Source organism: Musca domestica, unplaced genomic scaffold, assembly GCF_030504385.1.
Source record: "Musca domestica strain aabys unplaced genomic scaffold, Musca_domestica.polishedcontigs.V.1.1 75, whole genome shotgun sequence".
Taxonomy (NCBI): Eukaryota; Metazoa; Arthropoda; class Insecta; order Diptera; family Muscidae; genus Musca; species Musca domestica.
The window spans coordinates 3,454,301-3,526,389 of NW_026712393.1; the positions used below are offsets into that span (position 1 = coordinate 3,454,301).

The 72,089-nt window shown below is 35.5% G+C and overlaps 8 non-coding genes across 8 annotated transcripts; 4 read left to right on the forward strand and 4 right to left on the reverse strand.

Moving 5' to 3' along the window:
* The first annotated feature begins 11,672 nt into the window (after positions 1-11,672).
* Positions 11,673-11,745, forward strand: TRNAV-UAC (transfer RNA valine (anticodon UAC)). Its single transcript has one exon. It is a non-coding gene; the product is annotated as a tRNA-Val (tRNA).
* Positions 11,746-19,132: 7,387 nt separating this feature from the next.
* TRNAV-UAC (transfer RNA valine (anticodon UAC)) lies at positions 19,133-19,205 on the reverse strand. The gene has a single exon. It is a non-coding gene; the product is annotated as a tRNA-Val (tRNA).
* Positions 19,206-27,164: 7,959 nt separating this feature from the next.
* Positions 27,165-27,237, reverse strand: TRNAV-UAC (transfer RNA valine (anticodon UAC)). Its single transcript has one exon. It is a non-coding gene; the product is annotated as a tRNA-Val (tRNA).
* Positions 27,238-27,419: 182 nt separating this feature from the next.
* On the reverse strand, positions 27,420-27,492 carry TRNAV-UAC (transfer RNA valine (anticodon UAC)). The gene has a single exon. It is a non-coding gene; the product is annotated as a tRNA-Val (tRNA).
* A 775-nt stretch (positions 27,493-28,267) lies between these two features.
* TRNAV-UAC (transfer RNA valine (anticodon UAC)) lies at positions 28,268-28,340 on the reverse strand. Its single transcript has one exon. It is a non-coding gene; the product is annotated as a tRNA-Val (tRNA).
* A 162-nt stretch (positions 28,341-28,502) lies between these two features.
* Positions 28,503-28,584, forward strand: TRNAL-AAG (transfer RNA leucine (anticodon AAG)). Its single transcript has one exon. It is a non-coding gene; the product is annotated as a tRNA-Leu (tRNA).
* Positions 28,585-35,991: 7,407 nt separating this feature from the next.
* Positions 35,992-36,073, forward strand: TRNAL-AAG (transfer RNA leucine (anticodon AAG)). The gene has a single exon. It is a non-coding gene; the product is annotated as a tRNA-Leu (tRNA).
* Positions 36,074-55,245: 19,172 nt separating this feature from the next.
* On the forward strand, positions 55,246-55,318 carry TRNAV-UAC (transfer RNA valine (anticodon UAC)). Its single transcript has one exon. It is a non-coding gene; the product is annotated as a tRNA-Val (tRNA).
* The last annotated feature ends 16,771 nt before the right edge of the window (positions 55,319-72,089 follow it).

Here is a 72,089-nt window from a genome sequence, read left to right on the forward strand (position 1 = left end):
TCAAAATACCAAATATAGGGGGTACCGTTATATGGGGTTCACACGATATAATGGACCGATATAGCCCATCTTCGAACTTCGGCTGACTGCAGACAAAAGATAGATCCTATATTTATTCGTTTTGACTCTAACTGATTGCAACAGACGGACGGACGGACACGGCTAAATCGTCTTAGAATTTTAAGCTGATCAAAAATATGTATATTTTTTTGGGTCTAAAATTATTACTTCGATGAGTTACAAACGGAATGACGAAGTTAATATACTCTCCGTAATATGTATGGTGGAAGATTTTCAAAATATATTTCGGATTCGAGTTCCTCCAAATGGAAACCTACATCCCGAAATTCACTCCATTTGGGCTCATATTAGACATTATTTGCACAATAGACCTGAAATCGGATTAAGTATATATATATGGGAGATATATATTCAAATCAGAGCCGATCTCTATAAAAAAAAAAAAAAATCTGGTTCCAAATATTATTGCTATGGAGTGCATATTACGCATGTGAGGGACTTTAACACAAAATTGGATGAAACATATATATGGGAGTTATAGCCATATCTGAACCGATTTACACCAAATTTGAGGTACTTGTTTCTAGTATGAATTCAGTCGGAATTTCCAAAATTCGGTCCATTAGGGCTGATATGAGCCATTTGGTGCACAATAATCCTGATATCTGATAAATATAGAGAAGCTATATCCAAATCTGAACCGATCTCGATAAAATTTGATAGAGGTGATTTCGAGCAGTATCTGATGTCCGGTTCCAAATATCATTCTTCTGGAATGCATATTACGCATGATGTGTAAAACCTAAAATCGTATGAAACATATATATGTGAGCTATAGCTTTATCTGCACCGATTTCCTCCACAATTGACGGACTTGCTTCTAAATTCGGTCGGATGTGACAAAATTCAGATCATTTTGACTGGTAATGGCCATTTGGTTCACAGTTAACCCGAAATCGGTTGAAGATATATATGGGATCTATATCTAAATTTAAACCGATTCGATGAATCTAAATCCGAAAATGTCTAAAAGCGTGGAAGAGGCGGGAACTTGAACCCCCTATTTGGGTTGCTTTGGAATTCAACCCGTCAAAACGTCAATATACTTGCCTTATTTTTTTGGCTCTACTTTGTGTTGCACAGCCGATGAATTCGATTCATTTTCGGTTTTATACTAAGTTTGAAGAAATATGAAGTTCGTCATATATATGTGATTGAAGATTTTCAAAAATTATGTCCGTTTGTGGGAAAAGGGATTATTAAACCTATGTCGACACAATTTTTAAAATTTTGTCCGTCCACGAAATATGCTCTCGACTTACCACACCACCCTCGTTCAACCATTACTACTAGAACTACTGCCATTGGTAACGATTTACACGAAACACTTACACTTATGTACAACCTCTTACGTTTACCATTCGTTTGTCGGTACTAGCACTTCAAGTGGATGTGCACCTCATCATCAAATACCAAACCATATGAGAGTGAGAAGCGGCAGCAGTCGAAAGAAGTACTTTTAACCTCTGACAAAGGTAGTCAGTCAGATAGTCGGACGGGCCATCATTGTCGTTATAAAGACAAAGCACACGCATACAAAGTGTACATTTAGCACTGACATAAAAAACTATTACCATTTGAGGTACACTCACACACACATTCGCACATACCAGCTGAATACTGTAGAGAGAGAGAGAGAGGACTTCTTATTGCAAATAGAGCTTAAAATAATATTGGAAGCCGAAATAAGAATAGCCTTAACGGCACGTACACCAAATGATGGCAGCATAGAAAAAAAGCATCACCCGGGCGGCATTACTACATTTGGTCGACAGTTTGGTGTGCAACCACTTAATGCCAAAAATCATGCTCTTAGCTTTTCACATTGAAATGTTAAAGTTGATTACGACGACGACGACGATGGTAATGATGATGCCTCTATGTTCCTCAATTCGTATCCCCTAGCTTAGCCAAGGAGTATAGCATCCAACAAGTTTTAATAAATTACATCTAAAATAATAGCAACAATAAAGCTACAGAAAAAATTACTTAACATTTGAGACACTCACTTTACTTTTGGGGAACAATGACCACAGAAAAACGAAAAAACACAACAAAATACTTTGGGCTAAAATGAAAACGAAATTTATTTGAATTTTATTGCAATTTATAAAGCTATTATCTGCGTAATTTTGGGAATGAAAATATGTCATGGGGAATTTAGTAACAAAAAATGAAAGACTAGGCTACAACTAGAGTTGTGTGGGTGCGGCAGGAACTAGTTGAAAGAAATTGGTCCATGAAAGAAATGGTTGGAACTATATTTATATGCTCCCTTTACTTTCCTAAACTAGAGTAGCAAATGCTCGCCACTTCGTCAGAAAAAAATCCACCTTAAAATTTTAAATTCGTTCTAACAGTTTGGGCAAAGCCTTTTTATACCCTCCACCATACCATGGAGGGTATATTAATTTTGTCATTCCGTTTGTAACTCCTCGAAATACTCATGTCAGACCCAACAAAGTACATGTATTATTGATCAGCGTAAAATTTTAAGACGATTTAGCCATGTCCGTCTGTCTGTCTGTCCGTCTGTCTGTCCGTATGTCTGTTGTAATCACGCTATCTTTCGAACAAATTGAGATAGAAGGCTAAAATTTTGCACACATTATTTTGCCAGTAGGTCCAAGTTATCATATAGCCCCCATATAACGGTACCTCCCGATATTCAGTATTTTGATGATTTTAGCGACGTTATTCACTGGAATTGTTTCAAATTTGGCATTTGAAGTTCGTAATGGATACTGCAGCCTAAGACAGAAAATTATCTGTGCAGGTCCACGTCCTATATTCGGTATTTTGATGATTTTAGCTACATTATAAACAGATTTTTCTTCAAGTTTCGCAATTAAATATTGTAATAACTTATGACAAAAATTGTCTATGCAGGTCCACGTCGTCGTAGAGGCATTCGGTATTTTTAAGATTTTAACAGAATTTTTAACGGATTTCATTTTTTTGGAAATTGCCAAATTTTTACCAAATGGTGGAGGGTATTAAAAGTTCGGCCCGGCCGAACTTACAGCTTTTTTACTTGTTTGTATTCAAAATGCACTATTTGTTCAGTTTGACAATTATTTGTAATTAAAACTTCATATATCGTACTAAATTTTCAAACTTTCAATGTTTCATATTTTTTTCAAGTATTTCCTGATTCGGGAAAAAAATAGGAAAATATGAATCTTTTATACCAAAAAGTCCTCAAAATCTTTCATTTTGATGTAAGACCATTGCACAATTGCCGCACATCAAATTTTCCTGGGCAATACTAATTCAACGTCCCCATATGTAAACCTAGAAACCAATATTTTCAGAATTTACCTCTATTCTATCACTATATACCAAATTTAGTAAAGTTTAATACCGAATATCCAAACAAAAAAAAAAAAAAAAAAAAAAAAAAAACACCACGTCTTCATTCCAGACACCAAGAGTGATCCAAAATTAGCACCATTTAGTTCTTACCGAAAAATTATAGCACGCACCTTCAGATCTTATCGAATGATACCAACAGTGACATCCATATTAAATTTCAGGACTTCAGATCTATTCCTTCACCCAATACCAATATTCCCTGAATACCAAATTTAGTAACAACAAATAAAAAGGCAGTAAGTTCGGACGGGACGAACTTTGAATACCCGCCACCATTCAGAACGAATTTGAAAATTTTCGAAAAAGATAACATTCACCAAAAATTCTGGTCAACATCTTAAAAAGACCGAATATAGCCGTTATATTAGGGTCTGTATGACGTGCACCTACATAGGCATTGTTTGTCACTAGCCATAACCATATTCAAATTCGAAACTAGAAATACATGATGAATAATGTAGCTAAAATCATAAAAATACATAAAAGTGCATAGGGAGGGAATGATAAAATTAATATTCCCTCCATAGTATGGTGGAGGATATAAAAAGGACGCATCTCCAAAACCGCGCAAAAACCTCAAGCACAGAAACCATTGGTATTCTAAATATCAAATTTCAGAATTTTTATCCCTAGCCTTTCACCCAATACCAAATATAGTACCTTTCAGAACATTTCTTGTTTTCTACAGGGTGAGATGAAAATACTGCAAACAACTTCAGACTGCTGTCATTTCTAAGCCACTCGTCCGACATCTGTTTAAATTATTCCAGTGACAGCTCATTATATTGTTTACAAGCGTACAAAAGCATTTTGCTGAGAATTTTCCAGAAAAAAAGTTATTCGCGATGGCATTCAAGCGTGATAAAGTGATTTCTTTAGATTTGGCTGGAAAACCACAAGTGGCTATCGTTAGAGCACTCCAGCATTTAAATGTGAATAAATCTTGTGTGTCTCGTACCATCGCTCGTTACCGTGATACTGATAGCGTAGCCCCACCTCAAGGAAATGGACGGAAGAAAACCGCAAAATCAGCAGAAATGGTTCGAAAAGTAAAGAAGCGACTTGATCGAAACCCGTGTCGCAGTGGCCGAAAAATGGCTCATGAGCTGAACATATCGCAACATTCCATTCGGCAAATATTGAAAAACAAGTTAAAAAGTATCAGTCGGTATTGCCGACAGATATATACCCTCAGCCTGTGTTCGATTATTTAAACATAATTTGACTAGTGTTACAATTATTCAAACGTTTGACCCTCTATGGAGCAGGTTCCGAAAGAATGGGCCAATATTGTCTATTTAGTATCGGACCCAAAAATATGATATAAATATTCCGACGTTCCTGGTATGGATTATATCGACTAACTCCTTCACTTTATATGAGATATGTAATAATTTTTAGAAAATGTTAAAATGTGTGTGATGTACAAGATAGAATCTACCGAAATATTCCACTTTAATACTTTATCTGATACAAAAAAAAATTAACGCAATATTGGGCAGCATTACAAGAAAGGATACTAATGTCCAATTTTATTCGAAATCGTAAATTCCGATAAATTTAATATTCATATTCACAGCAAGTAGTAAAGAATTGCTAAATTGTTTCGAAAGTTATGACACCTTTTGTGGGGGAGGTACCAGAAGGAGTGGACCGATACGTTACATTTTCACACCAGACCTTGGGCTAATGAAATTATTGGGATGTGTGAAATTAGAAGACTATCGAAATCTTACATAGCACTTTATTAGAATTTTAATTATTCAAAATGTTGACCCTTTGTGGGGGATGTACTTAATGGAGTGAACCGATATTGTCCATTTTCGCACATGACCTAGCACTGATGAAAATATTAGGATTCGAAAAGTTCGAGCAAAATCGGATTATTCTTTCTCTTGCTATGCAATAAATTATTTTCTTTGAAAATTTTGACATTTTGTGTGGGAGGTACCAGAAGGAGTGGACCGATATTGCCCATCTCCGAACTCGATCTAAGTTTGACAAAAATATCACGATGTACCAAGTTTGGATCAAATCGGATACTCCCTTCGAGATTTATCGTGAGCAACAGCCAGACAAACGGACGGACGGGCGGACATCGGTATATCGACTCCAAATGTTCTGAAACGGATTTGGTCCAAAGAGACCTAGGGTCTAAAACCGTTATTTCGACTAGGCACGTTTTGACCGTATCAAATGATATATACCCTCTGTAGCCATATGGCTGAGGGTATAATGAGCTCGGGGTAAAGCCATTGAGATTCCAAAAAGTACATGTTCAGATAGAAAATAGGCTCAAAAAAGTTAAAGAGTTGCTTCGCTTGGCCGAAAGTGGTGAACCGCCGTATTTGGTTTTCATTGTCCAGCAGTTTGTAAACAAACAAAATGATCGTGTTTACTTGCCAAAGAGGTCAGCTGAAAATGTGCACATTTGGTTGGCCACCAGAACTCAAGCGCCGTCCATGGTGATGGTGTGGGCTGCCATAACAGCCGATGGTCGCTCTACGCTCGTATTAATCGACCGTGATATCAGAATAAATGTCGAATATTATCGCGAAAATATTCTTGAGGGTATATTAAAGCCTTGGACACGCAAACATTTTGGCCGAAGACCTTGGACATTCCAACAGGACTCAGCACCATCGCACTCAGCAAGCGCCACCCAAGAATGGTTACAAAATGAAGTTCCTCGCTTAATTTCCAGCGCACAACAGCCACCAAAATCTCCGGATACCAATCTGTTGGACTATTATGTTTGGAGTATTTTGGAAAGCAAGGTTGGCACCAAAAAATACCAAAGTGTAAAGCGCTTCGCCGGAAATGGGCCAAAATACCGCAGAGCAACATTTGGGCAGCGTGTGACGATTTCATTGGCCGTTTGAAGGCCATAATTCGTGCCAAATGTGACCAATTCGAACAAATCTAAACTTATTCTAAAATTTGATGGTATTTCCGATATTTTTTCTTTCCTTCAATAAAATTTTAAAAAAAGATATAAAGATATATAAGATATCAAGAGACTTCCATTTTGGATACCGAATTTTGGTGGCCTAATCAAAATACGTGACGGAAGGTTTTAACGAAACTGCAAATATATAGAGCTTTTATAAAAATAGAGAAGATTGTTCATATGGACGATATCTAATCAGTACACAACATCGAAGAGTTGCAATGACACTCGCCAGCTCTCCATACATGTATGCCGCTAATGCAACCCCTATGCGTAGATCACCCAAAGTATTCCTCACAACATATAACTTTTTTTTTTTTGTTGGGGATGCAATGGAAATTTCATGGCACGTGAATAGGTGGATGTCTGCGTGCATGTCTTGGAGCGTGCGAAAATTTCCATAAATTTGTAAATTTTTTCCTTTGAAGGAACGCATCTTTTATTTTTTTCCAACACATTATGTTGTATGGAAACTCAAGCTATGGAATATGCTGCATGTTTGCTACTTGCTTTAATATAATTTCAGGAGAAGTTTTTCGCGCAGCGAGCTTGTTTTGTCCTTTGGCCCATCTTGACAAACAAATGGAAGACGAAGTTGAAGAAAAAAAAACGCCATGCGTTTTCTGTTTGCACTCCCTGTGATAAACTTTTGGGCGGAAAAAAAACTTCACATTTGGCATGCATGGCTGGCTGTTTGGTTCGTTGGTTGTTGTTTGATAGGTAAGAACTTTGTTAGCCGGCGGTGGGGTTGGGGTGCCGTGGGCCCTGAGAATATGTGTGAAGTGTACGTACGTAATGCTGTGCGTGTGTGTTTCTTCTGATAACAAGGAAAATATGAAAATGTTTGAAAATAAATAAAACTTGTTGTCCTCGTTCCTTGTCAGATGATGTTTTTTTTGGGGGGGCACACTCCAAACTCTATGACGAACAAAGAAAAAAAACAAGCCGAACTGAAAATTCTAGACACGTTTTTTAAAATTGCATAACGCTATAATTTAATATAGATGTTGTCAGCAAAGAATTTTTCTTCCTCAACTCGGCGCTGATGAGAACGAAGGCATGTTGCCTTTGTTTTGCTTAAAAATTTGTAGAAAACGTGGCCGAGAAAATACAATTTTGTACAAAATTCTTTTATTTGAAGAAAAAAACTTGTGTGTTTCTGTTTTTCGGGGGTGAGGTTGTAGCAAAGGGAACTAATTCACACGTGACAAACTATGTGACTAGGATGTTCGGAACATCGATCATATATCGAGTTAATCTAAAATAACTTTTTATCCTAAATATTCATGCTGCATAAAATGTTCGAAGACTCATTACGCTGTATTTCTAGCCACGCAGCAAATTAAAACAAGCAACAGCATTAGAAGTGAAATGTTATATAAGGAGATTTTTTTAGATATTATTTTCTTGGCAATACAGCCTTTTTGCGTTTTGTTTTAATTCCAAAAATTTCATTCCGGTCTATAACCATGAATCGTCTTAGAAACGAACAACGCATGCAAATCATTTTATTTTATTATAAAAATACCTCAATGCCTTCTATGAGAGAACCAAATTTTCATAAATCAAACCTAACCTCCTGCCTTGCTCTATTCGAGGATTTCTGCTCTATAAAGAAATTTTGTACAATAAACGTACACATTTCCAAATCCACCTCCATAACATAACCACTTAACCAAAAATCATACAATCACGCGTAAAAATGCACTTACTGAGAGGCAAGTTTGGCGTACATTTTATTTCAGGTTTGGGACCGGGTAATTGGCTAGGCTAGCCGTAGTCCATTTTTTGGGTAACTTTATAAATCACATGTCTATAGAGACGAACCTTTTTTATACCCTCCACCATACATAGTATGGAGGGTATATTAGGTTCGTCATTCCGTTTGTAACTCATCGAAATAATCATTTTAGACCCAACAAAGTATATATATTCTTGATCAGCGTAAAATTCTAAGATGATTTAGACCTGCCCGTCCGTCTGTCCGCTGTTGTAATCACGCTACAGTCTAAACGAATTAAGATAGGAAGCTAAAATTTTGCACAGATCCCTCTTTTGTCTGCAGGCAGGTCAAGTTCGAAGATGAGCTATATCGGTCCACGATATCGTATAGCCCCCATATAACGGTACCCCCCGATATTCTGTATTTTGATGATTTTAGCCACATTTTTCGACGGAATTGTCTGATAATCCACACAAGAAGTTCCTTGTCGGTACTTTATTCCTTGAAAGAGAATTGTCTATATAGGTCCACGATATCGTATAGCCCCCATATAACGGTACCCCCCGATTTTCGGTATTTTGATGATTTTTTTTAACGGAATTGTCTGAAAATCCACACAAGGAATACCTTGTGGGTACTTTATCCCTTGGAAGAGAATTATCTACATAGGTCCACGATATCGTATAGCCCCCATATAACGGTACCCCCGATATTCGGTATTTTCATGATTTTAGTTACATATTTCAACGGAATTGTCTGAAATTGTACACAAGAGGTTTTTTGTGAGCAGTTTACCCCCTGACAGAGAATATAGGTTAACGATATCGCATATCCCCCATATTACGGTACACCCGATAATTGGTATTTTGATGATTTTAGCCATATTTTCCAATGGTATTATCTGAAAATCCACACGAGGAGTTCTTTGTGAGCACTTTAACCCCTAAAGGTAATTGTATATATGGGTTCCCATATATCGGCAGCTTCCGATATTCGATATTTTAAAGATTTTAACAGAATTTTTAATGGATTTTTTTTTTTGAAAATTTTCTAATTCGATCCAAATGGTGGAGGGTATTCAAAGTTCGGCCCGGCCGAACTTACTGCTTTTTTACTTGTTTTATAAATCAAATGTCTATAGATACGAATCTTTTTAAATTGACACATATTCTTGGTTATGATCTTAGCCACATTTTCCCACCGAAATATTTGAAGACTGAAGAATTTGGTACCACCTACTTTATGATGAATTTAACTGCATTTTCCAAAGTATTTCGCCGGCATTTCGAATATTGAATCACAATATTTATGCCCTACACCACATGGTGTAGCATGGAGAAAGAAGTGAGAACATGGAGTTATCTTCATAGAATCACTATCTGAGTCGATTTATGCATGTCAGTCCGTCCGTCTGTCCATGTATTTTTGTGAACAAAATGCAGGTCGCATTTATTATCCAGTTAAACAGCAATTTCCCCAAAAATATTTTTTTTTCAAGGACGAATCCATTAAAATTGGTGAAACGGATCAAATTTAGATATAGCTCCCATATACAAGGTGAAATAAAAACTGCAACAGAGTCAAACGCCATAATTTTTAGTCTTTTCTATATTTTAATGAATGAAAGCACAAAATGTCGGAAATAGCATCAAATTTTAGAATAAGTTTAGATTTGTTCGAATTGGTCAACTTTGGCACGAATTATGGCCTTCAAAGGCCAATGAAACCGCCACACGCTGCCCGAATGTTGCTCTGCGGTATTTTGGCCCATTCCCGGCGAAGCGCTTGCTTGAGGCGATCGACACTTTGGTATTTTTTAGTGCCATCCTTGCTTTCCACAATACTCTAGACATAATAGTCCAATGGATTGGTATACGGAGATTTTGCTGTTCATTGTGCGCTGGAAATGAAGCGAGGAACCTTATTTTGTAACCATTCTTGGGTGGCGCGTGCTGAGTACGATAGTGCTGAGTCCTGTTAGAATGTCCAAGGTCTGCGCCCAAATTGTTTGCGTGCCCAAGGCTTTAATACACCCTCCAGAATATTTTCGCGATAATATTGGGCACATATTCTGATGCCACGGTCGAGAGAGCGACGGTCGGATGTTATGGCGGCCCACACAATGGCCGGCGCTTAAGTTCTGGCGCCCAACCGAAGATGCACATTTACAGCTGACCTCTTTGGCAAGTAAACACGATCATTTTGTTTGTTTATAAACTGCTGGACAACGAATATTTTCTCATCGGAGAAAACCATTTTCGGCAGTTCGATCAAGTCGCTTCTTTACTTTTCGAACAATTTCTCCCGATGTTGCTGTTTTCTTCCGTCCACTTCCTTGACGTCGGGCTACGCTGCCAGTATTAAGGTAACGAGCGATGGTACGAGACACAAAAGATTTATTCACTTTTAAATGCTGGAGTGCTCTAGTGATAGCCACTTGTGGTTTTCCAGCCAAATATAAAAAAATCACACTATCACGCTTGAATTCCATCACGAATAACTTTTTTTCTGAAAAATTCTCACCAAAATGCTTTTGTATGCTTGTAAACAATATAATGAGCTGTCACTGGAATAATTTTAACAGCTGTCGGAGAAGTGGTTTAAAAATGACAGCAGTCTGAAGTTAGTTGCAATTATTTCATCTCACCCTGTAGTTCCCAAATTGTTACTACTTTAAAGCCATGATTCAAGGTTCAAAGTTGGTATGATCTTCTTCACATAAATTCCCAATATAAACTTTTTTACGGGAGCTCGCAAAATACGCATAGTGATGTAGGATATCATATAGTCGGCCCCGCCCAACTTTTGACTTTTCCTTAATGGTTATTTGTAAGGGGTTTCTATACCTCAGAGTGGATGGTATTAAGAACAACAGCAAATTTTATTTTGCTGTGTACTATAGGAAAGGGAGTTGGGAAAGAGGGTGGGAAGAGGAGATTTCGTACCAACTTTGCTCCCACCCAAAAAGTAAGTTTGTTTCATTGTTTTCTGCTCCCAAGAGCGCTCCCGCCGGAATTCGAGTGAGTTTCATTCTTTGTACAAATTCGTGCGAGTTTTTCGGAGGTCTGATTAAAAGTTACGGCCCGGTTGAACTTAGCGTTTTTACAGCAATAAAATATCCAATTCACCAACCCACCGGCAGTCTAAATCTAGTTGAAGACTGACTATGGTAATTTAACTCCCGAAAAAAATCGAATACGTACCACTTTTCTGTGCTCTCTGTGTAACAATGAGCACTCGAATGAGATCTCTATACTCGGAAGCCCATACAATTCCATTGTTGTTTATGGCCAATTGTTATGCGTCGGTGCACTTGGTCGGCCGGCATACAATTACGTGTACTCCCACTATCGTCTACCACTTCGCTCGGGTGGCGCTATTTTTAAATCTTTTTTTTTTTTTGGGAAAAGAGATTTATTTGCCTCTCTTGTTCTCTAAAAAGTATTAGACAATAGATCGTGGGTGGTGGCGTGATAGTATATTGTTTGCGTGGAGAATCGCTAAATCATGTGTGAAAAATAGTTCGTGGCTGGAATGTGTTGGGGTTCCATAGTGTAGCGGTTATCACGTCTGCTTTACACGCAGAAGGTCTCCAGTTCGATCCTGGATGGAACCATTTTGAAACCAATGTTCGAATAAATTTTGCTGCCCGGCAAAGGGTGTGGTGTTGGCCAATTCTGCAGACATTAAAAAAGAGGTAAAGGTACAAAGTAAAGAATATACACAGAAGCAATCGTGGGAATAACGTGGAACTTAACAGTTTGAGAAAAATTCTGAAAAATAAAAAATATTGTATTAAATAATTTAATATTAATGAAATGTTTAAGGTAAAAAAAAAAAACTAAAAAGTTTCAGTCGGTTTTGTCGACAGATGTATACCCTCAGCCAATGTTCGTTTATTTAAATACATTTTGACTTCTATTATGATTATTCAAATTGTTGACCCTCGAGAAAATCGAGCATTTATATCCAATTTTATGCGAAATCATAAATTCCATATTCATCTCAGGTTTCTGGTTGAGAGAAATATATGTATAGATATAGCAAGTTGTAAAGAATTGCCGACTTGTTTCGCAAGTTATGACAGATAAAAGAATTAAAAATTGCGACCCTTTGTGGGTGAGGTACTAGAAGGCGTTCGCAGATATATATATATTATCTTCACAGTTGATCTTGTGTCAGCAAAAATATTTGTATGAGTGAATTTTGAAGAGAGTTGGATGCTTATTTCGCTTTCTTTGAGGGTTTTGATTTTTAAAATCTTTAACATTATGTGTGGCGAAGTACCGGAAGAAATGGTCCGATCTCTACCATCTTTATAACAGATCATATGTTGATGAAAATATTGAGATGTATCAAGTCTGAATGGAATCGGATATTTATTTCACGTTTATGACCTTCATGGATGTTCGAAATTTTGAACCTTTGTGGGGGAGGTACCAGCAGGAGTGCCCCGATATATCCCATCTTCATAGTAGATCTTGTGTTGTTAGCCATAATGGGATGTGTAAAATATGAAGGTAAACGAATGCTTATTTCGGAATTTATAATCGTTTAATAATCATTTCGCGTTTTACGACCTTCATGGCTATTCAAAATGTTGACACGTTGCTAGGGGAGATACCAGAAAAAGTGGACCGATATATAATTATTCAAAACTTTGTAACCTTGTGGGAGAGGTACCAGAAGCAGTGAACCAATATACTCCGTATTTACACCAGATCTTGCGTTGACAGAAATATTGTGCAAAATTTAAAGACAGTCGTACTTGTATTTTACATTTTATAAGAGTTATATTTATTCCAAATTCTGACCCGAGGTTCCAGAAGGAATGAACCAATATATCCCTTCTTTACAGTAGATCTTATGTTGGTAGAAATAATGGGATGTGCAAAATATGAAGAGAATCGGATTCTTATTTTGGGTTTATAATCGTTTAGGTTATTCAAAACTTTGACCCTTTGGGGGGGAGTTACCAAAAGAAATGGTCCGATCCCTACCATCTTCATAGCAGATCTTGTGTTAACAGAAATATTGAGATGTGCCAAGTCTGAATGGAATCGGATGTTAATTTCGCATTATATGAGCTTCAGGATTATTCAAAATGTAGACCCTTTGTGGGAGAGGTACCAAAAAAAGGGGACCGATATATTCCTCATTCACAATAGATCTGATGTTGATATAACTATTGGGCTGAATGGAATCGCACTCCAGTATTTAAATGTGAATAAATCGTTTGTGTCTTGTACCATCGCACGTTATCGTGATACTGGTAGCGTAGCCCGACATCAAGGAAGTGGACGGAAGAAAACAGCAACATCACAGAAATGGTTCAAAAATCCTCGTCGCAGTGGCCAAAAAATGGCTCGCGATCTGAACATATCGCAATATTCCAATCGGCAAATATTGAAAAATGAGCTCGGGGTAAAGCCATTGAAATTCCAAAAAGTGCAAGAACTTACACCGCAACAGAAAGAAAATAGACTCAAAAGAGCTAAAGAGTTGCTTCTTGGTTGCTTGGCCGAAAGTGGCGAAGTGCCGAATTTGGTTTTCTCCGATGAGAAAACATTCGTTGTCCAGCAGTTTGTAAACAAACGAAATGATCGTGTTTACTTGCCAAAGAGGTCAGCCGAAAATGTGCACCTTCGGTTGGCCACCAGAACTGAAGCGCCGACCATGGTGATGGTGTGGGCCGCCATAACAGCCGATGGTCGCTCTCCGCTCGTATTAATCGACCATCAGCATCAGAATAAATGCCGAATATTATCGCGAAAATATTTTGGAAGGTATATTAAAGCCTTGGGCACGCAAACATTTTGGCCGCAGACCTTGGACATTCCAACAGGACTCAGCACCATCGCACTCGGCACGCGTCACCAAAGAATAGAAATCGAATTAACGCAAAATGAGGTTCCTCGCTTCATTTCCAGCGCACAATGGCCACCAAAATCTCCGGATACCAATCTGTTGGACTAATATGTTTGAAGTATTTTGGAAAGCAAGATTGGCACTAAAAAATTTCCAAAATACCACAGAGCGACATTCGGGCAGCGTGTGCCAGTTTCATTGGCCGTTTGAAGGCCATAATTCGTGCCAAAGGTAATCAATTCGAACAAATCTAAACTTATTCTAAAATTTGATGCTATTTCCGACATTTTTTGCTTTCATTCAAAAAATTAAAAAAATTTACAAATTATGGCGTTTGTCTTTGTTGCAGTTTTTTGGCATTTGTAAAGTTTTCACAAAATCGAATGATTAAATTAATTTCCTTGCAAATTTTGACTTTTCGTGGGGAAATACCAGAAGGAGTGGATCGATGTTGCCTATCTTCGAACTCGATCTAAGTTTTATACTAATATTACGATGTACCAAGTTTGAAGAATATCGGATATTCCCTTTGATAGTTATAGTGCGTAACAGCCAGACAGACAGACAAGAGGACGGACACTCTTAGATCGACTCCAAATGTCCTGAAACGGATTTGGTCCAAAGAGATCTGGGGTCTAAAACCGTTATTTCGATTAGAAACATTTTGGCTGTAGCAAATGATGTATACCGCCTGTGGCCATATGGCTGAGGGTATAAAAACACATTCAAAAATGTTTTTTCTCCACTTCCTATTAGCGAATAAAGTAAGGTCGAGGTTGGATTGTATCGAACTTAATAAAGCATATTGGCTGTTATTTATTCCTTCTAAATCTAAACCAATGCAAATGATACAGATGCCAACCAGTTTCTACTATTCTAACATTACTGCCTAGATTTCTTTAGATATCCATTAGGATAACTATAAAAAAGCGAACTACAAAACATCCATCTCCCAGTAATTACGTATTCCGTAGACTGAACAACATTTCTTTCGGAATTCTTGGAATTTTCTTGCGGAAAAGTAAAATATCTCGTCTTGGTATTGTTTATTGTCAATGTCCAAGAATTTTTCCCTGTACAATAAGAAGTTGTTTAATTAAAAAGCCCAGCAGAACAATGGCAATATTTACTTGTCATTTAAGTCAACTCATTCAGGGATAACAACACGAAAGGCGGCGGCGGCGACGAGTACATTATCGTCTTTGCCGGGCGTGGTAATCAGTGGTAATAGTCAGGAATACCAGGAACTTTCAGTTCGACGACGATGTGATGGGTCATCGTAATTATCGCACGACTGCATCAACGTATTCCATGGATACAATAATGGATCGGCTGTAGTTTTCGTAGTTGAAAAATAAATGGGCAAATGGGCCGGAGGCGGCTGAACTTGGAGGACAATGACAATCGATATGGGGCCGTAACAACGCAGGCAACAACAATAATGAGCTCATGAATTTTTAGACAACAATTTCTATTCTTAACAGGACAACAAAAATAACTACAACAAAAGCAAAAGAAAAACATATCTACAGAATTGTTTTGGTCATGGCCCACCCGAAGAAGAGAGATAGCCATGTCTTTGCCAGAACAAAATAGACAGTTGGAAGCCAAAGAATGTCCTTTTAACAGTCCATTCCATTTTACAATAGTCAAGCAACAAAAGAGGTTCAGAGGCAGAAAGAGGAGAAGATGGAGGTGTAGGCAGAGGAAATAAGAAGCAACCAAACGCGCATTGAATTTCAATTGATGGCATTCATTTTCATTGAGATGTTATTGAAAGCATTGTCAAGTAATCCATTGTTACCGTTATAGCCTTGTACTGTTGCCACGGTACAACTAGGTTCGATGGCAATAACAACAAAACATTATTTTCGTTCCCTTTCCATCATTTTCTTGGGGGGAGAGATATCTTTTGTGAACTGGGAAAGGTAGTTTCACAAAAGTTTTTTAATATAAATTCTATGATTTTAGTATGGAGTGGACATGTGTCCTTAATCTAAATTTATTTAGGTTTTTTTTTTTTTTTTTTTTTGAAATATTCTAAGGCTGCAGAAATATAAAAAGGAGAATAAAATGTTTTTTTTTACAATTTTTCCGTTTAAATTTAAGAGAGAGAGAGAGACAGAGAAGGGGATTAGTGGGGGGAAATGGGTGGAAGAGGAGGAAAAGATGAGAAAGAGGGAGAATAAGAAGGAGAGAGGGGGAATAGGGTGAGAAAGAGGCATAAGAAGAAGGGGGAATGATCGTGTACAGAAATAATACCCATACACAGATATAAAACCAGTAAACCGCCCGACTTTAGGATACTCCACACCACTTTGCTTATTTAGTAGAGCTCCACATAACAATTAAAAGTTTTTATGGGAGAATGCAATCATACACGCTATGATTATAATTATAATTTAAAGTTCAAAAGACAAAATATGCCGAAGCATTTGTATCTTTTAAACTCGGATTTGTATTGCCCATTTGGGGCACAATTAATTTGAAATCAGATAAAAATATATATGGGAGCTATAACCAAATCTGAGAAGATCTCGATAAAATTTGGCAAAGATATTTCTAAGCTGTATTTCATATATTTCCCTGAATATCGTTGTTACGGAGTGCATATTGCGGTTGTGGGTAAGAAATATAACAAATCGATGAACAGTATATATGGGAGCTATAGCTATATCTGAACCGATCTTCACCAAATTTAACATACTAGCTTCTAGACTAAATTCGGTCGTATGTGCCAAATTCTATCCAATTTGGGCAAATATTAGACGTTTGGTGCACAATAAAAAGTAAATCGTACGAAGTTATATATGGGATCTATATGAAAATCTGAACCGATCTCGATAAAATTTAGCAAAGCTATTTCTGAGCTGTATTTGATATATTTCCCCAAATATTGTTGTTACAGAGTGCATATTACGGCTGCGGAGGACAAAAATAACAAATCGGATGAACAATATATATGGGAGCTATAGCTATATCTGAATCGATTTGGATCAAATTTGGCATACTTATTTTCAGGCCGAATTTGGTTGTATGTGCAAAATTCCATACTATTCGGGCTGAAATAACACGTTTGGTGCAAAATAAAAGGCAAATCGGACGAAGATATATATGGCAGCTATATATAAATTTTTACCGATTATCTCCAATTTGAATAGGGTTCGTCTTTGGGCCAAGCAAATGATTTGTGCAAAATTTCATCTTAATCGGATAATAAATGCGACCTGTATTTTGTTCACAAGTATACATGGACAGACGGACGGACGGATGGACGGACGGACAGACGGACTGACATGCATAAATCAACTCAGAAAGTGATTATATGGAGATCCTCAAAAGTAACTATGGGTCTATCTCGCTTCCTTCTCCATATTGCAAACAAATGCACAAAGACATAATACCCTAACCACAATGTGGTGTATGGTATAACGAGGGTATGACCAAAATTAAAAAAGTGCTCGGCAAGAGTAGAATCTGCTCAATTTCAATGAGTTTTGTTCCCACTCAAAAACGGGGAAAAAACCTCATTCCCATTCGAGTGACACTCAAAAATGAAGTTTGTCCGATTTTTTCTGCTCCCTGTAGCGCTCCCACTCAAATTTGAGAAAGTTTCACACTTTGTTCAAATTCGACACATTTTTTTCGAAGGCCTGCTAAATATACAGGGTGAGATGAAAAAACTGCAACCAACTGCAGACTGCTGTCATTTCTAAGCCACTCATCCGATAGCTGTTAAAATTATTCCAGTGACAGCTCATTATATTGTTAACAAGCGCACAAAAACCTCTTGGTGAGAATTTTTCAGAAAAAAAACTTATTCGTGATGGAATTTAAGCGTGATAGTGTGATTTTTTTATATTTGGCTGATAACCTAAAAGTGGCTATCGTTTAAATATGAATCCAGCATTTAAATGTGAATAAATATTTTGTGTCTCGTGCCATCGCTCGTTACCGTGATACTGGAAGCGTAGCCCGACATCAAGGAAGTGGACGAAAGAAATCAGCAATATCAGCAGAAATGGTTCGAAAAGTAAAGAAGCATCCAACGCGCGTCGCAGTGGCCGAAAAATAGCTTGAGAGCTGGACATATCGCAATATTTCATTCGGCAAATATTGAAAAATGAGCTCGGGGTAAAACCATTGAAATTTCAAAAAGGGCAAAAACTTACACCGCAACGAAAGGAAAATAGACTCAAAAGAGCAAAAGAGTTGCTTCGCTTGGCCGAAAGTGGTGAACTGCCGAATTTGGTTTTCTCCGATGAGAAAACATTCGTTGTCCAGCAGTTCATTAACAGACAAAACGATCGTGTTTACTACCAAAGAGGTCAGCTGTAAATGTGTACCTCCAGTCGGCCACCAGAGCTCAAGCGCCGGCCATGGTGATGGTGTGGTGTGAGCCGCCATAACAGCCGGTGGACACTCTTCGCTTGCATCAGAATAAATTCCGAATATTATTGCGAAAATATTCTGGAGGGCGTATTAAAACATTTTGGCCGCAGACCTTGGACATTTCAACAGGACTCAGCACCATCGCACTCAGCACGTGCCACCCATGAATGGTTACAAAATGAGGTTCCTCGCTTCATTTCCAGCGCACAATGGCCACCAAAATCTCCGGATACCATTCCGTTGGACTATTGTGTCTGGAGTATTTTGGAAAGCAAGGTTGGCACTAAAAAATACCAATGTGTCGATCACCTCAAGTATGCGCTTCGCTGGGAATGGACCGTCCGTCTGTCAGTCAATGTATTTTTGTGAACAAAAGCAAGTCGTATTCATTTTCCAATTGAGATGAAAATTTCCAAACAATATTTGTTTGGCCAAGGACCGAACCAGTTTAAATTGCTGAGAATCGGTTCAAATTTAGATATAGCTCCCATAAGTATCATCAACCGATTTCGGGTTAATTGTGCACCAAGTAGCCAATATCAGCCCAAATGACCTGTAGCACAATTTGGTAGCGAATACGATGATATACATTAACAAAGTTCATTTCCCATCCAACCACCGCTTGGAAATATTATCATCTCAATAGTGGCGTCTTTAACAATGGAGAAGTTTAATTTATTTAACAATTTATCCCACTCTTTCCATTAGTCCTGCAAAATGATTGTCCAAATCTTGCCTTTTGATGGTTCCATCCAGGATCGAACTGGAGACCTTCTGCGTGTAAAGCAGACGTGATAACCGCTACACTATGGAACCGTTAAATGTTGTTCCCTAAACAAATGTTTTTTTTTTTTTTTTTTCATAATACGAGCTATTTATAGAATGTCCCTCGCTGTTACCCCACCCCATGCCCTTGTGCGCATGTTGTATGTATTAACATGCAACATGTATAATAAAAGCGTCAGTATGAAAATGACGTCAACTGGTCGTCCATGTGCACTATGAGATCTAAGAGTGATTCAAAGACCTGATGTTGCTTGATAAATACTCGTGCTTTTACCTTAAGGATAATGGACAGAGTACCAGAAAAAATAAGAACACAACTTTGTTAAATATTTCTCACAACAACCTTGATATCGATTTCGCATTCCAATATTTCTCGGAAAATGCCTATGGCGAAAAAGCCACTTTTCAATACTGATGAAGTTTTTTAAACTTAACAAGTAAAAAGCTGTATGTACTTTGAATACCCTTCACCATTTGGAACAAATTTGGCAATTCTCAAAAACAATAAAATCCGTTAAAAATTCTGTTAAAATCTTAAAAGTACCGAATGCAGCTTTTATGTTAGGGACCATGGGACGTGGACCTGCATATATAACTTTTGTCATAAGCCATTATAATATTCAAATGCGAAACCTAAAAACAAATGTACCTAAAATCATCAAAATACCGAATATCGGGAGGTACCTGCACAGACAATTTTCTGTCTTAGGCTGTTGTATCCATTTCGAACTTCAAATACCAAATTTGAAACAAATCCGGCGAATAATGTCGCAAAAATCATCAAAATTCCGAATATCGGGAGGTGCCGTTAAATGGGGGATATACGAAGACGTGGACCTGAAAAGTTAATTTTCTGTGAGAGGCTGTAACGTCAATTTCGAACTTCAAATACCAAATTTGAAACAATTCCGGTGAATAATGTCGGACCTGAACAGTTAATTTTCTGTGAGAGGCTGTAACGTCAATTTCGAACTTCAAATACCAAATTTGAAACAATTCCGGTGAATAATGTCGCTAAAATCATCAAAATACCGAATATCGGGAGGTACCGTTATATGGGGTCTATACCAAAACGTAGACCTACATGGCACATTTTCAATACCAAAAGTCCTGCCAACATAACATACATTTGAGTAAAATTGAATCAACCTACTTCATTTCGTTCGGAATATGGAGTGATTTCCACAGAAGGACGGACATCGCTAATTCGACATAGAACTTATTTGAGGGCTATACGATATCGTGGACTGGTATAGCCCATCTTCGCACTTAACCTGCCTGCAGAAAAAAATACTGATCTGTGCAAAATTTAAGCTTCCTACCTTAATTCGTTTTGACTCTAGTGTTATTACCACAGACGTGAAGACGTTACACCATATATAAAGGTATCTCTCGAAATTAGATATTTTGGCGATTTTAGCCACGCTTTCTAACGGAATAGTTTAAAATTCGGTATTAAGAGTTCATAACATGTTTCACTTTCTTATATTCTGATTAAAAATAAAATTGGACAGATCGACCTTTCGCACAAATAGTTTAAATTTTGAGAGGATACTCTGCAGAAACACGAAATAAACTGTGGTGTGGGATATTAAGTTTTTATGCATTTGTTTGATAATGATAATCGATCTCAACTTGGATATCTCCATCCGTTCTCATACTTATTGTGAACCAAATCTGTAATAGAAATCGGTTCGGATTTGAATTTATCTCCCATATATATCTGTGTTCGATTTTAATTTTATTCTGCGCTGTTCGCCTAATATTCGTTCAAATAGGACGGATTTTCTAGCGAATTCAGCCTGGACGGCAGAACTTCAAATTTGGTAAAAATCGGTTTAAATATAGCCATAGCTCCCATATATATGTTTTATCCGATTTGGCGTTTATGTCCCTCACATTCGTAATTTACACTCCAGAATAACGACGTTTGGTACTAAATATCAATTCACGAATACCTCGTCCAAATTTTATCAACATCAGTACAGATTTGGATGTAGCTCCCGCTAAAAATATAATCCGATGTCATTTGTCATTAGTGAATTTAGGGACATACGACCGAATTCAGCCTTGATGCAAGTGTATCCAATTTCAGGAAAATCGGTTCAAATATAGATAACTCCCAAACATTTGTTTCATCAGATTGGGTATTGAAGTCCCACACATTCGTATTTTGCACTACACAGCAATGTTTGGTATAAAATATCAGATAAAGCTCAGATCAGATTTCTGCCCAATTTTATCGGGATCGATTCAGATTTCGATATAACTTCAATATATATCTTCATCTGATTTCTGCACATTCAACCGAATTTATCCTAGAAGTAAATTCGGCATTTGGAAAACTTGGTTCTCATATACTATAGTTCCGATATAAAGGGTGAGATGAAAAAACTGCAACCAATTTCAGACTGCTGTTATATCTGGAAACCTAAAAGTGGCTATCTTTAGATCACTCCAGCATTTAAATATGAATAAATATTTTGTGTCTCGTAACATCGCTCGTTACCGTGATACTGGTAGCGTAGCCCGACATCAAGGAAGTGGACGGAAGAAAAATGCAACATCAGCAGAAATGGTTCGAAAAGTAAAGACGCGATTTGATCGAAACCCGCGTCGTTGTGGCCGAAAAATGGCTCGTGAGCTGAACAGATCGCAATATTCCATTCGGTAAATATTGAAAAATGAGCTCGGGGTAAAGCCATTGAAGTTCCAAGAAGTGCAAGAACTTACACCACAACAGAATGAAAATAGACTCAAAAAAGCTAAAGAGTTGCTTCGCTTGGCCGAACTGCCTAATTTGGTTTTAAAACATTCGTTGTCCAGCAGTTTGTAAACAAACAAAATATTCGTGTTTACTTGCCAAAGAGGTCAGCTGAAAATGTACAACTTCGGTTGGCCACCAGAACTCAAGCGCCGGCCATGGTGATGGTGTGGGCCGCCATAACAGCCGAGAGTCGCTCTCTGCTCGTATTAATCGACCGTGGCAACAGAATAAATGCCTAGTATTCGCGAAAATATTCTGGAGGGTGTGTTAAAGTCTTTGGCACGCAAACATTTTGGACATTCCTACAGGACTCAGCACCATCGCACTCAGCTCGCGCCACTCAAGAATGGTTATAAAATGAGGTTCCTCGCTTTATTTCCAACGCACAATGGACACCAAAATCTCCGGATACCAAGCCGTTGGACTATTGTGTCTGGAGTATTTCGGAAAGCAAGGTTGGCACTAAAAAATACCAAAGTGTCGATCACCTCAAGCAAGCGCTTCACCGGGAAAGGGCCAAAATACCGCAGATCAACATTCGGAAAGCGCTGGCACACACTTTGGCCGTTTAAAGGCCATAAATCGTGCCAAAGGTGACCAATTCGAACTAATCTAAACTTATTCTAAAATTTGATGGTATTTCCGACATTTTTTGCTTCCATTTAATAAAATTAAAAAAAAAAATAAAATTATAGCGTTTGACTTTGTTGCAGTTTTTTATCTCACCCTAAATATTTTACAATTCAAGCCTTCCTGAAGTCAAATCATGATATGAGAGGTACAAATGCACCCGTCAATTTTAGGGGACATTGATTCAGTGGGAGAGAGATATATACCTACCATATATTAGTTCCTTCCAATTCCAAATCATAACTTCCCAAAGTCCATAATACACATTCAAAAAGGGTTCATGGTTCATATGATCTACTTCACAAATTTGTTACGGGTAGCTTAACTAAAAATGCATAGGGGTGTAGGGTATCATATGGTCTGACCCGCCCGTATTTTGTCTTCACTTTACTGGATTCTTCTGTCCAAGAATATTTATAACTCCAATAAAATGCGAATTAGTTCGAAAGTCTTGATTGAACCTGTGACTCTATCCTAATAGGAACCCCTCTTCAACATCTCCTTTTCAATTACTATCACGTATCTAAATCGTACTATAGATCTCATTATTTATTGTCACTTAAGTCAATTTGCATTTGATCCTATTACACCCAACATGATATTGGCGAAAAACAACACCGACACACAAATCGTATTTATATCATTTTCTCTCTGTGGCTGACATTTAACATTTGATGCTGCCGCGTATCGTATGGCATCATCCCAATGCACTGAAATGTATGCGATACAATGCAGCGAATGGATAGCTGAATGGCCAGCTACTGAAGGTGCGAGTACTTGCATGCGTAAATACTATAATGAAATCTATAGCATGTCGAACAATGTTAATTGAAATTGCAATGATCTGTTGCAGATCGAGTGCGAGAGAGACGAAAATAAACGAATAAAGACTATATTTACTTGGCTATTTTAGAGAATCTATTTAAGACTTCTTTGTTTACATTGAAATACGGCCGTGCAGATGATATTACATCTGCATTAAGGCTAAAGCAGACGAATTCGAGGAAAATTGCAATTTTTCAAAAAATCGACAGGAAATCAATTCAAATCGGTTCCATGGTGTAGTGGTTATCACGTCTGCCATCAAGCAGAAGGACTCCGGTTCAATTCCGGATGGGGCCATTTTTGAAACCAATGTTCGAATAATTTTGAATCCTGTTACAGCGATTGGGTGCCAGCGGCTTGATGGGTATGTGGAAGATAATATTTTTACAATTATTGAGTCAATGATTTGGGATAATATGAAACACATCATATATTTATAAAATATCTTTTAAATAAAATATAATCATCAAACTTCACATGCGAAATTTGAAACAATCCCGGTAAATAATGTCGCTAAAATCTTCAAAATACTGAATATCGGGGGGTACGGTATATGGGGGCTATACGAAGACATGGACCTACATGGCCCATTTTCTGTTTTATGCTGCAGTATCTATTACGAACTTCAAATACCAAATTTGGTATGATTCCGTTAAATAATGTCGCTAAAATCATCAAAATACCGAATATCGGGAGGTACCATTATATGGGGGCTATACGAAGACGTGGACGTGCACAGATAACTTTCTGTCTTAGGCTGTGGTATCCATTACGAACTTCAAATGCCAAATTTGAAACTATTCCGGAAAATAATGTCGCTAAAATCATCAATACATCGAATATCAGGAGGTACCGTTATATGGGGGCTATATGATAACTTGGACCTACATGGCCCATTTACGAACTTAACCTGCCTTTAGCCTTCTATATCAATTTGTTCGAAAGATAGCGTGATTACAACAGACAGACAGACAGACAGACACACAGACAGACAGACAGACGGACATGGCTAAATCGTCTTAGAATTTTACGCAGATCAAGAATATATATGCTTTGTTGGGTCTGACATGAGTATTTCGAGGAGTTACAAACGGAATGACAAAATTAATATACCCTCCATAGTATGGTGGAGGGTATAAAAATTCGCCGTAGAAAAAATTTCAATTTCAACGGAAGGCACATATAGTGGGTTTAGTCAAATTTTTGGTGTTTCGGAGGCTCTGGTGGCATTTTCGGTGCCCGGACATAGTCCCCATTGAAATTATGGGGGTTATATCCGGATATTTTTTTGTTTTTTGGTTTTAACCCTCATAATAAAGTGGGGATTATGTCCGCTCCCAAAACTTACATAATCCTCATGGAGAGTATGACCGTTTGCACTCTTGCCTTTCCAAAATAGTGTCATCTGTCTTGATATCTCGTGTTGTTGTGAAGATATTTACTTTAAAATCGAAGTTTTTCGAGGTCCGGCTACTTACAAAATTCCCGTTAAAATGGGGATTATGTCCGCTACTTTCTCAGTATTATAACAGTTTTTTATACCCTCCAGCATAGTATGGAGGGTATATTAAGTTTGTCATTATGTTTGTAACACACCGAAATATAATTTTTTCTATTATTTGTATATTCTCGATCAGCATAAAATTCTATGTCGATTTAGCGATGTCCGTCCGTCTGTGGAAATCACTCTTACTTCCGAACGAAATGAAGTAGTTTGTTAACATTTCTCTTAAATGTATATTATTTCATTTCTCTTAAATGTATATTATGTTTATCGACATTATTCACCGGAATTGTTTCAATTTCGTTATTTGAAGTTCTTAATGGATATTGTAGCCTATGACAGAAACTTTTCTGTGCTGATCCACGTCTTCGTACAGCCCCAAATAAAACGGCGCCTCACCATATAAGAGGTATTTTGATGATTTTAGCGACATTATGCACCGGAATTGTTTCAAATTTGGTATTTAAAGTTCGTATTGAATACTACAGCTTAAGACAGAAAATTGTCTGTGCAGGTCCACGTATTCGTATAGCCCCCTTATAACGGTACATCCTGATATGCTGTATTTTGATGATTGTAGCGACATTATTTACCGGAATTGCTTCAAAATTAGTATTTAAAGTTCGTAATAGATACTACGACTAAAGACAGAAAATGAGCCATGAAGGTCCACGTCTTCGTATAGCCCCCATATAACGGTACCTCCTTATATTAGGTATTTTGATTTTTTTAAGATTTTAACAGAATTCTTAACGGATTTTTTTTTTTAATTTTTATTATTATTATTATTATATTATTATTATTATTATTATTATTTATTATTATTATTATTATTATTATTATTATTATTATTATTATTATATTATTATTATTATTATTATTATTATTATTATATTATTATTATTATATTATTATTATTATTATTATTATTATTATTATTATTATTATTATTATTATTATTATTATTATTATTATTATTATTATTATTATTATTTATTATTATTATTATTATTATTATTATTATTATTATTATTATTATTATTATTATTATTATTATTATTATTATATTATTATTATTATTATTATTATATTATTATTATTATTATTATTATTATTATCATTATTATTATTATTACTATTATTATTATTATTATTATTATTATTATTATATTATTATTATTATTATTATTATTATTATTATTATTATTATTATTATTATTATTATTATTATTATATTATTATTATTATTATTATTATTATTATTATTATTTTTTTTTTTTTTTTTTTTATTTTTGATAATAGCCCAATTCGTTTCAAATGGTGGAGGGTATTCCAATATCGGCCGGTCGAACTTACAGATTTTTTACTTGTTTAGACATATAATTTTATCCCCAAGATTTATGAAAAAATAATTGCACCCTGGTTCCATCCAAGATCGAACTGGAGACCTTCTGCGTGTAAAGCAGACGTGATAACCGCTACACTTTGGAACCACATGGTAACTCTGGTGCACAACTGTACTTTCGTATGTACTTCAATAAAGCTAAAATCGTTCGGTATCTCTTTATATGGAACTGGACTAAAACATAAACCTATATTCAAACTTTTTGATGGGAGAGTCTATATTTAAAGAGATTCCAAATTCTAGATTTCAATGGATACTCTTATATTTTGCTAATGAACCTGTTAAAATATAGAAATCAAGGTTTGTTTGTGTAGTGGTCCTTCAAAAAATATTCTTTAAAAAATTCACGTTTTTTTTGGTTTTGAAAAATTTGGTTTCAAAATCAAGTTTTGTTGGTCGTAAGGTCCTTGAAAAAAATATGCTTTAAAAATCCACTGTTATATGTTCTTTTGTGCTTTCATTTATTTTAATCCATATTTGTTCTTTTAAAAATCCCAGTTTTCTTTGGTCCTGAAAAATTTTCTTTGAAAAATTCGGACATGTTGTTCTAATTGTCCTTATAGGTACCATACCAAAATGTGAACCGATTTTCAATCCTACTTCATACAAACGACATGTGCTAGATTCTAAAACTAACTTTACATGAACTCATTATTCCAAAGGCTTCATTGTATTGTTAGGTTTTTGCTAGATTAGATCCACATCAAGATTACGCGCAAAGGTTTTCTATTTGGAATCTATTTTGCCCAACCATCGGAGGAATCTATTTTGCTTAACAAAGTATAACCAGCTACCACTTGCCATATATATGTACCACAACGCAGTTATTTCGTTTAAAGCTTAGGTAAAAAACCCAACTGGTTCCATCCAGGATCGAACTGGAGACCTTCTGCGTGTAAAGCAGACGTGATAACCGCTACACTATGGAACCACATGGTAACACTGTTTTTAATATGTTTCAAGTTTTTTTACTTTGGTTTTTTTTTTAAATCAGTAACTTTTAAAACTTAAACTGTTCACATTGGTAAAACAGTTTTACAGTGTCAAATCCGAATTTTGTTATGCCATTGCTAAATATAAACCACCAAAAACAATATCAAAAATTATTCACCCTGGTTCCATCCAGGATCGAACTGGAGACCTTCTGCGTGTAAAGCAGACGTGATAACCGCTACACTATGGAACCACATGGCAACTCTTTTCCAAAACTTTAGGTTGTCATAATTTTCAATATCCTAAATAAATGTTGATTAGTTGAACCTAGCTTAAATTTTCATTAAAAGAGAAAAAGATGGAAATATCCCTAGAATCTAGAAATAGGTTCTGCATTTGTAAGTTTGTAAGCTTAAAGTTATTGACTTTGGCCGGATAGAACTTTTCACAACCTCCACCATGAGCAATTGAAAAAAAATTGTGTATTTTCATCCGTTCCGAATTAGTTTTAGCAAGGCATCCTTTGATAGCTAACACTCTTAAGAGTAAAAATGTCTTTAAACCCCGAAATTTAGGTGGAACCATTATACGGGACCTATTTGACAGTGGACAACCATTACGAATTCAAAAACCAATTTTAAAAAAAAATCGTTGAGAAATGGATCTAATATATACGTAAACATGGACCCATATAATCCGCCTTTAAACTTACCTACGGACAAAAGATATGCGTGTTCTAAAAAAGTTGTCAAAATGTCAATTCCCTGCCACACTTTTAATTTTCATGAAGAGCAAGTGTCTTATTAACCATTTAAAACAATGCATTGTCTGCCTGCTGTGGGCATTTGATAACCACAGCACAACATTATTATTTGAAAAACTTTTCTTTCATTCCGCACTTTCCAAAACTCACAAATCAATCTCATCATCACACATTCTCATCACCACACATTTCCTCCAACTACATTCTTGAAAATTGTTTCATTATAATATCCGGCAAAATTTTGATCGTACGAGTTTTACAAAAATGGTTCCATCCAGGATCGAACTGGAGACCTTCTGCGTGTAAAGCAGACGTGATAACCGCTACACTATGGAACCCCATTGAAGTGGTGAAAGCTATCGAACAACATTTATTTATGTACAGACACCCTCATAGCAGCAACTGAAAGCTTTAATGCGCCAAGCATTCGTTAGCATTTTGTGTGCTTTGCTTGTGTGGCGTTGGCGTTGTATTACACATTTAGCATTGGAAGCGATGTGGGTAGCGTGGCCGAGCGGTCTAAGGCGCTGGTTTAAGGCACCAGTCTCTTCGGAGGCGTGGGTTCGAATCCCACCGCTGCCAAGTAGATTTTTTTATTTCTTAATTTTTAATTTAATTATATTTGCATAAATTGTCAAATGTTTAATGTGACTAATATGTAAAGTAGCGGGTTACATTAACTATGAGTTATGTTCGTAAATATAAGTATATAAAAAAATATTTTTTATATTTATTATATTTTTAATTGTTAAATGATGCTAATTTGTAAAATGACAGGTGGCAGTGACAAGAGGTTATGTTAGCAAAATCATTTGTATTTTTTTGTAAAACAGATCTCTGAAATATTATATGTCCTTAAGCCAATCATATAATTAAATAAGTAAAAAAAATAAAAATAAAAATATAAAGAAAGAAATATATGATATAAATGAAGTAAAAACTATAATTTAAAATTGATGAAAATAAAATTCGCCGCTAGTTGTGAAAGTTATATATTTATTTACCGAAGGTCTCAGCATACCAACCATGAATATCGGTTTATGTGAAAACTCTGTGAAATTATGTGAGAGAAAAAGTGTTGTCACACTTTTTTATTTATTTTTTTTTTTTTTTTTTTTTTTTTTGAAGATTTAAACTATAACGTGCAATAGGCCGTTCTGTGATCAAGGAAAGAATTGTAGAATATATGGTTGACTTTATTTTTTTTTTTTCAGTTATCGGTATGCTGACCTATTTTGGGGTTTTTGCCTTTCTCGTGCCATCGAGAAAAATGCATGTCTTATAAAATGTCAAGCAATTTTTAAGTCGTTTAATTAAAATGTTTGGTATGTGGTCGTATGTCTTTAAAGTTATATCTAAATTCAAAAGTTTTAAAAGACTGACTAATAACGAAAGAAATCTGAAAGTATTGGTGCATCGAACTCTTCCTCCTGAAATAGAATAGTCGATATAGGTTCCAAGTTTGATGGTATAACGACATTTTTACCGGAATTGTTTCACATTGCGTATTTGAACTTCGTATTGGGTACTAAATGCGCAACTTGAAAAAATCTGTTTATAATGTAACTAAAATCGTCAAAATACCGAATATAGGGAGGTACCATGGTAGTTATAAAACGTGGATCTGCACAGAAAATTTTTTGTCATAGGCTGTTATATCGAACTTCACGAACTTCAAATGCGAAATGTGAAACAATTCCGATAAATAATGTCGCTAAAATCATCAAAATACCGAATATCGGGGTGTACCATTATATGGGGGCTATACGAAGACGTGGACCTGCGCAGACAATTTTCTGTCATAGGCTGTAGTATTCATTAAGAACTTCAAATGCGAAATTTGAAAACATTCCGGTAAATATGTTCGCTAAAATCATGAAAATACCGAATATCGGGGGGTACCATTATATGGGGGCTATACGAAGGCGTGGTCCTGCACAGACAATTTTCTGTGATATGCTGTAGCATCCATTACGAACTTCAAATACAAAATATGAAACATTTCTGGTAAATAATGTCGCTAAAATCATCAAAATAGCGAATATCGGGAGGTACCGTCATATGGGGGCTATACGAAGACGTGGACCTGCACAGACAATTTTATGTCATAGGCTGTAGCATCCATTACGAACTTCAAATACTAGATTTGAAATAGTTCCGGTAAATAATGTCAAAAAATCATTAAAATTCTGAATATTGGGGGTACCGTTATATGGGGGCTATACGAAGACGTTGACCTACATGGCTTATTTTCTGTCTTAGGATGTAGTATCCATTACGAACTTCAAATACCAAAATTGAAGCAATTCCTGTTAATAATGTGGCTAAAATGTTCAAAATACCGAATATCAGGGGGTACCGTTACATGGGGGCTATCCGTGTAGCCCATTTTCAATACCAAAAGTCCTGCAGACATAGTACACATTTGAGTAAAATTTTATCAACCTACTTCATTTCGTTCGGAAGCTAGAGTGATTTCCACAGACGGACAGACGGACGGACATTGATTAATCGACATAGAATTTTATGCTGATCAAGAATATATACACTTTGTGGAGTCTAAAATGTATATTTCGAGGTGTTACAAACCGAATGACAAACTTAATATACCCTCCATACTATGGTGGAGGGTATAAAAAAAACAACTAAAAAAACATTAAGTTCGGCCGGGCCAAACTTTTAATACCTCCACCTTTGGGTAAAGGAAACATTAGAAGAAATGTGGCAAAAACCATTAAAATGCCGAATATCGGGAGGTACCGTTATGTGGGGGCTATACCAAAACGTGGACCTACAATGACTCGCCACACGAACTGGGACCCATTATGAGCTACAACTACCAATTTTCAGAGAAATTCTTAAAAAAATGTGTCAAAAATCATCAAAATACCGAATATTGGGAGGTATTGTTATATGGAAACATACAACGGTATCCCGGATTATTAGGTATTTTGATGATTTCAGCTACATTTTTCAACAGAATTATCTGGAACTTGGTACTTGGATTTCATAATAAGCACCACCCTTGCTGACTGATAATTGGATGTGAAGGTCAACGTTTTTGAATAGCCCCGCATAATTGCTATTCAGAATTTTTAAAATTTGAGCGGCAGTTTTCCAAATGAAATGTTTACATTCTTGAGGATTAAGGTATTATAATTGAACAGAATTGTTTAAAGGGTTACTAAGGGGTTGTAAAGGAAGGTGTGGCCATCCAACAAAAAAAAATCGTAAAAACTATTGTTCGTAGATATATGGTTTCTGCTGCGATTTATAGCGAAATTTTATGTTAAATATTTCTTTTGTGGACAACTTCTGCCTAAAACTAAGTTTTATGTTACTTTCATGCGTCAACTCGAAAATAGTTAAAGGAAAAATTGATCAACAAATATGGAAATATTTTCGTTATTCTTTTTTTTTCCTGGGAATATTGATTCAAAGTTTTTTTGATATGCAGTGGACATAGGTTTCTTTTCTTTAGTGACTTATGGTAAAATTTTGTGAAGAATATTTTTATCTTTGACGTCATCCTTCTTAAAAGATTCTTTGTTGGAGATTTTCGCATAAACTCACATAAGGTACGGCTTTAGCACTTTTAATACATATGCTTTTCTGACATTAAGGTGAAATTTAGACTTTTGATGCATTCTAGGACCTATAGTAGAATTTTATAACCAATAAATTTGTAGAATATTTTGACTTGTTATAATCCCGTTTAAGGGGGGTTTAAAACCATATTTTGAAAAAGAGGACTAAAAAGACCCATTTGTTGACTCGTTTATGGGTTAAAACTGCTTACCAAAATTATCCCCGTATTGTTATCTTAAATATTGCCAACGATAATATACAGAATGACTTTATATATCTAAAATAAATTTTAATTATCAACTTCGTACACCACCCCACCCAAAAAAAAACACCGTTTTTATTTTTTTTTTCAATTTCATTTTATTTATATGAATTTTTGAAAATAAAAAAAAACATTAAATTAGGAGGAAGAATCGAACTAAAACAAAAAATATCAAAATTTCACAATGTAAAATATCTCTTTTCACAAAAGCAAACAAAATATTTGATATTTAAAAAAAAAATAATACTAGTAATGTTTTTCTTGGAATGAACCAACTTTTTCAAGCCATATTGACTGGGTATTTTATGTCACTCTTCTACAATAGCGGTATTAAGTGATGTCTTTTTTACTTGTTTTTCAAATATGATCTGGTGGACATTTTCATGAGAAACAACAACGCCAAACTCTTCCTCGAGCCCTCTTGCAAGTGTCCTGGTAGAAGTTTTGGGGGCCTCCACGCTTTAGCTCAAGTCTTCCCTCTCTTTCGGCTCGATTAATGACATTGTAAATAGTCATTTCTGACAACTCCTTTGCACTTTTTCCAATTGGTGGTGGTAGTAAATAAGCTGAATAGCTTCAAATGATAATCTTTTGCCTGGCATTTTGCAAAACACAATTCTTTTCATCAAGATGACACACAAAAACTATTTACCATCAATTAACTGATTCGATCATAGAAGAGAAGCATTTGTATGCATAGATAACGGTAAAGTGCAGTTGGAAGTTCAGAACTCCTATGTTTAGTTCTACCTTTATATTCTTCTGATTTTTTTTTTTTTAATTATAGAAAATTGTTTTGAAAAAAAAAAAATGTTTGAATTGTATTTTGTTGCACAGTGTACCATATTGTACTCCTGTAATATTAATTTAAAATTCCTGTTCCACGTACACTGTTCTATCCCTTTTCTGAAAAATGTCTTATTTTTATAATTCACATTAAAACAATGTAAAAATTCCACTTCATAATTCAATTAATTTTTCCACTAGCATATAATTTTCATCTCCAACAAAGTACAAAATTATGTGTTAGTCCTTTATTTCTCTGTTAATTAATTTCATGTACCACTCACTATGCCAGCTAAAGTGGATTATCCTTTGCCTGTGTAACTTGAAGGTAACCTGAAATCAACCACCCAGCCATAAGATGAAAAACGTTCGCAGTTTTTTAATATTTTCCCATCACGTTTCACTTTTCCTACAATGCAGCGAGCGTAGTGAGTGGTGTAAACTAAAGGACATGAAAAATTGGTTACAAAAATAAAACAAAAAAGAACTTTTCAATGAAAAAGGACATTCATACGTGAGATTTCACCAGAAAAGGTGCCAAAAACAATGTAACGAATTTTGATAAAGTTTCTGTTCGTTTTTTTTTTCTTTTTTGCTTCAACAAAAGTTCATTATAAAATTTTCTAGAGGACAAAAGTCCTCGAAACAATTGTTGAAATGTTAGCTGCTTTGGAGTAAAAGGACACTGGCTATTTTGGCAAATTATATAATTGTCAACTGTTTGAAAGGTCTTTTTTCGAATTCTATTTTTGAAACGGCATGGAAGTTGCGAAAAACGTGATCTGCCATAAAAGGAAAGTAAAGTATAAAGTTTGACAGAATATAGTGAAGTTTGAAATTTAATTTCTTAAAAGTATTTCTCGAAAATGCTCAATCAAGGCCAATGAAGTTGATTAAAGCGAAAGCATAATAATAAGAAACAAGTAAAAAGGAGCTAAGCTTGGCCGTGGGGAACTTTCAATACCCTCCATCAATTGGAAAAATTCGAACCACAAAAAAAAGTATAACCACATACTATATGATACCCTACACCACTATGCGTATTTAGTGAAGGTCCCGTAAAAAAATGTTTACATTAGGAATTTATGTGAAGCAGATCATACCAACTATTAACCTTATTTGAATGCGCATCATGGCTTTAGAATATTCACAATTTGGGAATTATATTTAACTCTGTATAGTGCATGATAGGACTTCGATAAGGATTACATATATTAAAAAATATTCATTGGAGCCATAGATATATCGGACCGAGTTTCACCAAGTGGTAATATTCGGTTGAATATGAAAAAATCTATGTGATATGGTGAACAATAACCATAAAATCGGATGTAGATGTATATGTAGTAGCTATATAAAAATTTTAACCGATCTGAACCGGGATTTTAACACCAAGTCGGATGATACATATATATGGGAGCTATAGACATATTTAGACCGATTTTTGAAGTACTTGCATTTAGGCTGATTTTCTTCGGAATTGCCAAAATTCAGTCTCTTTGGGCTGATATTAGTCATTTGGCGCACAAAAAGCTGAAATCGTATAACGATATATATGGGAGCTCCAAATCTTGTTGTGGAGTGCATATTACGCATATGAGAGTCTTATACCCCCAATTAGGATGTAACATATATATGGGAGCCATAGCTATTCGATTTTCTTCAAATTTAGAGCATAATAAACCTGAAATCGGTTAAAGGTATGTAAGGAACCTATATCCAAATCTTTCCCGATCTTGATGAAATTTGACAGATGTATTTCAGGGACGTATCTGATATCTGAGATGTATTTATTGATCGGCCGTGGCATCAGAATAAATGCTGAATATTAGAGCGAAAATATTCTGGAGGGTGTTTAAAGCCTTGGACACGCAGACATTTTGACCGCAGACCTTGGACATTCCAACAGGACTCGGTACGCGCCACCCAAGAATGGTTACAAAATGAGGTTCCTCGCTTCTTTTCCCGTGTACAATGGCCACCAAAATCTCCAGATACAAATCCGTTGGACTATTGTGTCTGGAGTATTTTGGAAAGCAAGGTCGGCACTAAAAAATACTAAAGTCTCGATCACCTCAAGCAAGCGCTTTGGCGGGAATAGACCAAAATACCGCAAAGCAACATTCGGGCAGCATGTGACGTTTTCATTCGTCGTTATATAAGGTCATAATTCGTGCCAAAGGTAACCAATTAGAACAAATCTAAGACGTGAATCTGCGTACGCAATTTTTTGTCATAGGCTGCAGTACCCATTAAGATCTTCAAATACGAAATTTGAACCAATTTCGGAGAATAAAGTCGCTAAAATCATCATTCCAATATTCCGAATCATCGAATTCCGAATATCGGGGGGTATTGTTATATGGGGGCTATACGAAGACTTCGACCTTTTAAGATCTTCAAATAATAAATTTGAAACGATTCAGGTATGTAATATCTTAAAAATCATAAAAATACTGAATATTGGGTGGTACAGTTATATGAGGGCTATACGAAGACGTGAACTTGCAGAGGCATTTTTTTTGTCATAGGAGTTACCGGACGTGGACCGGCATACGCATTTTTTCATAGACTGTAGTGTTCATTAAGGTCTCCAAATACGAAGTTAAAAATAATTCCCCTGAAATATGCCGTTAAAACCATAAAAATACCGAATATTGGTAGACTATACGAAAACGTGGGCCAACATTGTCCATTTACGAACTTAGCCTGTCTATTAGCAATACATATATATGCTTGCAAAATTTTAGCCTTCGTCCTCAATTCCTTCGAAAGACCGCGTAATTATCTATCAAGAATATTTCAAGCAGTTACACATGGAATGACAAAGTTAATAATTCCTCAATCGAATGGTGAAGGGTATAAAAACTGCTTGGAAAACAACCACGTTTTGTTTCGGACTGAATAAAGCTTCTGTTTGGAACAAGGTAGACGACATCCAAAGTCAAAAGGTGATGCTGAGAAAGAGAGTGAGAGAAGTAGATAGAAAGAGAGAGAGAGGGAGAGAGAGAGAGAGGGAGAGAGAGAGAGTTCAAATGGAGCGATGCCCAACTTGTCCTAATAGGCCGTTTCCGACAAATATTTCGAGGTGTTAAAATAAAATAACCAAATTGAAAATACCCCCTAAAATTAGGGAGGGTACAAAACTAAACGAATTGAGCATGGTGATTACTTACTTTGGCCCACAACATTTTTGGCATTTAAATAACTAAACTAACAAACAATAAAAAAAAATCAACAAAAAAAAACGGCATTCATGAGATCATCGCTATTTTTAAAAATGTCATACCACATGCACATTAATGCAGGCGATTTTATTGAAAATTGTAATTTGGCAACCCTGTCCGCATAACGGTAGCGTGGCCGAGCGGTCTAAGGCGCTGGTTTAAGGCACCAGTCTCTTCGGAGGCGTGGGTTCGAATCCCACCGCTGCCAAGTAGATTTTTTTTTAAATTTTTCTTATCGCATATATTTTCGTTATTTTTTTGCAGTTTCCAACAAAATTACAAAGCAAATAAATATATATAACCCTCCTTGTAATAATTTTATTTATAACTCACATAAGTTTATCGCAAAACACAAATTACTTTAAAAATCCAAGAAAAGTTTTAGTTTTACAAAAGCTCAAGGAAAAATAGTACTCCCTTTATCATAAAACGTACATTAAAAACTTTTGAGGGTGGCATGCAAAATCTTGGAGATTTTTTTTCATTTTCATACTTGCATTACCCCGTGCGTTGGCATTGTTATTCGGATGTTCGTCATCACCATCATCATAGTGAACTGATGTTGTTCTCCAACAAAACATTCATCCATCTAAACTTTTTGGCACACACAATAAATATCGTTATGAGTTCTTTAAGATTGAACGCGCTGTAATCTTGCCAGGTATTCAAATGAAAGTAGTACCCTAAACATCTTCGTGCAATTGGAAACTTTTGTGTGCAATTTTATTTTTATTTCTTTGTAAGAAAATCTAATAAATAAACCAAAAGTTTATATTTCTTTTGCTTTATTTGAGGAACTTATGTAAAAAAAAAAAACATTAATTTTACTTATGCACTGCATATGACTTTGCCAAAGAAGGGTACATTTTTTCAAAAAAAAAAAAACAAAAAAGAAAGAGAGAGAGAGAGCGAGAGAGAGAGAATATTTCAAATTTCAATAGATATCCAGTTGGGTAGAGTATTTTTTTCCTTTTTTCTTGATTTGGTAAATATTCGAAAACAAGTTCGGTCGGGCCGTAAAGTCAATGGCACCAATTTCCTGCTGATTGGTTGGTAACTATTGCGAGTTTCTAATTCCAAATTCAAAAAATCTGTTGGAAATGTGTCTAAAATCACCAAAATGTCAAACATTCGGAGGTACTGCCCTATAAGTGATAAAATTAATAATGAGCCTATTCAAGCAGTCTTTTGCCGCAGAAGAGAGAATTCATTACAAACTCTACCTACCGAATTTTAAACAATTACCCTGAAAAATGAGGCGAAAATCAACAGAAGACCGAATATTGAAGTACCGTAGAATGAGGATGCACCAAATCGTATAGCCAACATATAACGGTCCCGCCCGATATTCGGTATTTCGATGATTTTGACCACATTTTCAAAAAAATTATCTGAAGAACAAGAACTGAACAAGAAGTTCTTTGTTAGTACTTTACCCCCTTAAAGAGAATTGTCTACGTATGTCCTCGACATCGGTACCCCCTGATACTCGGTATTTTGATTATTTTAGCAATATTTTTTACCAGAATTGTTTCAAATTTCGTATTTATAGTTTGTAGTGGGTACAACAGCCTATGACAAAATTACTTGTGCAGGACCACGTTTTCGTAACGGTTTTCCATTGAGCTGTATTCTTCAACGGATTTTTCTACTTATTTATATAATTTTTTTTGTGTTTAATAAAAATGGTGGAGGGCATTAGAAGTTCGTCCTTGCCGAACTTAGCTTCTTTATTACATGTTAAAATTATTTTTTTCAAAGATCCTCCGTTAAGTTAAATTTCTTAAATAATCAAGTGATTACAAATTCATTTTTTTCAAGAACCAATATTTACCATGGGATTTTTAAGGACTTTTCAAGGACTTTTTCGTATTCGCATTTTTTCGTATTTTTCAATCAATATTGATTTTTAAAGATATGTTTAGAGATTTTTTAATCAACATATATTTAAGGATTTTTTTCGATGTCGCCCTTTGACGTGGATTTAAAACATCTGGTTTTTAAAAGTATATTATATGTTTTAAAAGTATTTTTTCGGGGACCTCCATTCAACATGTTTTTTTTTTTTTGCAATATTTTCCTTAGGGACACCTATGCCACGGCAAATTTCGTCGATTTTATAATGGGAAAGTCGGCTATAGTAGTAAATTTTTTTAATTCTTGCAGTTTTGAAACAAACCACTAAATAACTTTGGTCTTTTTAAAATAATTTTACTTTTAGGACGACGCCATTCAAAGTATATTTTTTTCTTCAAGGACCCCTAATCAACATTAATTTTTTTCTTAAAAATATTTCGATGAGATCCCCAGTCAAAGTGAATTTTTAGAAGCATTTCCTTAAGTTGGTTTTCATACCCTCCTCTATTCTATGGAGGTTATATTAGCTTTGTCATTCCATTTGTAACTCCTCGAAATATTGATAATAGACCCTGCAAATTATATGTTCTGGATCAGCGTAAAATTCTACGACGATCAAGCGATGTCCGTCTGTCTGAACGATTTGTATTGTGTCTAGGATGGTTGGTATTGAAAATGAGATATATCGGTTCACGTTTTGGTATAGTCCCCATAAAACACTACCTCTCGATATTCACGGATTTGTCTGAAAATTTGTCCTAGTTCGTGTTGCGAAACATTGTATGTATAGGTCCACGTTTTGGTATAGCCCCCATATAACGCTATCTGCGGATATTCGATATTTTGATGATTTTTGCAACATTTTTTCACGAATTTGTCTAAAAATTGGTATTTGTGGGTCATAATGGCTTCTAATGTTTCCTTTATCCTAAGGTGGAGGGTATTAAAAGTTCGGCCCGGCTGAACTTAATGTTTTTTACTCGTTATGTTTTGTGCGACATTATTCACCGCAATTGTTTAAAATTTGGTACTTGAAGTCCTACAGCCTATGCCAAAAAATTTCGTATCCAGGTCGACGTCTTCGTATAGTCTCTATATAACAGTTTTAATTTAAATGGTAGATTCCGGAAGTTTTTTTGAAATGTTTCTAGTTCTTTCTAAATGGTGAAGGGTATTAAAAGTTCAGCCTGGCCGAACTTGTTAAGTATTTACCTTACGGATACCCAATTAGCATTCTTTGAGGATTGAGGAAGACATAAAGTATTTTTTAAATACTTTCTTCAAGACCCTTAATCAATATTAAATTAAATATATTTAATTCAGGGACCTTCACTCAACATTGATTTTTTTTTTTAAATTGCATCGAGACACCAACTCTAAGTGATATTTAAAAAAGGATTTTTCAAGAACTTCCAATCAACATTGGCTTTTTAATAGACTCCCAGCAACGCGGATTTTTTTTTTAAATATTTTTCGTGTACCTCCAATCAGGGTACCCCAATCATATTGATTTTTTAGAAGTATTTTTTCGTGGACCTGACATCAACATAAAATTTTCAAAAAAAATATTTCTAAGGATAGCCAAACGAATTAGTGTGAATGTGAATCTTTGTAAAAATATTTTTAATGGACCACAAATTAACAATTAAAACAATAATCTTGGATTATTTAAAATACTTTTGAGGGAAAAATATCAATCTAAATCCCTCATGCTTGTAAATACTGTGGCAACCCAATTAAAAATAATAACATCATATTTTCACATATAATAGCATATTTTTAGGCTGATAAAAATTGAAATACTACGTTTTCAACAATTGAACAGTATTTAACCCTTTGCGAATAGTTCAAGCATTGTGTTGAAATGTGATCAATTATTTTATAAGTGCTCCTTCTCCTCCTATAATTTCAAGATATAAATACGATCCAGTATATCACGTTTTTTCCGTCTTAACATTTAACTGTAGAGCTGAAATGTTGGGACGTATTTTATAACGTGCTGGTAATCTTTTTTTTTTAAATTAAACAAATCAGGTTATTTTATTCATCGCAATAGAAGAGAGAATTTCATAAAAATGTGAAGAGAGGCTAGCATCCACCACCACTTTGTTAGTTTTAGGTTAACGCTACACAAGGTGTATATTATTTCACAAAATGTGTATTTTCGGGAAAATGGGTTTAGAGCCCATATATCTTCACAGAAAATCGGTTTCATAATTCGATTTAGTGTCCGCCAGCACCATGAACCGTGAAAATATGTTCACATTTAAACATAGTCCCTATATAACTGTATTTCAAGAATTTTGAAGATTTTAGGCGCATTTTCATTTCATTCATTTAAATAGACTACATGTTGCCATTAAGTGCTTTTAATGGGTACCTGAGGTCCTTGAACCAAAGTGGTATTATGGGTATACAATTTGATATAGCTCCAATAGAAATCTATCCCCGATTTGAGTTCTTTGCAGGATTCTACAGAATTTATACCGCCACAATTCGTATAAAGTAACAAATTTATGTAGCAAAAATTTCTACTTTGGACATATTTCTGTTATAACGCTTATATGACCGTACCTCCTGATTTGTGGGATTGCAAGATTTCGGTAAAATGCCAAGTGGATGTGTCATATATGTAATTTTGACCAAATACAAACTGGTCCCAATAAGAACCTATGTTTTTTCTTAGTTTCTCTGTATAAAAGAAATACGAATTATAGTCCCAATCGAATATGTCGATGTTTATTTGTAGTTGGCAATTTTTTTCAGATTTCAGATATCATTTAATATGATATATAGAAATAAGGAGCCAGTTTTCCATTTGAGAATATTTTAAATTTAAATAAACCAACAATTGTGTGGATTTCATCAAATAACAAAAAGGGTGATATTTGTAGCATATGTTAGGGAGCCAATTAATAAACGAATTGCCAACTACTTGCACTCGATCATCGTAATTTTGTGGAATGTGAACATTAACGAAGACTACAACCCCTTACATGATCGCAGAATTGATTTCTTTAGTACAGAGGTTGTGAAATTAGATAAATTGAAAGAGCAACGGTACTAAAATGTCTCAGGTAATCTGATAGATTACACAATTGGAAAAATCAATATTAAGTGTAGTATTTCGTGTAGTACTAAAAAATTTTTAAATGTGATAAGTTCGAAGAAATTTGTAATTAATTTAATAATTAATTCAATAATAGTTTGAGTAAACTTAAATTACACCTTAACTATTTTTCTACTCACCACCATAGCATGGAGGGTATATTAAGTTTGTCATTACGTTTGTAACACCTCGAAATATACAATTTAGACCCTACAAAGTATATACATTTTTTATCAGCATAAAATTCTATGTCGATTTAACGAAGTCCGACCGTCTATCCGTCTGTGAAAATCACTCTAGCTTCCGATGGAAATGAAGTAGGTTGATACAATTTTACTCAAATATATATTATGTCTGCAGGACATTTGCTATTGAAAATGGGCCATGTAGGTCCACGTTTTGGTATAGCCCCCATATAATGGTACCTCTATATTTTGGATATTTTAGTGATTTGAGCGACATTATTTACCGGAAATATTTCAAATTTGGTATTTGAAGTTCGTAATGGATATTATAGCCTATTACAGAAAATTGTCTGTGCAGGTCCCCGTCTTCTTAAAAACCCCCATATAAGGGTACGTCCATATTTTGGGTATTTTAGTGATTTGAGCGACGTTATTCAACGGACTTGTTTCAAATTATGTATTTAGAATTCGTAATGGGAACTACAGTCTGTGACAGAAAATTGTCTATGCAGGTCCAGGTCTTCGTATAGGCCCCATGTATCAGTACCTCCCTATATTCGGTATTTTGACGATTTACAATACCCACCGAAACTATTTGAAGTTCGTAATGGATATTCCAGCCTATGACAGAAATTGTGCAGATCCACGTCATCATCGTATAGCCCCCATATAAAGTTGCCTCCCGATATTTGGTATTTTGATGATTTTAGCGACATTATTCACCGTTTTTCTTCAAGTTTCGAATTTGAATATGGTAATGGCTTATGACAAACAATGCCTATGTAGGTCCATGCCGTCGTATAGACAATAATATAATATAACGTGTACATTCTGTATTTTTAAGATTTTAACATAATTTTTAACTAATTTTATTTTTTTGAAATTTGTCAAATTTGGTCCAAATGGTGGAGCGGATTCAAATTTCGGTCCGGTACATACTGCTGTTTTACTTATATGCTACACCTTCAGACGTATGGACAAAACGTGCCACACCAAAATAACGATTTTAGACTCAACGGCTCTTTGTACGATAACCATTTCAGGATATTTGAAGTTAATATAGCTGATTTACAATGCCTTCCTTGACAAATATTGTGGCAGATTTGCTATTTTTATTTTTTTGGGAAGTCCTGAATAAAAATTCATTTTCTACGAATCTTTTATTTTATTTATAACCAAAAATGTGGAATTTGCAAGAATACATATTTTTTTTTTAACTTCCTGGAAAAATATCATGAGACTGATTTAATCCGGCTCACATCTCAGAAAAGAACCATTCATTTTTATGAATATTCTCTGACCTTTGAACATTGTTCATAATACGAATCATTTATTTTGATCGCATATAAATGACCATAGGCTGAGGGCATATACCCGTTGACAAGTCGTGTGACTTGTTATTTTTTTTACTTCGAGGCACATATTTCTGTTCTACCAAAAATGTGCAACAGAGCCCATGGTACCGGCAAAGCTTTGGAATGAGTGAGGAGTTTTTATTTCCAAATATTAACAAACAATAGCTATTTATTTTATTTTTTTATTTTTTTAGCTTATTTGTAAAACAAACAAACAACGGATTTTAAACATTTTTGCATAATTTGTGACAATCTCTGGAATCTTTTCAAAAATTATAATAAAAATAATAAAAAATATTAAAATTAAATATATTATTTATTTGGTTGTTTATTTTTTCTTAAAAATGACTTCCGTTTAAAATTTTGTGGCTCCCTTCATTCTGTAACCAGTTTTTATGCCTTTGTATTGGGTGTGAACTATGAATATTCGGGTTTGAGAGCTATTATTCGTAACAATATATTTGGCTTTCAACTGTTTTCTGGTTTTTATTGTTTCACATTTTCAGCATTCAATTTGTAGGCCCAAAAAACATATTGTTATCATCTGTAGCTCAGGTTAATGATGTGGAATTACTAAATTTGTGAGACCGGTTTGTTGTTATCAACTAATTGTGTTCTAAAATGAAATGAAAAGTTCTAGATCTGTAGAATTTAGATACTATCATCATTAGTGGCTACATATTATACATATTTATGTTAGATATTTGAATAACTTGTGGTTACACTGCCAAAGATCCGTATTCAAATATTTCAAATATTCTGGCTTTTGATTTTTGCAAAAATGAATAAAAAATTAAATGGAATTTAATTAAACAGCATCAAATTGGTGTTTTCAAAACATTTTTCGTTATTATTCTAAATTAGAGACTCCAACGCTTAACGTCTTTGTAAGAATTTTAATCAATTTTACAAAATATTAAAAAAAAAAACGTAAATTCAAAATGAGAGTAATGAAAGCGTTAAGTTCGGCTTGTTTGATACCTAACACGATGTGGAAATAAAAACAATACAACATATGTGCGTTTATAAATTGCTTCCAAGACATGACTTCGATAAGAATTATATTAAAACCAGTAAAGAATGATGATACCCTACACCACATTGCTAATTTAGTAGAGCTCCGCATATCTACTAAAAGTTTTTATGGGAGAATTCAATCATACACGCTATGATCATAATTATAATTTAAAATTCAAAGGACTAAATATGCCGAAGCATTTGTATCTTTTGAATTCGGACTTGTATTGCCCATTTGGTGCGAAATTAATTTGAAATTGGATAAAAATATATATGGGAGCTATATCCAAATCGGAACCGATCTCGATAAAATTTGGCAAACATATTTCTCAGCTATATTTGATATATTTCCCTGAATATCGTTTTTACGGAGTTCATATTACGGCCGTGGGTAACAAATATGACAAATCGGATGAACAGTGTATATTGGAGCTATAGCTATATCTGAACCGATCTCGATCAAATTTGGCATACTTATTTTCAGGTTCAATCGATCGTATGATCGTACTTGCAAAATTCCATACTATTCGGACTGATATTACACGTTTGGTGCACAATAAAAAGCAAATCGGACGAAGATATATATATGGGAGCTATATCTAAATTATATATTTTTAAATTGTGGAAAATTTCATCTGGATAGGGCAATAAATGCGAACTGTACTTTGTTTTCAAAAATACATTGACAGACGGACGGACATGCATAAATCGACTGTGGTTCTATGCAGATCATCAAAAGGAACTATGGGTCTATCTCGTTTCCTTCTGCCTGTTACAAACAAATGCACAAAGACATAATACCCTGACCACCTTGTGGTGTAGGTTATAAAAAAGTTAGATTGTGGTACTTCGATGCTTTTACGAAATTTTTCAATCCACATCCTTAACTAAACGCCACAAGTACTCTATACATTACACATTTACAAAAATTAACCATTGTCTAACCTTGCAGCAGAATTCATATGTTCAGCTCTATTTCTAGACTTCATATTCAATTTAGTACTTTTCGCATACTTACAAGATGCATTTCCAAAACCAACTCTTTTTTTCAAGCCTACTCACCAGCAGTGACCCTACTTCCAATACTTCAAATTTCCAGCTCCATCCGTTAAGCCAAAACCAATTTTTACCAACCCCACTTCTCAAATATGAGTCTTATAACAAATGTAATGATTTTATACAAGAATATCCCCAGACAAAAACCAATAGAACTGATGGAGATTGGTGGCTTTTTCAGAATCCTAGGTACTTTTAGCACGCTGTTAGTTCCAATTTCCAATATAAACAAGTTAAAAAGCAGTAAGTTCGGCCGGGCCGGACTTTGAATACCCTTCACCGTTTGGAACGAATTTGGAAATTTTCAAAAAATAAAATCCGTTAAAAATTCTGTTAAAATCTTAAAAATACCGAATATAGCCGTTACATTGGGGTCTATACGACGTGGACCTGCATAGGCATTGTTTGTTATAAGCCATTACCATATTATAAACGGGTATTATGTAGCATCTTAAAAATACCGTATATAGGGAGGTACCGTTATATCGGAGCTATACGAAGACCTGGACCTGCATAGACAATTTTCTGTAACTTCAAACCATTACGAACTTCAAATGCCAAATTTGAAATAATTCTGGCGAATAATGTCACTAAAATCGTCAAAATATCGAATATCGGGAGATACCGTTATATGGGGGCTATACGAAGACGTGGACCTGCACAGACAATTTTCTGTCTTATGCTGTAGTATCTATTACGAACTTCAAATGCCAAATTTTAAACAATTGCTGTGAATAATGTCGCTAAAATCAACAAAATACCGAATATCGGGAGGTACCGTTATATGGGGGTTATATGAAGACGTGGACCTGGACAGACAATTTTCTATCTTAGGCTGTAGTATCCATTATGAACTTCAAATGCCAAATTTAAAACAATTCCGGTGAAAAATGTCACTAAAATCGTCAAAATATCGAATATCGGGAGGTACCGTTGTAGGGGGGCAGGACCACGTCTTCGTAGGTCCTGCATAGACAATTTTCCGTCTTAGACTGTAGTATCCATTTCGAACTTTAAATACCAAATCTGAAACAATTCCGGCGAATAATGTCGCTAAAATCATCAAAATGCCGCATATCGGGAGGTGTCGTTATATGGGGACCTACATGACCCATTGGCGAACTTAACCTGCATACTGCCAAAACAAACATGTGTGCAAAATTTTAGCCTTCTATCTCAATTCGTTCGAAAGATAGCGTGGTTACAATAGACAGATGGACAGACAGACGTACGGACATCGCTAAATCGACTTAGAATTTTACGCTGATCAAGAATACAATACTTTGTTGGATCTGACATGAGTATTTCGAGGAGTTATAAACGGAATGACAAAGTTATTATACCCTCCATAGTGTGGTGGAGTGTATAAAAACGTCTTGGTACGTCTATTCCACACCCTATCAGAGTCTCTAATTCAAAATTTCACTAATTCTACCTCCATATCTTCTTCAGATAGCTAATTTAATATTATTTAACACTTTTCGTAATTTGTATTACTTATTTTCAAATTCACATCCATATATACTCCCCACCGCTCAAAATGTGATCCTAATACAAAATTTTAGACACCCAATCTAATCCTTCCCCAAATACCAAATATAGTACGACGTTACCAATTATTTAGTAATGAGGAAAGTAAGTTCCTTTGCTTTGTAATTTTGTAAAAAATAGCTCATTATTTTGAACCTACTGGCATTACCTATAAATAACTTATTCGACTCATACCGCTCCCAATTTTTTTGGGTATCAAATGCCACAAAGAAATTGGTGACAGCAAGAATTGGGGTTCTTGCCAGAAAGATTGAACTATGGTCAAATGTGTGGTGTCCCATAAATTTGTATAGCTATAGATCTATGCACCTCCTAACAATAAGGGTACCAGATATCAAAATACCAAACTGAGTCTTAATATTAAAACCACAAGTTTCAAGATTTCATCACCATAAGTTCCAAGTTTTAAAATATGCACTCAATTGTGTCAAATAACAGAATATTTCCCTTTATGAAAGAAAAAATCAAAACAATCATTATTTTCCACCTCAAAACTGTAACAACAACAACAACAACAATAACAAGAAAATCTCGACAGGCCTCAGTGATTTGATCACAAAAACGCCAACCGAAACGTGTCTCTCATTACAAGCTCGCTAAATGGAATAACAAACTTATTTTGTTTTAATCTATTTGGAAATAATTTTCATATCATTTCATGGAACAACAGAAGATTTCCAAATGAGATTTCGTCGACTTTTTTATGTTTATTAAAAAGTTTCCACTCCCATTGTTCGCATTGTTGTCTTTGCGTATCTGTTGTTCACTCATGATTTTTGTTGTTATACTTCGAGGCTTTTCAGTTGAGTTTTCTTTTTCTTTCCATTTTCAATGACTTGAATTTTTATGATGGGATTTACACCTGGAATTACCTTAGCAGGTTGAATGGCTGCTCGGTTGGCTGGTTGTTAAGTAAAAGTAACCAAAATGGAATACAATAACAAATAAATGTTGTTGAATGGATGGATGGGGAGTAGGTCTGGAAGTAAGGGGGTTGCTTCGAATTGTTGCTCTTTGCCACTCGCTTGATGAGCAGGTAATGGTGCTGCACATCGAAACAAGGATGAGCTGTGATTTTCATATTTTAATTTCATTTCGGAATGGAACCCATGAGAATTGCCAAACAAAAAGGCAACTACAACAAAAATTGCAGACAATACAAAAGGAAGAGAACACAAGGAATTGAATAAATTACTTATGTTACCTTTCAAGGTGAATCGTCGTAGCTTTTTTTTGTAAGCGTGGAAAGGGAATGTTGTAATCTAGACTAAGAAGTTTTAATGCATCAAATAATCGGATGGCTGGTATATTATGTTTTGCTTTCTGTTTGAAGTCAATATTTTTTTACATTTCTCTATAGAATTCGGCCCTGGTGCCCGGACGTAATACCCAAAATTGCAATGGGGATTATGTCCGGTTATTATACCCTCCACCATACATAGTATGGAGGGTATATTAAGTTCGTCATTTGTAACTCATCGAAATAATCATTTTAGACCCAACAAAGTATATATATATATCCTTGATCAGCGTAAAATTCTAAGACGATTTAGCCCTGTCCGTGTGTCTGCCGTCCGTCCGTCTGTTGTAATCACGCTACAGTCTAAACGAATTAAGATAGGAAGCTCAAATTTTGCACAGATCTCTCTTTTGTCTGCAGGCAAGTCTAGTTCGAAGATGGGCTATATCGGTCCACGATATCGTATAGCCCACATATAACGGTACCCCCGATATTCGGTATTTTGATAACTTTACCCACATTTCAACGGAATTGTCTGAAAATCCACACAAGGAGTTCCTTGAGGGTACTTTATACCTCGGCAGAGAATTATCTATATAGGTCGACGATATCGTATAGCCCTCATATAACGGTACCTCCCGGTATTCGGTATTTTGACGATTTTAGCAACATTTTTCAATGGAAATGTCTGAAATTCCACAAAAGGAGTCCCTTGTGAGTATTCTACCCTCTGAAAAAAATTTTCCAATTAGTTCCAAATGGTGGAGGGTATTCAAAGTTCGGCCCAGCCGAACTTACTGCTTTTTTACATGTTTTGTTTTTTTTTTTGTTCAAAACCACCATAATAAAGTTGGAGAGTATGTATGCCCGTTTGACTTGGGGATTACGTCCGAAAAATATTCGGATATAATCCCTAGAAAGAAAATAAGGCTTAACTTGAGTTTAGGAACTATGCTCGGATTTACCTGAAACAATTATCGCAAGAAGGAATTTTTAACCTGATGACAAAAAATCCGACTCTACCAAACTACGCAATGGGTATCATTTGGAAGCTTATGGAAATACCCATCCAACGAGTGGTCATGATATCTCTTGTAGTTCCAAAGATATTGACTTTAAAATCAAAAGCTAGCTACTGGCAAAAATTATAAAATTTAGAAAAACGATAAATTATGTAGACGGGGTTAGTCATACCCCCAGAGGAGAAAATCTCAAGCCCCGGCTGAAGGCCGGCTATTTAAAAAGCTATAAAGGTTAGATATTTATCAATGGAGAAAATCTCAGTTTCATGATTTTTATCACTTATATCTTCCGAACTACAAGAGATAACAGCATATTTTGCACCAAGGGTATATGCTATAATGTATAGGTAAGAGTATAGGCTATAATGTACTATGTACCCCGTAATAGGTAATTTTTTCCACTTTTTAGGGGTTTTCTAAAAAAAATTCGGTACAAAAATACCAATTTTCTTATATTGCTCCGGTATCGGTTAAAACAACCCCATTATACAGGGTGAGATAAAAAAAACTGTAACAAAGCCAAACGCCATAATTTTTACATTTTTTTTTAAATTTTATTGAATGGAAGCAAAAAATTTCGGAAATAGCATCGAATTTTAGAATAAGTTTAGATTTGTTCGAATTGGTCACCTTTGGCACGAATTATAGCCTTCAAACGGTCAATGAAACCGTCACACGCTGCCCGAATGTTGCTCTGCGGTATTTTGGCCCATTCCAGGCGTACTTTTAGTGCCAACCTTGCTTTCCAAAATACTCCAGACATAATAGTCCAACGGATTGGTATCCGGAGATTTTGGTGGGCATTGTGCGCTGGAAGTGAAGCGAGGAACCTAATTTTGTAACCATTCTTGGATGGGGCGTGCTGAGTCCTGTCTGCGGACAAAAGGTTTGCGTGCCCAAGGCTTTAATACACCCTGCAGAATATTTTCGCGATAATATTCGGCATTTTTTTCTGATGCCACGGTCGATTAATATGAGCGGAGAGCGACCATCGGCTGTTATGGCGGCCCACACCATCACCATGGCCGGGGCTTGAGTTCTGGTGGCCAACCGAAGGTGCACATTTTCAGCTGACCTCTTTGGCAAGCAAAGACGATAATTTTGTTTGTTTACATCGAATGTTTTCTCATCGGAGAAAACCAAATTCAGCAGTTCACCACCTTCGGCCAAGCGAAGGAACTATTTAGCTCTTTTGAGTCTATTTTCTTTCTGTTGCGATGTAAGTTCTTGCATTTTTTGGAATTTCAATGGCTTTACCCCGAGCTCATTTTTCAATATTTGCTGAATGGAATATTGCGATATTTTCAGCTCACCAGCCATTTTTCGGTCACTACGACGCAAGTTTCGATCAAGTCGCTTTTCGAACCATTTCTGCTGATGTTGCTGTTTTCTTCCATTTAAATGCTGGAGTGCTCTATCGAAAGCCACACTATCCCGCTTGAATTCCATCACGAATAATTTTTTTTCTAGAAAATTCTCACCAAAATGCTATTGTAGTTTGTAAACAATAGGTGTGTCTGGTTACCCTAAAATTTGTAACAATTGTTACAAATTGTTACTGGAAGTCGTCTGTTAACCCGAAAGTTCTGCGAAAGAGAGCGGTTAGAGAGAGATATTTTGACAGTTCTTTCAGTGAGAGTTTGCAAATTCTTGCTGGAAAAATTTCTTCTTGCAATCACTTGCAACTCTTCTTCTTCTTCTCATTCATCGACATTCAATCAGATGTTTTCTATTGTTTATTTATTTATTTTTGTGCTTTTAATTTGAAAATATTGTTTTGGAATTAACAAGACTAATTGTTTTTATATATTTTTATAAAACTTGTGAAATTGGTGGTGGTTCCTTTCGTTTAATTCTTTTGGTGGGAGACAAATTGGTTTGTTTTGACAAATCAGCTGATTAGTTGCAAGCTTCTGCAGGAATACCGTCTGTTTACTTTTCGCAATTTCCTTGCAAAAGAGAATAAAACTACCTTGTTCTCTCAGAAAGATGTTGCTGGACAATTCCTGCAGGAAAAGTAACCAGACACACCTAATATAATGAGCTCTCACTGGAATAATTTTAACAGCTGTCGGACGAATGGCTCAGAGATGACAGCAGTCTGAAGTTGGTTGCAGTTTTTTCACCCCGAAGTTTGAAAATAATGAGTTATTTTTTACAAAATTATGGATCAATTGTGCAATGATTTTACTAATGTCCTCGTCGGTAAAGTTCATAATGAATGATTTTTAAGTCTTTTTGGTGTTAAAGTTAGACTAGTTGTATGGACTTAGCCACTGAAATCGGAATGTTTTCTAAATCGGTCCAATTTTGGGAAATCGGAAATTTTCTGAAATAATAATTACAAATCTGGGAATTGGTATGTCCCTTGCATTTCCGTTCTGCTAGGGTATCTAAAATTCGTATTCCTCGGCCATTTTCTTCTCCACCTTTTAAATCATCATGTAATTTATTAGAAAATTTACTTGCAACCCAGCTTCCTAATTGATTTGTCCTGCTATGTTTTCATAGCAATGACTAACTCTTAGAATTGAATTTTTAAATGATATTAAATTTACCATAGCCTGGCTGCTATTCAAACCATTAGCGGGGGAAAGCGTGGGGAAAATTTGATTGTTTGGTTTTGGTGGTCAATTTAGGTGAAGCCATTGTTGACATGGAGAAAATTGGTATTCCCGGTTTTTCGTTGTTTTTTTGTCTGCCTGTTTGCTCTTAAGAACTAAATAAGATTTTGAATAAAATATGAACATTTGTCCGTGGCAGATCAATTCATGGGCCACATAGATTTCGAGCTGTCGTCGTCGTCGTCGATTTGCCTCTCTTTTTTTTCTGCTTTCGTGTGCATTTTAATAATGTTGTCTTGGCCAGAAATCGTATACATCCACTCCCCCCCCCCACATTCCAGCCATTATTAACTTCTCTTCGGCCAGCCACTGCTGCCACAAATCCAATTACATTCAAAATAATAAACTAACAACAAAAACCCCGGCCATTGGCTTTATCAGCGTGGATGAGGCGAAGAGTGGGAGTTGGATATTCTTAGTTAATATTTTGGTTTCTGGTTTTGGTGGCTTCTTTCATCAAACTGTTGATAGACTCCCCAAGGAATAGCCGCAGTTCCTTTCACCACTCCACCCATTGCCACTTAACCACTGAAAGTGTATTGTGTTCGAAACGATATGTTGTCGTTTTCTTAGTTAGTTTGGTTTTCGTTTATGTTTGTTTTCCATCTAGGACAGCTCATTATTTTTTTCTTCTATTCTCCAGAAAATGTAAGCGGGAAAAATAGAATAAGACTCCACAGCTACAACAACTCCTCAAATCGATGAGAAGCAAAATTATGATTGTGAATTGTTTTCCAAGGGTCAAAAGGGATGCATGCAGTTTGTGGGGTCTTCTAAGGTCCCCCAGGGGATGATCAGAGGTCTCAGAATGGAAATGAGAAATAATTTTCTTGTCGACAGCAGTAATATTTGTGGCGCACAAAAACCAAAAAAAAAAAAAACACTATTGGGGAGATAGTTTAACGAGGGAGGGGATAAGAGATTTATTATATAATTTTAATTTTTCTGAAAAGAAGTTCCAGAGGTCTTCTCTTTATACCCTGCGCCACATAGTGGAAAGGGTATAATGTATCTGTGCATTTGTTTGTAACATGGAGAAGGAAGCAAGATAGACCCATAGTTACTTTTGAGGATCCTTACATAAACACTTTCTGTGTCGAATTATGCATGTCAGTCCGCCCATGCCCATGCTTTTTTGTGAATACAATGCAGTTCACATTTATTATCCGATTGAGATTAAATTTTAAAACGCTCCACCTTGGAAAGGAGGGTATATTAACTTTGTCATTCCGTTTGTAACATCCCTATATATTCGTCGTAGATCCCATAAAGTATATATATTCATAATCACCATAAAATTCAAAGTCGATCCAACGATGTTCGCCTGTCGGTCTGTCTGTATTCGGTATTTTGATTATCCTAGTCCTATTTTCCCCAAAATTTTTTTCATATTTGGTATTTTAGAAGATTTGATAGATGACAATCCTTGAAGTATAACATTTTCTATAGAGGTTCCCATTTTGGTATGTCCCCATATAACGGCCTCAATCACTTTATGGATTTTTGATAAGCTTAACTGCATTGAATGCAGATACTTTTACATAAATATTTTTTTACCCTTAGGTGGAGGATATTAAAAGTTCGGCCCGGCCGAACTTAATGTTTTTTAATTGTCCAAACAATATTTGTTTGGTCCAAGGACGAACCCTATTGAAATTGGAAATATTCGGTCAAAATGTACATATAGCTCCCATATATATCTTCAACTGATTTCGGGTTCATTGTGCACCAGATGTTTTTTCCCAATATCAGATACAGCCCAGCCAACCTCTGCCAAACTTTATAAAGATCGGTTCAGATTTGGATATAGCTTCCACATATATCTTTATCCAATATGTGGTTTATTGTTCACCAAATGGCTAATATTAGCTCAAATGAACTGATTTTTGGCACTTCCGACAGAATTCAGCCTAGAAGAAAGTACATCAACTGTGATGAAAATCGATTCAGATATATCTATAGCTCCCACATATATATTTCATCCGATTTCGGGGTTTCAGGCCCTCACATGCATAATATGTACCCTAAAACAATAATCTTTGGTACCAGATATCAGATACTGCTCAGAAGTAAGTGTTTAAAATTTTGTCAAGAATGGTTCAGATGTGGATATACACGGTAGGATAAAAAACAGCAACAAAATTAAACGCCATAATTTTTGTTTTTTTGTCTTCAAATTTTATTCAATGAAAGCAAAAAATGTCGGAAATAGCATCAAATTTTAGAATAAGTCTAGATTTGTTCGAATTGGTCACCTTTGGCACGATTTTGGCCTTCAAACGGCCAATGAAACCGTCACACGCTGCCCGAATGTTGCTCTGCGGTATTTTGGACCATTCCCGGCCAAGCGCTTGCTTGCTTGTGATCGACACTTTTGTATTTTTTAGTGCCAACCTTGCTCTCCAAAATACTCCAGACACAATAGTCCAACGGTTTGGTATCCGGAGATTTTGGTGGCCATGAAGCGGGGAACCTCATTTTGTAACCATTCTTGGGTGGCGCGTGCTGAGTGCGATGGTGCTGAGTCCTGTTGGAATGTCCAAGTTCTGCGGCCAAAATGTTTGCATCCCAAAGGCTTTAATACGCCCTCCACAGTATTTTTGCTATAATATTCGGCATTTATTCTGATGCACCGGTTGATTAATACGAGCGGGGAGCAATCATCGGCTGTTATGGCGGCCCACACCATCACCATGGTCGGCGCTTGAGTTCTGGTGGCCAACCGAAGGTGCACATTTTCAGCTGACCTCTTTGGCAAGTCAACACGATTATTTTGTTTGTTTACAAACTGCTGGACAACTAATGTTTTCTCATCGGAGAAAACCAAATTCGGCAGTTCACTAGGTCAAGCAAAGCAACCTGGACTCTTTTGAGTCTATTTTCCTTCTGTTGCGGTGTAAGTTATTGCACTTCTTGGAATTTTTCTCATATTTCTAAATTTTTGCCGAACGGAATATTGCGATATGTTCAGCTCACGAGCCATTTTTCGGCCAAGGCGACGCGGGTTTCGATCAAGTTGCTTCTTTACTTTTCGAACCATTTCTGCTGATGTTGTTTTTTTCTTCCGTCCACTTCCCTGACGTCGGGCTACGCTGCCAGTATCACGGTAACGAGCGTTGGTACGAGACACAAAAAAATCATTCACATTTAAATGCTGGAGTGCTCTAACGATAGCCACTTGTGGTTTTCCGGCCAAATATAAAGAAATCACACTATCACGCTTGAATTCCATCACGAATAACTTTCTTTCTGGAAAATTCTAACCAAAATGCTTTTGTATGCTTGTAAACAATATAATGATATGCCACTGGAATAATTTTAACAGCTGTCGGACGAGTGGCTAAGAAATGACAGCAGTCTGAAATTGGTTGCAGTGTTTTCATATATATAGATATATATATCTTTATCCGGTTTCAGATTATGTTATTTGGTTCATTGTTTTTTTTTTTTTTGTTACGTGAGCTCTTTTTGACCTTTTCTTATTGGTTTTTTTAGAGGACAACGAGTAGATATAGAGTACCATTAGTAGGCGTTTCTTTTGTTATTTTAAACATAAATGGCTATCTTTCGATAGTATTTTCTAGGTCTTCCACCTATTGGAAGTCTTAATGCAGATCAACCTCTATAGGCTTTGCATTTACAGAAGTTCGATATATAAAATACCATAGAGGGCCTAGTATAGTACTTCTGTGAACAGAAAACTGCATAAAAATGTCTTCTGCGTATAGAAGACCTCCCATAGGACACCTTTGTACAGAAAATAAATATGGAAGGTCTTTTATATATGAAGGACTTTGTTTAAGACTTCAGTGTATAGAAGAACTTTTAATTACACTGTGCAACATAAAAAAATAATTATAGGAAAAAATCAGCTAATGTAAATAACACGTATATCATGGTATTGATAGTTTACATAGCAAAGTAACCGAATTACGACCTCTTGAGATCCTTACATTTTAGATATAAAGTGTCTTTAGCAATATTGCTGTAAGAAATACCCTTTTTGCCCATAGAACCCTTCTACAAGTCTCCTCTGGTTTTAAGATCTTCTAAGGATATTCTGTGTATAAAGGACCTTCTAGAAGTCTTTTTTGAATATATATCCTTAATCTTCTTTGCATAAAAAACCTCCAATAAGTCTTCGGCCTTCTAAACAGCAAAATTTGATACCAACCTTTTCCTGATATCGAGAAAACAGACAGACTCCAGGCTTCTTCATTTCCTGTCAAACACATGTTTTGTGTTTGCATGCTTGCCACAACATACCTGCCACATGTTCCTACTCTATGGGTGAAGCACAGTGGCATTCTATTAATAGTTTATGCTCTTGTGAGAAAACATTTGGTTGCTGTGTGTAACATAACGGTTCCATAGTGTAGCGGTTATCACGTCTGCTTTACACGCAGAAGGTCTCCAGTTCGATCCTGGATGGAACCATCAAAAGGCAAGATTTGGACAATCATTTTACTCGAATCGAGGACTGTTGAATATTGTCATTATTTATAAACAAAATATTAAGGACTCAGGAGGGGTTGTGTTTTTCGTGTCTCAATTCAAATATTGAAGCATTGCTCATTAGCGGAAGGCAGCAGTTGTAAACTGGCAGATAAGATACATTGTGATTTACATTCGAACATGAGCTTTATTTGAGTGTCGTAGAAATAGATTACATTTAAATAATTTTGATTTTCCTGGAAATGTTCACTCTACCCCTCCTTCCATGCCATAATTTAACGCTAGAAAACAAATTGTCATCGTGTCATCATCAGCATAAACTCTGCGAAACAATTGGCTTAACACGCATTTCATTTGTTGCAAAAAGGAAGAAGAAGAAAAAGGAAGAAGAAGAACGGAACAACAAAGGATCAGAACTGCAGAGACACGTCAACCAAACGGAGGAGGCGCAAATGAATGAATAAATGGGTGGGAGGGTGTCAGAGTGCAATTTGTTGTTCTCCTTGTTTTTTTGTCCTGTTCCTGGTCTTATTGAATGTCTATTTATTTGTGAAACGATATTTGTTTATTTGACAGGCGACAATGCATGCAACGCTGTTTGTACAACTTAAGTGGCACAACAACATACATTTGTGGGTACAGTACAGCAGGAGAAGTCATTTGTGAATATTGTTTTGTGTCATATGGGGAAAGTTGTAGGTTGCCAGATTCCTGGGAAATTTATAAGGAACATTGATGATGAAATTAGTTGCAAAAATCTCAGAATTCCAGTCGAAGTATATCTTTTGTAAAGCCTCAATAGAGAGGACTTCAAAGCAAAAAGATGTATATACCACTTGTAGCATTACGAGTAATGACAACCACATACTGTCTGCATTACCAGCATCCAAAAAAAAAAAAAAAATGACATCTACATATCCCCTGCAATAATAAGAAGGGAGGGGAGGTACCAAAAGGTGTGGACCGATATTGTCCATCTTAACGCCAGACCTTGGGTTAATATAAATATTGGGATATGTAAAGACAGTCGGACTCTTACATCACATTTTATGAGAACAGTATTTATCACTTGACCTAGCACTGACGGAAATATTACGATTTGCAAAGTTGGAGCAAAATCGGATTATACTTTCTCTTTCTGTGCAAAAAATATATATTTTTTGAAAATTTCGAACTTTTGTGGGGATGTACCGGAAGGAGTGCACCGATATTGTCCATCTTCGAACTCGATCTAAGTTTGACAAAAATATTACGATGTATCCAGTTTGGGCCAAATCGGATACTCCCTTCGAGAGTTATCGTGCGCATCAGCCAGCCGGACAGATAGACGGACATCGCTAGATCGACTAAAAATGTTCTGAAATGGATTTGGTCCAAAGAGACCTAGGGTCTAAAACCCTTATTGCGACTAGGCACGTTTTGACCGTATCAAATTGTATATACCCTCTTTAGCCATATAGCTGAGGATATAATAAATAATGAGTGATGGCGGCAGAGAGGAGTACAACCAACTACAAAAGCAAGGTCGTTGGTATGAATCTTGGAGAAAATACGAGGAATATGCCTTCTTACAAGAAAAAATATTCGTAATAGTGACTGAATGCATGGTGTGTTCGACCAGTTCAACTATTCTATCAGACAAACAATTTTTTTCGAACTTTTTTATTGACCCTTGGTAGCACGGGGTTACGATGCTGTCTTGTAAGAAGTTAGTTTGCTGCAATGTTTCACACTTATCATTTGATAAATCGAAAAGAAAATATACCTCTTCGAAATGTCATTTTTAGAACGCATGTCAGTTTGTCTCTGGACGGTCCTTAAAATTGCTTTTTAAACAAAATCCAGGTATGTAGGCTCTGAATTATCTAGGCTTTATATAGACCCACTAAACCCTTTAAAATAGGAAGAGTAGATTTTTTCCTTTCCTTGTGGTGTAAATCCGAATTATTAAACTACAATCTACAGTGCTTAAATCACGTACATACATATTTAAAATATAGGATGGAGAATTGCCTTCGGAGATGCTCTAGAATTCAAAATAAAGTTGTTCATTGGATAATATGGGATTCGATGTCTCGTAGACAATTTGGAATTCTAGAATTGGTATTCAGATGATGAACGATTTGTGGATAATCGGGAACTATGATGTATTGAAGTCGGACTGCTCACGGTTACTACTTGGGTTGGTAATGTAGGTCGATTAGTCGTCGATAATGTTCAAGTTACCGACCATCAGAAGGTGATCGAGAACTCTTGAAAAATCATGGGATGTTGGCAAGTGTGGAAAATCAGGAATTACGATGTTGGTATTCGGATTGAGTTCGGCATTCGGTATATTGGCGATTTGAAGGGAATTTTAGATGAACACGGCTTACGATGTTGGTGGTAGGAATGTTGATATTCAGGTCTTCGAAGACGGGTTGGGGACTCGTGGTATAATCGTTCAGGTACGGTAGTTCACCGTAGAAATATTCGGGAGTAGATGTTCAGCAGTCTCGGCAGCAGATGTCTAGCCATTTTCAGATGGATCGTGACTCGTTCGGGCTCCACAGCACACTGTGGATATGTTCGGGAGCCGATTTGCAGGTCTTCTAAGGTGGATCGTGACTCTAACTATGGCTTACTACCTCGAATTCAGTGCTTGAGCTACAATACGGTACAACGAGCCGCAGTTCTAATGGAATCAGAGCACATTTTTACTAGGCGGAATACTTGCTCGCGAGCAGGATTGCTCGAAGAGTGTGAGTTTTTAACGGAGTCTACTACTCACTCTTTTGTGTGGCAGTGCTCCTAGTCACTTTTGTTTGAAAAAAATAGAGTCGGAACATAATCATTCAACATATAGTGTAAGTTTGCTCTAAAAGAGAAAATGAGTGGAAAACGAATTTTGCTCTCACTCAAAAGCGAGTAAAACAGACTCACTCCTTTTCAAGCTACATCGAAAAATTGCAAAAAAAAAAAAAAAAAACAGCCTTAATTTATACACAGAGAAAATCTCCTTATGCTATAGGAGTCTCTCGCTCGTACCGAAGACCCTTTGTAAATGAATTACCGGTCACTCAACTTAAAGAGTGGCGGACTCAAAAGCTGAAGCTTCTGTTAGTCGGAGGACAGGAAATAACCAGTGGGTCTATTCGACAATGTCTAGGAAATTGTTCTAGTGAGCACTATGGCTTATGACTACTACTAATTCACTACCAAATCTCGAGCCGAAGCTCTTCCGAAACAACGAGCTAAATAGTCCTATAGAACAACGTCCATTAAAAAAATGGCGTCTATCCGATCCTTTATATACGTTTAGTGGTATATAGGTCCTTTAAAATATTCAATAAAATATCTAGGTATGATGTTCGGCTAGTCCTTGAAAAAAAAAAATAAAATAGAACATTGATTATTGATTAATGTGTCCTTGAGTTTTTATATCCTCCATCATAGTATGAAGTGTATATTAAGTTTGTCATTCCGCTGCAACACCTCGAAATATACTTTTTAGACCACACAAAGTAAATATATTCTTGATCAGCGTAAAATTCTATGTCGATTTAGCGATGTTCGTCTGTCTGTCTGTTGAAATCACTCCAACCTCCGAACGAATTGATGGAAGGTTGATAAAACTTTACTCCAATGGACTAAAGGCATTTACATGACTTTTACCATTAAACGTGGGCTACATAGGTCCACGTTTATGTATAGCCCCCATATAAGGGTACCTCATGATATTAGGTATTTTGATGATTTTAGCGACGTTATTCACCGAAATTGTTTCAAATTTCGTATTTGAAGTTTCAAATGGTACTACAGTCTATGACAGAAAATTGCTTATGCAGGTCTAGGTCTTCGTAGAGCCCCCATATAACGGTAACTCTCTATATTCGGTATTTTGATGACCTTAGCGACGTTATTCACCGAAATTGTAAGAGATGCGTATGCGGCTCCACGTCTTCGTATAGCTCCCATATAACAGTACCTCCTTATATTCGGTATTAATTTGATTTTAGCGACATTATTCAACGGAATTATTTACAATGTCATTTTAAAATAATCATAATTTTTAATAATCTCAAAATAATCTGCTAGTCTTAAATGCTGCAGGCTGATAGGCTGGGGCCTGCTCTTTGTCGTTCACTCAATCTCCGTTTATAGAAATCAACGATACATTTAATTTTCTTTATTTTGAAATTGCAGCTCTTCGCATGAATTTCACTCAACTCAATTTGGCATCTCTTTGTCCCCTTGTCCTACTCCACCTCCATCCAGTCTTTATTCGTAATCATTGATAAACAAAATAAAAACCATTTAATATGTAATACAAACAAATGTCATTCTTGTTAAAATTATGAGGTGGAAAATGAACCCAAAAGAGAGGGCAGCAACAAAAAAAGGAATGCCACTGCTGCACCAGAACAGCAGTTGACAAAGAAACGAACTGAAAGAATTGTGAACAAGTCAAGTCGGAGAAGAAGAAAGTCACAGTAAATTAAGCGTGCCACAGTAATGTGGCTAGAATGAGACCAGCAAACAGCAACAACAATAACAGCATCAGCAGCATAAAATCCATAAGACCAAATGGCAAATGATTTTCTGAATTGAATGGCATTGGTCGCCAGTGGTGTTGAGTTTTTTTGCTCTCTCCCTCACTGTTTTTTTGCTCCATGTCCAGGCGCTTGACACAACATAAACAGTAAATTTCACTTATTTTTTCCTCTGATGCCACTGAGGAGGTGGTTTGCAAACAAAAAACTGCTTTTCCCCTATAAAAAGTAAAAACCAACGAAAAGAAAACTTTAAATGATATTTTTTTCTTTCGAAAAGGAAACGAAATGAATTTATGTTTACACAACACTAGAATGCTACTTTTTTACATTATTTGGGGGGGAGATTTTTTTGTTATTTTAGCTATTTTGTCTAAGTTGGAGAATATTCTTGGATGCATCTAAGATGTAAACAAATTTTTGGGTGTGTGTGATGGCATGTCGTTTGGGGTGACAGATAAAGAGTGAACGTTTAAACTCGATAGTAGACAGCGTATGCGTACGACCAACGGCGGCAAAAATATATGACAGCGGCTAAACGATATGGCAACACTATATCGGCTAAAATACATCACTAAATGGGCGGTGCTTAATTAGAGCAATGCAAAATTATAAAGATATCCGTCAGAAAGGATTACTGAAGGTCTCCAGCTATGAACCAGTAAGGAAAGATTAAAATTCGGGCGGAACCGACTATATGATACCCTACACTACTATTCTTATTCGTAAGAAAATAGTTTTTATTTCGAATTTATATGAAATAGATCATACCAACCATGGTAGAATAATATAGGTAGACGCATCGACACAGCTGCTGGGACAATGAACTGTCAAACCAATTTTGGAATTGAAAATGTTGAATGAAAAATTATTTAAATTTACAAAAATTTTTGAAATAGTCTCCTTCTGACTTAGAATAAGAAAACATATAAAAATCTACTTATATTTAAAAAAAAAAAACATTTCAATTTTTTGACATATCAATGCTCCCAAGCGTTGATGCATCTACCTGTATTCTTCTGCCATGATACCAACTATGAACCATATAACATTGCTTTATAGTGCATGGTATCACTTCGATAAGGATTACTTTAAAAAATATTTATTGGAGCAATAGATATACCGGAACGAGTTTCATCAAATGGTAAAATTCGATTGAATGTGAAAAACTCTATTCAATTTGAGCTGATATTATATACAGGGTGAAATGAAAAATGAAATGAAAAAAACTGCAACCAACTTCAGACTGCTGTCATTTCTAAGCCACTCGTCCCACAACTGTTAAAATTATTGCAGTGACAGCTCATTATATTGTTTACTAGCGTACAAAAGCATTTTGGTGAGAATTTTCCAGAAAAAAAGTTATTCGTGATGGAATTCAAGCGTGATAGTGTGATGTCTTTATATTTGGCTGGAAAACCACAAGTGGCTATCGTTAGAGCACTCCATCATTTAAATGTGAATAAATCATTTGTGTCTCGTACCATCGCTCGTTGCAGTGATACAGGTAGCGTAATGAAGTGGACGAAAGAAACAGCAACATCAGCAGAAGTGGTTCGAAAAGTAAAGAAGCGACGTGATCGGAACCTGCGTCGCAGAGGCCGAAAAATGGCTCGGAAGCGGAACATATCGCAATATTCCATTCGGCAAATATTGAAGAATGAGCTCAGGGTAAAACCATTGAAATTCCAAAAAGTGCATGAACTTAGACCGCAACAGAAGGAAAATATACTCAAAAGAGCTAAAGAGTTGCTTCTTTGGCCGAAAGTGGTGAACTGCCGAATTTGGTTTTCTCCGATGAGAGAACATTCGTTGACCAGCAGTTTGTAAACAAACAAAATTATCGTGTTTACTTGCCAAAGAGGTCAGCTGAAAATGTGCACCTTCGGTTGATCACCAGAATTCAAGCGCCGGCCATGGTGATGCTGTGGGCCGGCATAACAGCCGATGGTCGCTCTCCGCTACTATTAATCGACCGTGGCATCAGAATAAATGCCGAATATTATCACTAAAATATTCTGGAGGGTGTATTAAAGCCTTAGGCACACAAACATATTGACCGCAGACCTTTGACATTCCAACAGGACTCAGCACCATCGCATTCAGCAGACTTTGGACATTTCAATAGGACTCAGCACCATCGCACTCAGCACGCGCCACCCAAGAATGGTTACAAAATGAGGTTATTCGCTTCATTTCCAGCGCAAAATGGCCACAGAAATCTCCGCATAACAATCCTTTGGACTATTGTGTTTGGAGTATTTTGGAAAGCAAGATTGGCACTAAAAAATACCAAAGTGTCGATCACCTCATGCAAGCGCTTCGCCGGGAATTGGGATTTGGGAATTGGAAAAATACCGCAGAGCAACATTCGGGCAGCCTGTGACGGTTTCATTGGCCGTTTGAAGGCCATAATTCGTGCCAAAGGTGACCAATTCGAACAGATCTAAACTGATTCTAAAATTTGATGTTATTTCCGACATTTTTTGCTTTCATTCAATAACATTAAAAAAAAGATTGTAAAAATTATGGCGTTTGACTTTGTTGGAGTTTTTTTATTTTACCGTGTACATTTGAATTTTGGCAAAGGAAGAAATTGTGACATAGGAAACACCTTGCATATATAAACCCGATGATCTAGGACGTCAGTAGTAAGAAGTTAAGTCAGCCAAAAATTGATAAGGAAACTAATCATTTGGTAATGAGATTTATTGTTGGGGAAAGTCTTACAATTTTTTCCATCACTCCAAACTAACCCCTTTACAAATATTCCATACTCAATAAATTTCATTTTTTATATAATTTTCATTACATTCTTCCTTGCTGTTGTCGTTTACTTTTTTCTCCGCTTTTTTCCTTAGTACGATTCCTGGCGATTTCATAGCAAATGTGAGTTTTATTTCGCAAAGACACATTTATCACAAAATTTATTGTGCGGAATAAGCTCCGATGATGTGGCAATGGCTGTTCCACACCATACACTTGCAGCTGTAATGATGCGAATGCGACGCGACATACTTCTTCTCCCCCAAAGAGATGGAGAAAGATGAAGGGAATAAATGCCAATTGAAAAAGAATCGCCGTCTATCGCTGTAGACAAATAGCGGAATAGTAATTTTTTAGTTATGTGCCGGCGTTTGTTTTGTTTTTTGTTCCCTTTTAACGAATATTGAAAACTGGCAGTTGAGATCGTTTCACAAAGTGAAAGGACAAAAGAAAATTCCATCCAGATGTGTTAAAATATTTAAGGCGATTACATCCATAATAGATTAAAATGTATGTATGTGTATGTGTGTGCGGACATATGTAATCTTCTTTTTATTGATTTAATTCAATTGATTCGATTTATTTTGGAAAAAGTTATGGGATTTCAAGAGGAATAAATTTGGTGTAGGAATTATGATTATCATAAAAGGGATATTAGTTTAATAGGGTTTCGTGGGTTGGGTCTGTAGGAAACTAGTAAGCTATTTAGCAAAAAATCTCAAAAACATGTAATGGGTTTTTCTACCTTCCTACATCCAAATTTATAAATAGGTATGGATTTTTTTAAATAAGTTATTTTAAGACCATATATAAGGCGTGGCGTTTTTAAATAATTTTTTTTCAAGGAGCACATAAGGCCTGGATTTTTTAAAAAAAAAAAATTTTCAAGGGCCATATAAGGCGGGGGTGTTTTAAATAATTTTTTTTCGAGGACCCTATAAGGCCTGGATTTTTTAAATAATTTTTTTCAAGGACCTCTATATTCGGGAGTTTTTTAAATCTTTTTTTCAAGGACCATATAAGGCTTAGATTTTTTAAATATTTTTTTTTCAAGGACCATATCAGGCTTGGATGTTTTAAATAATTTTTTCCAAGGACGAGGATTTTTTTAAATAAAATATTTTCAAGGATATATAGGACTTGGATTTTTTAAATAAATCTTTTCCAAGGACTAAATAAGGCGTGTATTTTTTAAATTATTTTTTTCAAGGACTATATAAGGTGTGGATTTTTTAAATAATTTTTTTCAAGGACCATATTAGGCGTGGATTTTTTAAATTATTTTTTTCAAGGACTATATAAGGTGTGGATTTTTTAAATAATTTTTTTCAAGGACCATATTAGGCGTGGATTTTTTAAATTATTTTTTTCAAGGACTATAAGGTGTGGATTTTTTAATAATTTTTAAGGACCATATTAGGCATGGATTTTTAAATATTTTTTTCAAGGACTATATAAGGTGTGGATTTTTTAAATATTTTTTTTCAAGGACCATATTAGGCGTGGATTTTTTAAATTATTTTTTTCAAGGACTATATAAGGTGTGGATTTTTTAAATAATTTTTAAGGACCATATTAGGCATGGATTTTTTAAATATTTTTTTCAAGGACTATATAAGGTGTGGATTTTTTAAATATTTTTTTTCAAGGACCATATTAGGCGTGGATTTTTTAAATACTTTTTTTCAAGGACCATATTAGGCGTGGATTTTTTAAATAATTTTTTTTTTCCGAGGACCATATAAGGCGTGGATTTCTTTAAATATTTTTTCCGAGGACCATATAAGGCGTGGATTTCTTTAAATATTTTTTCCGAGGACCTTATAGGGCGAGGATTTCTTTAAATATTTTTTCCGAGGACCATATAAGGCGTGGATTTCTTTAAATATTTTTTCCGAGGACCTTATAGGGCGAGGATTTCTTTAAATATTTTTTCCGAGGACCATACAAGGCGTGGATTTTTTAAATAATTTTTTCCGAGAACCATATAAGGCGTGGAATTTTTAAATAATTTTTTCCGAGAACCATATAAGGCGTGGAATTTTTAAATAATTTTTTCCGAGAACCATATAAGGCGTGGAATTTTTAAATAATTTTTCCGAGAACCATATAAGGCGTGGAATTTTTAAATAATTTTTTCCGAGAACCATATAAGGCGTGGAATTTTTAAATAATTTTTTCCGAGAAACCATATAAGGCGGGAATTTTTAAATAATTTTTTCCGAGAACCATATAAGGCGTGGAATTTTTAAATAATTTTTTTCCGAGAACCATATAAGGCGTGGAATTTTTTAAATAATTTTTTTCCGAGAACCATATAAGGCGTGGAATTTTTAAATAATTTTTTCCGAGAACCATGTAAGGCGTGGAATTTTTAAATAATTTTTTCCGAGAACCATATAGGGCGTGGAATTTTTAAATAATTTTTTTCCGAGAACCATATAAGGCGTGAAATTTTAAATATTTTTTTCCGAGAAACCATATAAGGCCTGGAATTTTTAAATAATTTTTTCCGAGAACCATATAGGGCGTGGAATTTTTAAATAATTTTTTTCCGAGAACCATATAAGGCGTGGATTTTTTAAATAATTTTTTTCCGAGGATTATATAAGGCGTGGATTTTTTAAATAATTTTTTCCGAGGATTATATAAGGCGTGGATTTTTTAAATAATTTTTTTTGAGAACCATATAAAACGTGGAATGGTTAAAAATTTTTTCCGAGGACCATATAAGACGTGGATTTTTTAAATAATTTTTTTCAAAGACCATATAAGGCGTGGAATTTTTAAATAATTTTTTTCCGAGGATTATATAAGGCGTGGATTTTTTAAATAATTTTTTCCGAGGATTATATAAGGCGTGGATTTTTTAAATAATTTTTTTCGAGAACCATATAAAACGTGGAATGGTTAAAAATTTTTTTCCGAGGACCATATAAGACGTGGATTTTTTAAATAATTTTTTTCAAAGACCATATAAGGCGTGGAATTTTTAAATAATTATTTTCAAGGACCATATAGGGATTGGATTTTATAAACAATTTTTTTCAAGGACCATATAGGGCTTGGATTTTTTAAATAATTTTTTTCAAAGACCATATAGGGCTTGGATTTTGTAAATATTTTTTTTATAGGGCTTGGATTTTTTAAATAATTTTTTTCAAGGATCATATAGGGCTTGGATTTTTAAATATATATATTTTTGAGGAAATTGGTAAGTAATTGTCTGAAAATCCACACAAGGAGTTCCTTCTAAGTACTTAGCCCCCCAGGGGAATTATCTATATAGGCTGAGGATTTTAGCGATATTATTCACCGGAATTGTTGCAAATTTCGCATTTAAAGTTCGTAAGGGGTACTCCAATCCCCATTTTTTAACGGATTTTTTTTTTAATTTTCAGGTTCTTTAAGTGTGGTGGAGGGTATTAAAAGTTCGGCACGGCTTGCTGCTGGTTTACTGTACATTTTGGAAATAAAAAATTCTTACAACAATTTAAGATATTCTGCTTGTAAACTGTACAGGAATAACTAATTATTTCTTAGCTTACTGGAAAGCAGAAGGTATGTTATATAATATCATATGACCATTGCCTCTTAAACCGTCCTTCCTTCAAACCTCCCCTCGTTACACACTAACATTTGAAATCAATACCCATTGATTCTCCTTCTTCTTTTTCCCTTTTCTAATAGCCTTTAATTTGCTTTATTAGTTTATTTTGTTTGAATATTTAGTTGTTGTTGTTTTTACTTTTTGTTGTGGCGATTTGATTATATTATTAATTACCTGTCATTTTTTTTGTCCATCCCAGTTAATTAAAAGCAAATACCATAAAAGAACCCCAAACAATACTGGCGGTAATTTTGCGTAAATGCCAATTTGTAATTATCCCAATGTTGACATTTGTGATATTTTGTGGCAGTGCCGTGTGGCGTGGTCGCAACAAAACACCAATAGCAATAACGGCAATAGTAGAGTAGAAAAAATTTAGAATAATTTTGTAATTATTTTGAAAATTATCTGCTTAAATAAATATGCGTTTTTGTTGTCCCGAATATCAATCATTTGATAAACCAGACATACAGATAGTCAATTCAATTGACAAATGCAATTAAAAAATTGCGATTGGTTGATAACTAACTTTGTTGTTGTGTGTGGTTTAGATGCTGGCTAATATTTTCTGATGTGTCTGTGAAAAATGACATGTTTTGAGACCTCATCATGTTTTTACTGATTACAAGTAATCCTACGAGGTGACTGAAGTTTCAAAATTACCCTCAGGACTAGTACTAATTACCAACTAGGACTAGGTCTAATAACCAACTTTTGATAGTCAAAGTTATTTACAAATCAACCTTTACAATATATTTTTTAAATATATAAAATATGGTTGTAATTATGTGTTAATGGTGACTGAAAGTTGAGAACTTTTGAGACGTTTCATTTACCCATAATATACTTTTATATTTTGCAAGCAGTTGCAACCATACTACACACTATGACTGGATTACAAACTCATTTTTTTAAGCTACTGGTAATGCAGAAAGCAGTCTGTTCTTATTACCTTAGAATGAGTTATTCGGTCCATTTTTTATTAGTCAGTGTGGTTTCCGGGTCTAGGGGCTAAAAACCATCGAGATGGTCTACGTTTTGATATAATCTTCATTTGAAGGTATTCCCTGATTTTTCAATTTGATTTGGCCCTTATTGACATCTTTATTTCTAAGGGCAGTTATAGTTTGTTTTCAGAGGGAACTAATATATGGGAGGCACATCCAATTCTGAATCAATTTTCACTAAATTTGACGGGGACATTTTAATGTTTTAATCCAAATAACATTGTTATAGAGTGCACGACTTCACTTCAAGAAGGATTATATTAAAAGAAATATCGGAGCCGAGTTCCACAAAACGAAAACGTACGTCACGAAATTTACTCCATTTGGGCTGATATTAGCAATTATTTGCACAGTAAACCTGAAAAGGATTAAAGGAACTTAGCCGATCTCGGTAAAATGTGGCAAAGGTATTTCCGAGTTTTATAAGATATCCATGTTACGAATGTGAAGGACTTAAACACTAAATCGAACGAAACATATATAGGGTGAGATGAAAAAACTGCAACCAATTTCAGACTGCTGTCATTTCTAAGCCACTCGTCCGATAGCTGTGAAAATTATTCCAGTAACAGCACATTATATAGTTTACAAGGGTACAAAAGCATTTTGGTGAGATCTTTCCAGAAAGAAAGTTATTAGTGATGGAATTCAAGCGTGATAGTGTGATTTCTTTATATTTGGCAGGAAAACCACAAGTGGCTATGCTTAGAACACTTCAGCATTTAAATGTGAATAAATCTTTTGTGCCTCGTACCATCGCTCGTTACCGTGATATTGGTAGCGTAGCCCGACTTCAAGGAAATGGACGGAAGAAAACAGCAACATCAGCAGAAATGGGACTTGATCAAAACCCGCGTCGCAGTGGCCGAAAAATGGTTCGTGAGCTGAACATGTCGCAATATTCCATTTGGAAAATATTGAAAAATGAGCTCGGGATAAAACCATTGAAATTCCTTAAAGTGCAAGAGCTTACACCGCAATAGAAAGAAAATAGACTCAAAAGAGCTAAGAAGTTGTTTCTCTTGGCCGAAAGTGGTGATCCGCCGAATTTGGTTTTCTCCGATGAGAAAACATTCGTTGTCTTGCAGTTTGTAAACGAACAAAATGATCGTGTTTACTTGCCAAAGAAGTCAGCTGAAAATGTGCACCTTCGGTTGGCCACCAGAACTCAAGCGCCGGCCATGGTGATGGTGTGGGCCGCCATAACAGCCGGTGGTCGCTCTCCGCTCGTATTAATCGACCGTGGAATCAAAATAAATGCCGAATATTATCGCGAAAATATTCTGGAGGGTGTATTAAAGCCTTGGACACGCAAATATTTTGGCCGCGGGCCTTGGGCATTCCAATAGGACTCAACACCATCGCAATCAGTACGTGCCATCCAAGAATGGTAAAAAAATGAGGTTCCTCGCTTCATTACCAGCGCACAATGGCCACTAAGATCTCCGGATACCAATCCACTATTGTGTCTGTAATGTAAAAATTACGGCGTTTGACTTTGTTGCAGTTTGTTTTATCTCACCCAATATATGAAAGCTATAACTATATCTCAACCGATTTTCACTGAATTTCATGCACTTGCTTCTAGACTGAATTCGGTCGGATGTGCCAAAATTTAGGTCATTTGGACTGATATTGGCCATTTGGCGTAAAATTAAACCGAAATCGGTTAAAGATATATATGGGAGCTGTATCAAAATCTGAACCGATTTTGATAAAATTTGGCAGAGGTATTTCCGAGTTCTATATATAAACACGAAATGGGATGAAACATATGAATGTGAGCTATAGCTATATCTGATCCGATTTTCACCAAATTTGATGCTCTTGCTTCCAGACTGAATTCGGTTGGATATGCCAAATACAAGTAATTTAGACTTATATTTGCCATTTGGTGCACAATTAACTTGAAATCGGTTGAGGATATATATGGAAGCTTTATCTAAATCTGATCCGACTATCACCAATTTCAACAGGGTCTGCCCTTGGGCCAAACAAATATTGTTTTCAAAATTTTATCTCAATCGGATAATAATTGCGACCTGCATTTTGTTCACAAGAATACACAGACGGACGGACGGACAAACGGACTGACATGCACAAATCGACTTAGAAAGTGAAGATCCTCAAAGGCAACTATGGGCCTTTCCCGCTTCCTTCCCCCTATTACAAATAAATGCACAAAGACATAATACCCTTACCTCTATGTGGTATAGGGTATGAAAATCTTGTCGATTTAGGTTAGTACCAATTATTTTACTTTCTATCCGTCTATGTCAAACAATATGGGATGTATCGTGGTTTCAATAGATATACGGACATCATTCACGGATTTAGAATTTTATACTAATCATGAATATATATACTTTTTGCGGTACCCGACAAATATTTAAATGTGTGATTTTATAAATCGTCCTTCCTATAGTGGAGGATATAAAAATTCAGAGGTCTAGCTCTTTGCAATAAATCAATAGTATCATATTTGGTATTTTTGTATTTTTGTACACAAATTTCGAAACTCTATCTTTAAACCGATTCCCTAGGCGTTGATTATCAATAAGTCACTCCTCGGTCTTTTATAGGTATATGAAGAATATATGGGACCTATCGTTCATCGACATTGCATTTTCCATTTTTCTACAAAGTCTACTTTGTCTTTCTCAATTTTTTGAAATGTGATACTCTTTGAGTAAAAGATTGATCTGTATTTCAATTTTTTGTTTGAATTGACATGAGTTAGTTGTTAGGCTACCAAATGTATTCATAATTCTATCCGCTTAGTTTCTCACCAACACAACTTTAATTATTTGATTTTTACTACGAAGCAATTTTTTTATATTCCCTAACTCCCATTTAAAAACTTTAAAAGACTCGTTTAATTTTCTAAAATTAATTCGACATGATTCCTTTACAACCTCCCAGTTTAACAACAATCACTTTTAATTTGATAATGAAGAGGAGACAGACCATTACAAAAAGTACCCCCCGCACTCACATTAAAGCAGCAACAAAATATTTACGGCTTCTCTGCTCTTCATTTAACCCATTAATTTTGGTAACTTCTCACCTTGTTTTTTGATGGCTCTCACTGCTCTCACTGCTCTCCCCTCTCTTCCCTCACACATCGTCATAACGGACATTTATTATGGCCATACTCTGCGCCCACTCATCACCATTTTCGGGGCTGTCACACACCGTTTGATCCCATCATTTGGAAATTTATTTCGAGCCCTTTTTGATGTTATGGCCCCGGCGAACAACTACTGAACAACATTGTAAATCTTTTTTTTTTTTTGGTGGGAAAATGTCATGACATGACCTGGCCAAACATCGTTGCTGGCGTCCATTGTTCGCTCGTAATTTTTTATTGGCGCCATTTTGACAACAACTGAAACAACAAACAAAACGTAACACATTATGCGAAAGGATTTTTAAAATAAAACCAATTTCGTAATTAACAATGAATTTGTTGATGTCCTACGTTTTGCCCCTTGCTCTTTCGCTCTCTCTCTGCTCGAAACATTCAAAATTGTGTGAGGGGTGGAAGGTTGGTGCTGAATGTAACCACTCAATTTATGTGCGTAATTTCCAACTGAGTTTCAATGGAACGGTGCATGGTGCCCTTTAGTAGTGACAATAAAAGGTAAAAGTTTTGCGTTAGTTCTGGCAAAAAAATACCAAAATATTTTACATTTCGAAAAACAAAAACAACTTTAAACAATTTTCCAAAGAACCTCGTGTTAAGGGGTACAACTGGGTGGATTCGTAATGCCTTTTTAGCTAGTAGTTTAAAAAGCTAAAATTTAAATGGCGTCATTGTGACAGTTTGGCGTCGAAAATATTTGTGCATTTTTTGTTGATTAGTTTTTTGCAAATTCATGTTTTTTGCTATTTTTTATGGAAGTTCAATTGAAACAAAATATTTACATTGCTATACAAAGTGTTTACACAGACATTGGGGGGAAATATTTAAATGCTTTGTATTTAATTACATTTCAATGAATTAATTAAGTAAATGTTCAAATGTTTGTTTACTTAAATAAATTGTTTTATTTTGGGGACCAAGTTGGGGGAGAGGTGCTAAATAATCACCCATTTTATTGAATTTGAAATGAAAATGAAAAAATAACGATAGATACTCCATAACGATAATTTTAATTTTCTATAATTACAGGAAAAGGCCGGACCATTTTGAAAGTAGTCCTAAAAATAGAAGACACGTGTATCGGCTTTCTGAAAGTTTACATCGCAATGTCCGTCCATCTGTCCGTCTGTATAAATCACTTTAGCTTCCGAACGAAATGAAGTAAGTTGATAAAAATTTACCGAAATGTGTATTGTGTCCGCAGGACTTTTGGTATTGAAAATGGGCTATGTTGGTCCACGTCTTCGTATAGCCTCCATATAACGGTATTTTGGTGATTTTAGCGATATTATTTACCGGAATTGTTTCAAATTTGATATTTGAAGTTCGTAATAGATACTACAGCATAAAACAGAAAATGGGTCATGTAGGTCCACGTCTTCGTATAGCCCCAATAAAACGGAACCCCCGATATTCGGTATTTTGATGATTTTAGCGACATTATTTAACAGAATTGTTTCAAATTTGGTATTTGAAGTTCGTAATGGAGACTACAGCCTATGACAGAAAATTGTCTGTGCAGGTCCACGTTTTAATACCCCCATGGTACCTCCCTATATTCAGTATTTTGAAGATTTTAGCTACATTATAAACATATTTATTTTCAAGTTTCGCATTTGAATATTGAAATAGCTTGTGACAAAGGTGTCTATGCAGGTCCACGTCGTCGTATAGACCCTAACATACGGCTATT